Here is a 72,089-nt window from a genome sequence, read left to right as displayed (position 1 = left end):
AAATGTTTACTGTGGTTCATGAACCTTTTACAGGAATCTGGGCTGATTTACGGTCGCTTGAAAAACCAGATGAGGCTCAGATGAGACTCAGCTCTCAGCAGCTCGCTCTGACTGGCTGGGTTTTCTGGAGCTTAAAAACTTACATGTGCTATCAAGAAAGGCTTGGTACATGCATCACTCCCCCATGGAAGACACGGCAGAAAACAACATCCCTGTAGCATGTGTCCTACCCTTTCACCACACGTTGAACTGCGTGAGGTGTCAAAGTCCTGTAGCTGTGGAACAGGTGGTCCCCTTTTCAACAGCAGCTGGAGGAGATCACGTTTTTAATGATAGTCTGTAAGGGGGTTCATATGACCTCCCCCCATGCATTGATAGAATGTTTGATGGGTGTGCGTCATTGAGCCACATGGAACAGTCCTGTTCCCACTGCCACATGTACAGTGCTCAACCCCTCACTACTCCCTGCACATTCTTCCAGCTTTCAAATGAACTTTTTGTGCATACCAATCCATGCTTGGATAGCCAGGGACATACCGTATTTTTTGCTCTATAAGACTCACTTTTTCCCTCCTAAAAAGTAAGGGGAAATGTGTGTGCGTCTTATGGAGCCAATGCAGGCTGCGCAGCTATCCCAGAAGCCAGAACAGCAAGAGGAATTGCTGCTTTCGCTGCGCAGCGATCCCTCTTGCTGTTCTGGCTTCTGAGATTCAGAATATTTTTTTTCTTGTTTTCCTCCTCCAAAAACTAGGTGCATCTTGTGGTCTGGTGCGTCTTATAGAGCGAAAAATACGGTAACTAGTATGCTCTTTGGAAACAACTAGCCCAAGGATTCCAAAGATCCTCTTTATACATTTTTTCCAATGTGTTCATGTGTCGAGGGGGAGTGACCAAACGTGTGGAGAACAGACAGACGAGCCACTTTCCAGATTTATACAGATATATATGGAAAGTGGTCTGTCTGTCTGTTCTTCATATGTTTGGCTGCCTTTTATATATCATCACCAAGCACATTGCACAGCTTCCAGAGATGGAGGTGATGTTTGGAAGCCAACCACCATTCTGAATCAAAATGGTGGACTGGATGCGACTTTGACATGACTTTGCCCATCTTTTGCTATAGGTTCAGCCACCTCTCGAGATATTAACACAAACTTCAGTGCAAGGGTTGCTAAGGTGGGGGGAGCAGAAGTCATCATTATTTGGACGCTGGGCGCCATTTTGAATCAAGACGGTGGATCAAAACATGACTTTGGTTTTTGGTGTGATGGGTCCAAACTCACAAATTGCACTATCCATTTAAAAATCACAATATTTTTGGTTTCTACAAATTCCCAGGCAGCGGTGGAGCACTCCCCACTGGCATATCTATAAATCACAGGGAGCAGAAAACTCACATATCAAGGAGAAAGGTTCTAGTCCAATCCTCTCCATTCTGTGTTCATTTTCTACTTGCAGGGAGTGGTACAAGTCCATTTTACCACTTCACAACCCCCCACCCTTCTGTCCTTTAAAAGGCTATGAAGACCAAATTCATGCAAGATAAGTCTCTCTGGTGTAAGAGCCACAATAGCTAAATGGGACCTTCATGTTCAGAGGAGGCGAAGAAAAGAACAAGTTCAGGAATTGCATATCCACTTTTGCAGATAACTGTCCCGAACGTGTGACGAAATGTTTCATCAAAGCAGAAAAACTCACCCAAATGAAATGGGAAGGTTTAGCACATTAGTGATCAGTGCTAACAGAATGTAAAATGACAGGGCTAGAGTAGACCCACTGAAATTAATGAATCTAAACTAGTTATAGTCAGGCAAGACTATGAGTGAGTCTCGTCTGAGTAGGACCAGCATTGGGTAGAGCCCACAGTGCTGTTTATCTGCATGCACCCAGCTGCTGGGTCCAAGGGTCTCCCTTGCAGCAGTCATGTGCACAGGTGCAAAGAGGGCAGGAAGAAGAAGAGGAGTTTGGACTTGATATCTTGCCTTTCACTTCCCTTAAGGAGTCTCAAAGCGGCTAACAATCTCCTTTCCCTTCCTCCCCCACAACAAACACTCTGTGAGGTGAGTGAGGCTGAGAGACTTCATAGAAGTGTGACTAGCCCAAGGTCACCCAGCAGCTGCATGTGGAGGAGCGGGGAAGCGAACCCAGTTCACCAGATTACGAGTCCACCGCTCTTAACCACTACACCACACTGGCTTCCATCATGCATGGAAGCAGTGGCGTCGCAACGGGGGGCGGGGGTGGCAGTGAGCCCCGGGTGGCATGTCTGGGGTGGGGTGACAAGAAGGCACCCCACAGGGGCTCGCCTTGCGCCGGTGGTGCAAGCAGCCACCGCGCTGCTGCTGCCGCATGTGGAGGGTCCTCTGTTTGTGGCTGCAGCTGCAAGCAGAGGATCCTGGCACTGGTGGCAAACCACTATGTACAGCACATGTGCAGTGTCACACACATGCGCTGTACGTAACGACACCACACATGCGCTGTACATAGTGATTTGCCGCTGGCGCCACTCGAGTGCCAGATGGCAGTGGGATCCCTCCATCGCCACTACAGCCACATGTAGCGCATCCTCCATTCGCGGCTGCAGCAGCGAACAGAGGATCCCAGCACCGTCCGTATGGCGCTGGAGTGCTGCTGCCGGCAAACTGCTATGTACAGTGCATGTGTGGCATCGTTATGTACGGTGCATGCGTCGTACGTAGCAATGCCACACATGCACCCTATGTAGCAATGCCTCACCCTGGGTGTCACAAAGCCCTAGGCGCTCTCCCCAAATCATGCCCTCTCTTCCCAGGTTGAACCCAGCTTTTGCTTTAATGTCCTCGAACTGTGGAAATGCCTGCAGTTTGCCTGATGAAGGACAGAGATATGCGTACGTTTAGGATGCGCTAACCTTTTGGGTGGCTTGAATGCAGGCTACAGAAAAAATGGTCAGAGGCACATCTGTTGCTCACTTTTGCCACTGGCCTCACCCCCTCTGGCATTCATCCCCCAGATGGTCACTCTTGAGAGACTGTATCCCTCGGGCGCAGGGGGAGGTTCCAGGTATTTGAATCAATTTCCATGTACAAATCCCTTTCTCTGGCCCTGGGATGAGGTTGCCCATAACCACCTGTATCCCATTTAAGTGAATGACTAAACATCCCACTGATCTGGATGCACAAGCACAATCTATTTTTGTATCTGCCACAAGATTAGCTGAAGGCGATGGCAGAAAGCACAGGTCGGAGTGAGCGGATAAATTATGAACCACAGAAAAAAAGAAAAGACGGGTAAACTTTACAACAGATGTTTTGTGACCCCGTAGCAGATACATTCTTTATTTGTTCCATTGTGCCCTTGAACTGCAAAAGAAAAGGCTGATTACACAAGATGGGACTTCCTAGAGTAGATATTTCTGCTCTCTGCGTGCTTTGACTATAGGCAGCTGCGCTAATCTCCCGACTTCCTTCAGGATAAAAACTGACGCAATCTCTGATGGCGTTGTTAGCATCCATTGCCTGGATTAGGTGTCCAAATGCAAAGGCATCCACCAGTTAATGGAGAGAAGGGAGCTGAGTTAGCATTATTATTTCCCTCGGAGTTCCCTTAGGCTTCTCCCTGGAAGCTCAGTGAATTAACACATCTCCATGGGGTCTACAGATTGAGATGCAAAAAATGCTTCTAATCTAGGCAGTTTAGAACTAGTCCGGATAATTTTGGACTGTATCTCACACCATCCCTCAGCATTGGCCCAGTTGGTTGGGGCTGATATATTGTTGTTGTTTAGTCGTTTAATCGTGTCTGACTCTTCGTGACCCCATGGACCAGAGCACGCCAGGCACTCCTGTCTTCCACTGCCTCCCGCAGTTTTGTCAATCTCATGCTGGTAGCTTCGAGAACACTGTCCAACCATCTCATCCTCTGTTGTCCCCTTCTCCTTGTGCCCTCCATCTTTCCCAACATCAGGGCCTTTTCCAGGGAGTCTTCTCTTCTCATGAGGTGGCCAAAGTATTGGAGCCTCAGCTTCAGGATCTGTCCTTCCAGTGAGCACTCAGGGCTGATTTCCTTAAGAATGGATAGGTTTGATCTTCTTGCAGTCCATGGGACTCTCAAGAGTCTCCTCCACCACCATAATTCAAAAGCAGCAATTCTTCGGCGATCAGCCTTCTTTATGGTCCAGCTCTCACTTCCATACATCACTACTGGGAAAACCATAGCTTTAACTATAAGGACCTTTGTTGGCAAGGTGATGTCTCTGCTTTTTAAGATGCTGTCTAGGTTTGTCATTGCTTTTCTCCCAAGAAGCAGGCGTCTTTTAATTTCGTGACTGCTGTCACCATCCGCAGTGATCTTGTCCTCCAAAACAGCTGGAGAGCAACAGGTTGGGGGATACTGGCCAAGATGCAGAGTCCTAGTCCAATGCTCTAAATGCTACACCACAATTTTTGTGCAGACTGCGGGGATCTGAAAGTGAAATTGACAGATCTGTTGATCTCTACCTGCGGAAGACCATGTTTCCCAAGCCTGTGTGCAGCACCATTTGGACAGCAAGTGTGAGAAAAGAGGGCTGAATTTTTCTCTCTCTCTGCCCATAAATGTAATCCGATCATGCTTGTTATACAGATCACCGTGAAAAGCTTTCTTTCATTCCCAGCTAGCTTCCCTGACTTACAAGCCATAACTTATTCTTAAAGGGGTGGAGGGAGAGCAAACTGCTGGAATCTTTCACCCAGAAATGTTTAACTCGGTCATGTTTGTTATTTGGGTGAGGAAATCTAGTTTTCGCCGCTCGTTGTTTTGTTTTGTTGCTTCTTGGCTGAAGTGGGGGAAACTGGAAGTTAAAATGTATTTACTGATTACTCACTCTCAGGGGCAATCCTGTGGCAAAAGCTGCTGGGATGAGCAGTCTAGGATGAACTGGATCGCTGGCTCAGCCAGCTGATTCCCAATCCTGGCTCAGCCAAAAGATAAGGCAGTGTAACTTGCTTAGTTGGCTGAGCTGGTGCAAGTCCCTACAAAGGGGAGATTTGGGTGTGTGGCAGGTGGAACCAGAGAACCTAAACCAGATCCTCTGTCCATTCAGCTTGGTCACATGACCTGTCAGCCTGCCATAGAACAGTATTTTAAAGGTTTGTTCTCCCTCTGCTAGACATAAGTGGAGCAACAGCCCCGCTGCTGAATGATATTTGGATCTGGTGTAACTACACCTGCTTAACTTACATCAGCATGATTTAATAATAATAATAATAATAATAAATTTTATTTATATCCTGCCCTCCCCAGCCGAAGCTGGGCTCAGGGCGGCTAACAACAATAAAATAATACAACATTCTAAAATCATTAAAATTAATTCAACTCAGTTTGATGGCAGCCATTAGGCTAAGTTCTGTGAAGATTGCCAAAGGAGGGAGTCAGGCTGTGCCCTGACCAAAGGCCTGGTGGAACAGCTCTGTCTTGCAGGCCCTGCGGGAAGATGTCAAGTCCCGCAGGGCCCTAGTCTCTTGTGACAGAGCGTTCCACCAGATTGGAGCCACAGCCGAAATGCCCTGGCTCTAGTTGAGGTCAGCCTAACCTCTCTAGGGCCTGGGACCTTCAGGATATTTTTGTTTGAAGACCGTAAGTTCCTCTGTGGGACATACCAGGAGAGGCGGTCCCGTAGGTACGAGGGTCCTAGGCCGTATAGGGCTTTAAAGGTTAAAACCAGCACCTTAAACCTGATCCTGTACTCCACCGGGAGCCAGTGCAGCTGGTATAGTACCGGATGAATATGATCTCGCAGCGAAGACCCCATAAGGAGTCTCGCCGCGGCATTCTGCACCCGCTGGAGTTTCTGGGTCAGTCTCAAGGGCAGCCCCACGTAGACCGAGTTACAATAATCCAGTCTGGAGGTGACCGTCACGTGGATCACAGTGGCTAGGTCAGGGCGAGAGAGGTAAGGAGCCAACTGGGCCAGTTTCTTCTGCATATAATTGCTCCCTAATTTTGTGCAGTGCTCTAGGGTGAAAACAAGTCAACAGGAGCCAAGTTTTACGGTATTGCCTAGTGGGTAGAGCAGATGCCACTTTCAAAATTGCAAGCGCCTCTTCAAGTGGTAGAACATAACCTTCCCTCTGGTATTAGATTCTGCCCTGAACAGTGGCTAAATCAAAACACATGTTGATCAACAAGAAAGTTACCCACAATGGGCAATGGTTTTACTAGGACCACGTGCGTACATTGCATATTGTAAGTGTAAGCTTAGACCTCATCAGGGGAATTTGGGCATTAGTGACATCTAATGTCCCTGTCACATGTGATCCAGCAACCCTAAATGGGGCAACGGCAGCCAAGAACCAATAGGTGGGAATGGCAGAGCTGGATTTCACAGATTGATTTGAAGTTAACCAGCTGATTCTTTTGGCTGCAGGCTGCAAGTGTTTGTGCAAAATTGTAGCGCAAGAAATACAACTGAGTTGTGATGCTAAACAGTGTCTTCCTTCCAAGGCGAGTTTAGATTAGACACAGATGCAGCCAGGAGGAATGGGAAAGGAAACTGATCTGAGGCTAATTTTAGATCCTAGTTTTCTGAAATTTTGTCTCTGATGACCCAGTCTCTTCTCTAATGCCAACATGGGGCATTCTGCTATCTGAAGCAGGATCCAAATGGCTCCCCTCAAAGATTTATGGGAGCAGTAGTTTGTTAAGGGTGCTGAGAGTTCTTCCAAGACCCACTATTTCCCACACAGAGCTATGGTTTCAAGAGTGGTTGAACGGTCCATTCCTCTTCACAGGGCACTCTGAGAATTGTAGCTCTGTGAGGGGAAGTGGGCTTTCCTAACAAACTACATCTCCCAGAATTCTTTGGGGGAAGCCATGACTGTTTAAAGGTGTATCAAAGCATTTTAAATGCAGGGGGTGAATGTGGCCTTTGTGTGACCTGCCCTCACAATAACACCTGAAACATCGAGCTTTCCCCTGAAGCACTGGCTGCTTCCACTGTGCCCCAAATTTATTCAGTTGTTGTTGTTTTAAAAATAGGTTTCTTACCTGCGCTTTGCCATAATGTCCCAGGGTGGGTGGGTCACAACAATAAAAATATATAATTATATGACAAATGGGACTGTTGCAACCATGAAACAAGAAAAGTGTAGACGCCATGAGAAAAAGTTCCATGTATAAAAGTTCCACATATAAAGCCATCCCCAACAATGAAACAGTCCCATATGCTTAAAAAGTTTAAAATAGTTCCAACACAAATAGAGACCGTGCTAAAGATCTCCACTTTAAAGACTTGTTGGAAGACGAAGGTGTTCAATAGGTGCCACAGCAAGTAATGACTGTGATTTAATGGAACCCCTGCTTGTCTCCTGAAACAGGGACTGAAATAATTATTTCACCATTCTTTCAGTGCTCTGACTGTGACTATGACAGAACAGTTAGGGTTTTTTTAGTCGACACTGAATGATCTTGAGCATGAAAGACTCCTCTGAAATAACTCCTGTATGCTAGGAGCCAATTTACGCTGCCAAATCGGCATGCTGGGAATGTAGGCAGAGAGGACCATTGTAGAATCTGGTGCATAGCGATGATGTTGAGTAATATCTATGAGTCCAGGGCACTGAACGTTACACTGGAAAGCAGGAATTCATACACAGGAGTGGCCTCATTCTAATGTCCAATTCTGCATGGAATCAAAGGTTATCGTAGCACAGAGCTGGTAAGCAGAAATAATTAAGGGCTCCCCCAGATGACCTGTTCATTGAGCATTCGTCCTGGTTTGAACAAGGCTGTGTTGTTGTTGTTTAGTTGTTTAGTCGTGTCTGTCTCTTCGTGACCCCATGGACCAGAGCACGGCAGGCACTCCTGTCTTCCACTGCCTCCCGCAGTTTGGTCAAACTCATGCTGGTAGCTTCGAGAACACTGTCCAACCACCTCGTCCTCTGTCGTCCCCTTCTCCTTGTGCCCTCCATCTTTCCCAACATCAGGGTCTTTTCCAGGGACTCTTCTCTTCTCATGAGGTGGCCAAAGTATTAGAGCCTCAGCTTTAGGATCTGTCCTTCCAGTGAGCACTCAGGGCTGATTTCCTTAAGAATGGATCTATTTGATCTTCTTGCAGTCCATGGGACTCTCAAGAGTCTCCTCCAGCACCATAATTAAAAAGCATCAATTCTTCGGCGATAAGCCTTCTTAGGCATGGGTAAGATGTTGTTATGTTTTTATTCAGCACCTGCCATGTTTTATTAGTGGGATGGAGATACAACAATAAACACTCATCCTGACTTCAGCCTGATTTTTTTGCAGGATGGCTGTATGTTGTGGCGTTTGCCCTCCTAGGTGTGTGACATCATGCTGGGTTCATAAGGAAAGGGTTAACTAATTGTAAAATGACTAACCAATAGGAACCCAAGGGGAGGAGTTAGAGTTGTTAAGAAAACAGTCTGGAATTAGAGAATGGACAGAGAGGATAGGTCTGTGGGTTGGGCTAGTCTGATGTGGGAGAGTGAGAGAATCTGTTAAGAGGAGTCAGTCAAACAGTTGATATAATCAGTCAGAAGGTATTAAGAAGGTATAGGCCGGTAAAGAAACTAAGGTTAAGAAACTGACAAGAATATTATCTGAGAAACCATAAACTTATTAATACTTATAAAATAAACTTGTTTATTTGGTTCAATTTTAACAGCTGTCTAGACTCAGTGTGTACCGGAGAGTAATGGGTTGGTGGTAGCGGGGAAGCGAGCACAGTGGTGGCACAGGGATCAATAGACCGTTAAACGTCTGGGGACCCTGTGTGATCGCCACATATGTCTTCCCAGTAAGGATGTAAGGAAGGCATCTGTCAGGAACTGGGCAGAGGAAAAATGGTGGAAACCACCTCCCCAGCCTGACCCTCCCAAAGAAGACGAAGACAGTTTAAAATTACAACAGGGGTTTGTGGGAGGTCACAGGTCAGAGGCAGATGAGGGGGAAAGCTGGGAAATAATGGGAGAGGAGGAGACGGAATAGGAACCACCAGGGGGGCGACAGCTGATGGACACAGTGTCTTTAGAAAGCATTCCAGACCCCACCTCCCAGAACCCGGTGAGCCTTGAAAGTAGGAGAGCAAAGAGCTCCAAGACTGAGGGCACTCATCAGCACCCGTTGAGAAGGTGCTGAGGATGACGAATGAAGAAGTGGGTGGGATGGAGATTCACTCAGGACAACGCCATTATCCAAGACGCTGGGTTCCGTAGCCTCTCTCTGTAAATACTGAATAAAAAGCGGATGGTAAGAACATTCTTTGTCTTTGAATGTTCCTGGGCAACCAGCTGTGGGAGTCACTGATAGCGGCCTGACAGCATCATTTTGCTCTTACCGTTTTACTGTTTATTTTATTGACTTATTTTATTAATCTATTCTTTGTTATTAAAGAAGGCATCATTTTCTGTTCCGCCCTGGATTCATCGCATGCAGCAATGTTTCTGTTCCACTGCAGCTGAAGATGTTGGGTTGAAAAACTATGTTATTCATCTTGTCGTCCGCCATGGTGAAATTGCATAACTTAATTCCAGAAATTATGTAAACTGTGTTGTCATTATGCTGTTCCACCCCATTCATTTCAATGCAAAGGAGACACAACGCGAATGGAGGGAAATGTAATCAATTGCGTATTGTTCTCAGACTCAAAGCAAAGACAGCAGCAATTACTTATTGTATTCCCTGGATTGGTTTCCATTTTGGACATGGGACGAATAAGTGAACATCAACTATTTTGGTTCCTGTTTCGATTTTAATTAGAATTTTCTGACATCCCTAATTCCAAATGATCATTTATTCATCCTATACTTCTCAATGCATCTCCCTGTCACTTTCCTACAGTACCTGTAAAAAGTCTGATTATTGATATTTAAACGTAAGTGTCTAAACCACAGAGCCTAGGGCTTGCCGATCGGAAGGTTGGCGGTTCGAATCCCTGCGACAGGGTGAACTCCCGTTGCTCGGTCCCTGCTCCTGCCAACCTAGCAGTTTGAAAGCACGTCAAAGTGCAAGTAGATAGATAGGTACCACTCCAGCGGGAAGGTAAACGGTGTTTCTGTGCACTGCTCTGGTTTGCCAGAAGTGGCTAAGTCATGTCCCAGAAGCTGTACGCTGGCTCCCTTGGCCAATAAGAAGAAGAAGAAGAGTTTGGATTTGATATCCCGCCTTTCACTCCCCTTCAGGAGTCTCAAAGCGGCTAACATTCTCCTTTCCCTTCCTCCCCCACAACAAACACTCTGTGAGGTGAGTGGGGCTGAGAGACTTCACAGAAGTGTGACTGGCCCAAGGTCACCCAGCAGCTGCATGTGGAGGAGCGGAGACGCGAACCCGGTTCCCCAGATTACGAGACTACCGCTCTTAACCACTACACCACACTGGCTCCTCCACATGCAGCTGCTGGGTGACGAGATGAGAGTTGCAACCCCAGAGTCGTCCATGACTGGACCTAATGGTCAAGGGTCCCTTTACCTTTACCTAAGTGTCTTTGTTGTCTGCTTGAATCCCTCCCGCAAAATTGCAACAACTTGGAGGCACCCTAATCCACTGCTAAACCAGTGTTAACACCTTTAAGTCATCCCACTTTCCTTTTCTACATCCATTTTTTGAAACCTCGCTGTAAATGTCACTGCCCATCACATCAGGAACGAGGTAGAGATGAATTCATTTACATTCAAAAAGTAAACTTTCTGGGGAGGAGAAAAGATCAGTGGAAATCTGAAGTATTATCTTACAACTTTGTTTCTTCTGAGCTGAAACAGTTTGGCACAACTCCTTTCAAGGACAGCAGTCATGTCTGTGTTAAGTTACAATTCTTTATCTTTAACTTGTCCTGTCAGTTTTCTGGCAGACCACAGTAAATCTAAAACATTCGGAGCTGCACAAATTATTTTCCAGACCGTCCTGCCCCAATCCCTGACGTGACGCGAAAGCACAAATGGACCGTCTTAAGTGTCAGCTGGATCAGTTTGCTAATTACCTGTAGAATATAGGAATATAGGAAGCTGATGTCTCCTGGGTCAGACCATTGGTCCATCTTGCTCAGTATCATCTGCACTGACTGATGGCAACTCTCCAGGGCTCCTCTTCTAGCCCTACCTGGAGATGCCAGGGACTGAACCGCAGGACCTTCTGCATGCAAAGCAGATGCTCAGCCACTGAGTCACAGCCCTTTCCTTCCCCCGCTAGAAAATATACCATTAACCTGGTTCATTTCTTCTTGAGTACCTGCAGGATCAATAATCTTAATGGACACTTTAGATGGGTTGGATTTGACAAAAGAACATGGACACCATCCCACAAGTTCTCACTGTCTGCACTGACATGAAATTCTATGCCCATACAGAGGATTAAGGAGAATACAGTCCCAGGGTGAAGACTGGCACCTTTGTTCACTAGCACTGTGCTGAACCTTTGTGCGGAGGTGACAGGCCCCCCCAGCAACAATCCCAGATTTGGCTTTCAGCTCCCAGATTCTGAAGCATTATTGCCTGCCAGGGTTGTGTTTCTATCTCATAGAATCGAAGAGTTGGAAGAGACCACAAGGATCATCTAGTGCAATGCAGGAATCGAACCCACAACCTTGACATTAAGAATCTCATGCTCTACCAACTGAGCTATCTCATACCCTTCAAATAGAATAATGCCCCCTGTAAAGTAGGGTACATGCCCACCCTTCATCAGAGGGGTGGTCCATGAGCAAATAGCTTTCATAGCACGGGTGTTGCTTTTAAGCAATACCAGATCTACCACTGAATTTTATCTGGCAAATCTGAAGGGGCAGGATCCTCACAAATATAATAGGAACCCAAGATGCTGACATGGCTTTGGCCACAAACATTTCACTTTCTGCAGGAAGGAATCTTTTAAAGGGGAAGATGTCAGGATTTTTAATTCATGTAGGCAACAAATCGGGGGTTTGTTGGGTCCTGGGCAAAAATGATGAAACAAGCCTTCTTTTGAAGGCAAGGATGAGGAATCTGTAGTCCTCCATGTGTTGTTGAACGACAGCTCCTGTAATCCCACTTTGGACTATGTGGGAAGGAATTGATGAAAGTTGGAGTACAGCAACATCTGGAGAGTTACAGGTTCCCCACCCCATACTTTAAGACATGAATGGTTGCAAACCTACGAGAAATCCAGTTCTACATACACACAACTATTCTCACATAGGAACTTGGGAAGCTGCCTTATGTGAGATCATTGATCCATATAGTTTAGTACCGTCCACAGTGGCCAGTGACTCTCCAGGATTTCAAGAAGGGGACATTCCCAGCAGTGGCATAGCATGAGGGGCATGGGGCAATTTCCCTAAGTGCGAAATTAATTAGGGGTGCAAAATGTCAAAACCCAGTGCTGCCTCAATACAGCTACGCACTTCTGTTGGTGGGCTCCATTGAAAACGGCTTCTCCAAGTGAACTAGGAAGTGACCCTTCCAGACAATGGAACAACTCTTCTTTTCTTATCTCTGTGTCCTGGGTGACGCGGACACCCTAGGCAGTTGAATGTGCATACATACTCCATCCATTTCCCTCCTTCCCACCCGGTCTCTGCATGGTGCCAGACACTGGCAACCCACGCTACACCACTGATTCCCACTTCTACTTAGAGATGCTGGAGCTTGAAGCCCTCCAACATTTTGGGAGGGCAAAGCAGGGCACACACCCTGTACCACCCTGCCTGCCTGATCTCCACTCACCCTTGGCCACCTGCCTACCCAACGGGACGCTTGGCAGGTATGGAATCAGGGACCTTCTAGACGCAATGTACACTGGTACCTTGGGTTAAGAACTTAATTCGTTCTGGAGGTCCATTCTTAACCTGAAACTGTTCTTAACCTGAGGTACCACTTTAGCTAATGGGGCCTCCCGCTGCCACCACACGATTTCTGTTCTCATCCTGAAGCAAAGTTCTTAACCCGAGGTACTATTTCTGGGTTACCATAATCTGTAACATGAAGCGTCTGTAACCTGAAGCGTCTGTAACCCGAGGTACCACTGTAGATGCATTACCACTGAGCTCCAGGCCTTCCCTGATGCATGGGACTGTAGTACAGAGAACTCCAGCCATGATTGGAATTATTTTGGCCACAGGCCATCACAAATCTGATCCCATATGAGCTGGACTCCAATTCTTGTAATGTAATTCTGGTCCCAAAGATTCTTGCATCAGAGTAAGCCAGGGTGGGACCCTCATTTCTTCCCTTTTCAACGGGGCTTGCACAGAACCACTTCCTAGTGAGTGGAGCTCCTCAGCTGTTATTCTTGCCTTTGAAATTCAGCATACATGAAGGCTTTTGCTGAAGAGTTGCTTATTTTCTTCACAACTCCGGGGCTAGGCTGGATTTCCAGAGCATCGGTGATGTAATTTCTTATTGAAGGTCTGCCAAACGGTTCAAAAGTCAGCGAGCAGCAGAGAATTTGGAGCATGTGCTGGCAGCCTAAAGACTAGACACTCTTGCTTTCTGTGTTTGCTCAGCTGATAAATTCAAAGCAGATGCTCTCTGTCTGATTTGCTCTGCAGCCATCTCTCTCTCTCTAAATAAGCCCTCCCCAACCTGGTGCCCTCCAGATGTTTCAGGCCTACAAGTCCCATCATTTCCACCCAGCATGGCTGTGTGGTTGGGGCTGATGGGAATTGTAGTCTAAAAACCTACAGAGGGCACCAGGTTGTATAGCACAGGTAAGTCACAGTCGCTGCCCTGGGAGCTTTTGCATACTTCCACACAGGTTCTCTTGTTTGTCTTGACTTTGACGCTGTGGAATTTCCTCCCATCCCTGCTCTGGCACAGATCACACCATGATATGGGAGATATGAAAGCAAAAGCAAATAAGTTGAAGAGGAAAGAAAATCCCTTAGAAACAGAGGGCTAAGAAAACATAGCCAGTGATTTGCATACACTGTTTGCATAACGTGTTAGCAGTCTTAGGAAAGGGGGCATTGCTGGGCCAACCCAGACAGTTTAAAAGGAAGGCACTCTTTCTTAAGAGTGATTGTTCTCCGCAAATCAATGTAATTGTGTCTTGCAACCTGATGCTATGCCATCTTATAGGGGGTGGGAGAGAAAGTGGTGAATAGAAATCACAGGAAGTTTATAAAAAACATTGCTTTGGATACGATACGATATGATAACCTTTATTGTCATTGTCCCATACAGAACAACAAAATTGAAAAAACTACATAAAACTATCAAAACCCAACAAGCCTGATATCCCAGCCTGGTTAGCCCCCTAAAAACTCTGATACCCCATTTTTAAATACAGTGGTACCCCGCAAGACGAACGCCTCGCAAGACGGAAAACCCGCTAGACGTAAGGGTTTTCCGTTTTGGAGGCGCTTCGCAAAACGAATTTCCCTATGGGCTTGCCTCGCAAGACGACAGCCCATAGGGAAATCTCCGGGACAGCGGGGAAGCGCAGCGCATCTTCCCCACTGTCCTCGGACCTCCTCCCGCCGCGCGGCATCGGAACGAAGCTCCGATGCCGGGCGGGGGGGGAACGCCTCCTCCCGCCGCGCGGCATCGGAACGAAGCTCCGATGCCGGGCGGGGCGGGGGGAACGCCTCCTCCCGCCGCGCGGCATCGGAACGAAGCTCCGATGCCGGGCGGGGGGGAACGCCTCCTCCCCCCCCGCGCGGCATCGGAACGAAGCTCCGATGCCGGGCGGGGGGGGAACGCCTCCTCCCCCCCCCGCGCGGCATCGGAACGAAGCTCCGATGCCGGGCGGGGAGGGAAACGCCTCCTCCCCCCCCGCGCGGCATCGGAACGAAGCTCCGATGCCGGGCGGGGGGGAACGCCTCCCCCCCCCGCGCGGCATCGGAACGAAGCTCCGATGCCGGGCGGGGGGGGGGTGGAACGCCTCCTCCCACCGCGCGGCATCGGAACGAAGCTCCGATGCCGGGCGGGGGGGGAACGCCTCCTCCCGCCGCGCGGCATCGGAACGAAGCTCCGATGCCGGGCGGGGGGGGGGAACGCCTCCTCCCGCCGCGTGCCATCGGATGGCTTTCCTGAAGACTTGGGGTGGGAGGAGGGTTTTCCTTCCCACCGCCAACATTCAGAATGCTGTTCTGAATGTTGGCGGCGGGGAGGAAAAACCCTCCTCCCACGCAAGCCCCGGGAACAGAGGGAAAGCGCTGCACGCCTTCCCTCTGTTCCCGTACCTGTCCTGAAGGCTTGCGGTGCGGAGAAAAGCCCTTCTCCGCACTGCCAGCCTGGCAAGCGGTTTCCCTAGGAACGCATTAATTGATTTTCAATGCATTCCTATGGGAAACCGTGCATCGCAAGACGAAAAAACCGCAAGACGAAGAGACTTGCGGAACGAATTAATTTCGTCTTGCGAGGCACCACTGTACAGTATACTCCCATAGAGACTCCTTATACTGTGTTTAAAACCAAAATCGCATTTGGGTAGAAACTGTTTCTCAGGCAGCTAGTCCTAGTCTTTATAACCCTGTACCTTCTTCCAGAAGGCAGAAGCTGAAAGAGATAATTTCTGGGGTGCGCACTATCCTGCACTATCTCTGCAGCTTTCTTATGGCACCTGGAAGCATAGATTTGATCTAAGGCAGGAAGAGTGCACCCAATTATTCTCTCTGCAGTCTTTACAACCCTGGACAGCATTGCTTTTTCTCTGGCCGTGCAGCTCCCAAACCACACACAGAGACCATAAGTTAATACACTCTCCACAATACAATGGTAGAATGCCATCAACAGGTCCTTTGAGAGATTGTTTTTCCGGAGGATTCTCAGAAAATATAACCTCTGCTGTGCTCTCTTCATCAGGTCTTTGCTGTTTTCCTCCCAGGTTAGGTCATCTCTCAACTCCATTCCCAGAAATCGAAACACCGAGACCTGTTCCACGCACTTCCCCTCAATAATAAGTAGAAGAGGAGTTTGGATTTGATATCCCGCTTTATCGCTACCCGAAGGAGTCTCAAAGCGGCTAACATTCTCCTTTCCCTTCCTCCCCACAACAAACACTCTGTGAGGTGAGTGGGGCTGAGAGACTTCAGAGAAGTGTGACTTGCCCAAGGTCACCCAGCAACTGCATGTGGAGGAGCGGAGACGCGAACCCGGTTCCCCAGATTACGATTCTACCACTCTTGACCACTACACCACACTGGTTCTCCAGTGGCTGGTGTAGTTCTTTGCAGCCTCCTCCTTATTTTTGAGGCTGTCCCTATGCACATTTGTGTTTCAATAAAGGCCTGTCTTTTCACTGAGAGCCTGCATCCTTTTACATTTGGGTCCCAGGGAGGGATACCTCCAGTCTAGGAATCTCTTTTAAATTTCTCTAGCAGTGGCACACTTGGTAGAATAGAGCGTACCTTTCCTCCTACCCTTTGACCATTTAAAGCACCTAGAAAAGCATACCCTTCAAGTGTCCTAGTTTTCCAGGGATGGTCCCAGAAGTTTTTCAAAAGCCTGATTTGATCCTGGAATGCCCCTATTTGCCCCCCGCCAGTGCTGCCGCCACCAAGCTCAGGGAGGAAGAAGAGCCAGCACTTGTCCCGGGCAGTAGCAGCAGTGGCAGCTACGAGGAAGCATCCCATGGCCTCTTCATGGTCTCCATCTACCACACCCATGAGTTTACAATCTCTGGACCTTAGTCAAGGCCCCAGACATGGGACTTGTGGATCCAGAATTGGCCTCCACAGTCATTTACGGACTCAAAACCATGTTCATGGAAGACAATCTTACTGGCTATGAGTGATCGCCAAAGAAGAAGAAGAAAGAAGAGACATTGGACTTCAAAGAAAGAAGAAGAAGAAAATCAAAAGGATAATAAAAAGAAAGATAAAAGAAAAAGAAATATTAAAGAAAGATGCAAATGCTTTTAAATGCATTTGTTTGGAACTGTTTTTACTAATAATTTTAATATTTCCTGTAAACTGCTTAGAGGTTTTGTTACAATCCAGTGCTCTAAGCATTAAAGCGCACGCACACACACATTAAACAAAAATAAAAAGCACAAGACATGTCAATTTTCAGACTGGACCAATGGACCCCCCCCCCTTTTGAGGCATACATCCTATAGGTTTTCAATTAATATCAATTGGAATCAATGGGAACTCAATGGGACCCAGCCAGTCTTTTGCTTCATGTAACTTTTGTGTTTTCCATTCTATTGGCACGACATGCCAGTCCTCCTACCTCCCCTTGCAAAGGATCAGACCTGTCAAATTTCAGACAGAAAGAACAAAGCATCCCGACTGTACAGTGGTGCCTCGCAAGACGAAATTAATCCGTTCCGCGAGTCTCTTCGTCTTGCGGTTTTCTCGTCTTGCGAAGCACGGCTATTAGCGGCTTAGCGGCTATTAGCGGCTTAGCAGCTTAGCGGCTATTAACGGCTTAGTGGCTTAGCGGCTTTAAGAAAAAGGAAACAAACTTGCAAGAACTCGCAAGACGTTTCGTCTTGCGAAGCAAGCCCATAGGGAAATTCGTCTTGCGGAACGACTCAAAAAACGGAAAACTCTTTCGTATAGCGGTGGAGTACAGGATCAGGTTTAAGGTGCTGGTTTTAACCTTCAAAGCCCTATACGGCCTAGGACCCTCATATCTACGGGACCACCTCTCCTGGTATGCCCCACAGAGGAACTTACGGTCTTCAAATAAAAACATCTTGAAGGTCCCAGGCCACAGAGAGGTTAGGCTGGCCTCAACTAGAGCCAGGGCTTTTTCGGCTGCGGCTCCAACCTGGTGGAACGCTCTGTCACAAGAGACAAGGGCCCTGCGGGACTTGACATCTTTCCGCAGGGCCTGCAAGACAGAGCTGTTCCACCAGGCCTTTGGTTAGGGCGCAGCCTGACTCCCTCCTTTGGCAATCTTTACAATACTTTAGTTTATGGTTGCCATCAATTTTGATTTTAATTAATTCTTATGATGTTTTTATAATGTTGCACTATTTTAGTGTTGTTAGCCGCCCTGAGCCCGGCTTTGGCTGGGGAGGGCGGGATATAAATAAAATTTATTATTATTATTATTATTATTATTATTATTATTATTATTATTATTGCGAGGCATTCATCTTGCGAGGTACCACTGTAATGCTCATCTAGGTCCACAGTGAACCGGATGCATCTTTTGTCGGCAATATACAGCCTTACCTGCATCTATCAGTCATGTTGTGCACCTAGCAATGGAATGGGGTGAGAGGGTGTGATTTATACTCCAATGAAATCAGTGGCATGTCTCTCACTACTTTTAAATGTTGCTGGATTGCATTCTTTATATATATTTTTCAGTTTCATTCCGTCAATGCTGGTGAGCTATCTGTAATAATTGTCCCCTACATTCAGCACTGGAGAAAATAATCATACATCAAGCAAGCAAGTGCTTTTTTAAAAAACCAACCCTATGAGAAACAACAGATTGTAAATGTAATTAAAGCAATCAGACTAATTTATTAAAGACAAATTTTCTTCCTGAATATTTATATTGTGCTGGTAATGAGCCAAATCAAGCAACAGAATTTATTGCAAAACACAAACATCCGGCAAAAGAGGAAATACTTGTAATCTTAATTATAGACCCTGCTTTTAAAATAAGTGCTGATTCCTCTTTTAAGCCATGGCAATTTGCACAGAAAAGGTCTCCCTCGAGAGGTGTGTGTGTGTTTCTTTTGTTTCTAACAAGTGACAGACCTTTCAAATAAATCCTAAGGATGGTGGAGACATTTGATCCAGTCCACATTCAAAGGCAAACGCACACAACAATACACAGTCTGAAACACAGCCCTTCTTCGACATTTGCACTTCTCTGAATTTTGCAATGCAGTTCCCTCAGCCATGTCAAGTGCACAAAAATACATATTCTGAAGTGTTCACATTAATGTACAGTGGTACCTCAGGTTACATACACTTCAGGTTACAGACTCCGCTATCCCAAAAATAGTACCTTAGGTTAAGAACTTTGCTTCAGCATGAGAACAGAAATCGCACAGCGGTGGCACAGTGGCAGCAGGAGGCCCCATTAGCTAAAGTGGTACCTCAGGTTAAGAACAGTTTCAGGTTAAGAACAGACCTCCAGAACGAATTAAGTTCTTAACCTGAGGTACCTCTGTACATATGCATTCGTGGAGAAGACATCCAGAAACATTTCAATGTTAAGGAAAACTACTTTGTCCAAATATGCATATTACTATGGCATTCATCAGGAGTAATCCACAGTGGGGGGGAAATGCTGATGAATTTTCATGAGGACTTTTCCCCCCGTTAAAAAATATTTCAAACTGTTGTGGAAATGTGGAGAAATGAACTTAAGGCTGGAAAAAATTAGAAATAGGAGCAGAAATTGATAGATACTTGATAGACAGATTGGAAAAATGAGAAATAGAGAGGAACTGAAATTGATAGATATTACAACTAGAATCTGAATGTCCAAAGAACTTTACGTGTGTTCTTTGAAGGCCTTACAGAAGGCCTGCAAGGCAGATTCTTGTTGTCATTTCTAAGGGAATTATTATTACTATTCTTGTCTGCAAGCCGCCTTGGGGTATAAATGAACTTATCTTTACTGCCACAGAGAATGCCTGCCTTCTGTTGCCCCCCAAAAAGCCTAAAAGGGTGATTGGATTGCCTAGAGGGCCCCCTCTACATATTTCAACACCCAAGATGTTCTGTGGGGTCTTTCAGACATTTGCGGCCTAAGTCATTTAGGATTTGAATTGGTGCCAGAAATGAGCTGGCAACAAGTGCGCCTGTTTTAAAATAAGTTTTATAGGTGCTCTAAATGGAAACCAAGCCAGTAATCTGACGGCTGCATCTTGGACCAGTCAAAGTTTCCAAGGCATCCTTAAGAGGCAGCCCCAAGTGAAGCACATAGCAGCAATCCCTTCTGGAAGCTCCAAAAGCATGGAGTACAGTAGCCAAGTTTTCTTGCAATAGGGCTGATGTAGGCAACATGTGAGGGACGCGGGTGGCGCTGTGGGTTAAACCACAGAGCCTAGGACTTGCCGATCAGAAGGTTGGCAGTTCAAATCCCCGCAACGGGGTGAGCTCCCGTTGCTCGGTCCCTGCTCCTGCCAACCTAGCAGTTTGAAAGCACGTCAAAGTGCAAGTAGATAAATAGGTACCGCTCCAGCGGGAAGGTAAACGGCGTTTCCGTGCGCTGCTCTGGTTTGCCAGAAGCGGCTTAGTCATGCTGGCCACACGACCCGGAAGCTGTACGCCGGCTCCCTCAGCCAGTAAAGCGAGATGAGCGCAGCAACCCCAGATTCGATCACGACTAGACCTAATGGTCAGGGGCCCCTTTACCTTTAGACAACATGTATCTGGTATTTGTGGCATGCATTTAACCACTGAATACTATTTTTAAAAAATTTTACCAATCGAATAATCTTACCCTATGAATAGAGCAGAGTTTCTGCCTTTCAGCCGAATGCCCGTTTACTGCGGCCATATTGAAACTCTTAACCAAAATGACCCAGGCTGTATGTCAAAATGGAGTATGGAGTTTATTCTCTATGTCAAATATATGCTCTTTCCGTACCGGGGCTACCGGGTGACTGTAATTATATTTGCATTATCTGTGAATAATCTGTTCTATTATTAATAGGTTTTTGATGGATGAGGCCCCACAAGCTTCCTCCATTGGGAAACATTTCCTTGACCTTCCTGTCCGCATGCATATGGATTCGATGACATATTGACTGTCAAAAGATGAGTTACTCCCAGTCTTCCTATTTCCTCTCGCTCTCTCTCTTTGGCTCAGGGCTTGCAAATATTCAGAAGTTAATTCCTCTTGCTCCTGCTTCTCAGGTCTGCACATACTGTCTTCTGGCACTCTTGACGTCACAAGGCCTAAAAACCTTGATTTTGCAAATTTATGTGATTTGCCGCTGTAAGGTGCTGTGATGGCAACTACAGTCATACCTCATGCTATGTACACTTCATGTTACATTCTTTCAGGTTACGTCCCGCGGCGACCCGGAAGTACCGGAAAGGATTCATAGCAGTCAACTTTTCCCTTTTCTTGCAAGGAATCCTATTCAGAATAAGGGAATTTCCCTTTAAAAAAGGAAAACGTTGAGAGCTATGAAAGGGTTACTTCCGGGTCTCGTCACTCGCGCATGCGCAGACGCACAAAATGATGTCACGTGCATGTGCAGAAGCGGTGAATCACAACCCGTGTGTGTGCAGACGCGCCGCTGCGGGTTGTGTTCTTTTCATGTTGTGAGCGGGCCTCCAGAATGGATCCCATTCACAACCAGAGGTACCACTGTAGCTTAGATTGTGTTAAGAGAAGATCAGGCATATTCAAGGGAAAGGCTGTAGTGGTTTGTGGTGTGGGGTGGAGCTTCTAAGCTAACTTCCTGGCAGGTGGGGTGCTGTTGCTTACTGGGAGGGAAAAGAGAGGAAATAGGTAGTGTGGTGGGGAGTTAACACACTGAATTCGCTCCAGCGGTGTGTTTGCCCTAAATCAACCTCCCTACCTCTACCTCTTCCAGTAAGCAACAACAATACGATACGATATCTTTATTGTCATTGTCCCATACAGAACCATGAAATCGAAAAATCTACATAAGACATTCAAAAACCCCTAAAAACTCTGAAGCCTCATTTTAAAATACAATATACTATAGAGACTCCTTATTAGAGACTCTGCTTTTAAAACCAGAATTGCATTTGGGTAGAAACTGTATCTCAGGCGGCTAGTCCTGGTCTTACATATATATGCTTTATTATGAGAAAATTATATATAGATAAAATCCAAAGATAAAATCCAGTTAGAAAACCAAGGGGTCTATGAAATACCCTGCAAAGTCTGCCCAGCCACGTACATTGGACAAACAAACAGACGAATAAATGCACGTATCGCAGAACACAAGAATGCCGTCAAAAAAGAAGAAAAAACTTCCTCTCTTTACCAACACATGAAAGAAACAGGACACGAAATTAATTTTGCAGATTCCAAATTGCTCTTTAACATGGAACATCACCACAAGAGAATAATCATGGAAGCCATCGAGATAGAGAAACACCCTCACAACATGAACAAGCGTGACGACACGTCCCGCCTGCCAGACATCTGGAAATTAGCCCTCCCCACAAAAACCGACACCAGAACCAGAGGCACACAGAACGCCATCTCCAATCAACCACACCAGACCCAAACCCAGACCCTCTCCACAGATAAATTACAGACACCATCCAGTAGCCAAACCATAGTGGCACCTCCGGATGCTGCACCCCCCTGCAATCCCTACACAGATCTGGCTGGCACAAGGCACAAAACCACAGCCCGCCCCTATACACGAAGCCAAGCCAGAGCACAACTATTTGCAGTACAGCCATCTTCTCAGAAAAACTCTTCACAAGCTCAAGAGGTCAAGACACGAAAGCTTTAGCAACTAATCCACACCTAATGACCCTCCTAAGTGGTACTCAGAATATCACTCAAGAAATCACTCAAGATATCCCTCAAGTAATTAATGAACAAAAGAAGAAAAGGCACACTAACCTGGGAACTTCCTCTCTACCCAGAACGTTGGAGGCTATACACCACACCCCCCCAACAGTATTTATAGGAACTCAAACACTGAGATCCTGCTCTGTTCCAGTAACAAGAAGCCGAAAGCACCAGCCTGAAGATGACGAGTGAGACCTCGTCGAAACGTCGCCTAGACACCCCAACTCTTACACGGGAAGACACCCGAAGACACCAAAACCTGCATTCCTATACCCGTGAAAATCTACGAAAGCATATATATATATATATATATATATATATATATATATATATATGCTTTGATGTGAGATAAATCAAGGAAGTTGTGGACATGGTGCTTCATAATTATTTTAACCCAGGATTTTAGCAGGTAGGAAATATTGAAAGTACATCTTTTGGTTAAGATTTTAGTTAGTAGCATAATTGTGAAATGGCTCTTAAGGGACTGTGGTTTTGTTGTTTATTCCGTTATGATAAGCAGCCTTATTCATTTTGTGATCTAATTATGTATGCTATTATGATGACGATATTAATAAATAAATAAAATCAGGCCTTAAAAAAACAACCCCTTTTTGTATGGGGTTCCAAATCAATGAATAGAATAAAGGTTTGGTGTAGATTTGTTTTCCTTCCATGTCATGGCAACATGCATTTCAAGCACTGCTGCAATACTCTTAAATTTTGCCGTAATGGAGTGGTAAACGCTGCTGTCAAACTTCATGAATATTCACTTGAGAATAATTCAAGTGCATCCCAAGGCACTGGGAGTCAATTGAAAATACATATTTACAGATGTCCCTTTGGATGAGGGCTTGGAACAATATTTCAGCCTCCAAGTGGCTCAACATGACATGCAAATAATTGTCTGAGATTGCCTCTTGCACCAAAGGGTTAGTTATTGATCCTGCAGCTTGCCTGTCACTGCCAGTTAAGTATTCAAGGAAGCTGTCGCAATAGATTTCTTGGAAGGCTGGGGGCAGAGAGGGGCATTAACCCACTCTGAGACTATTGGAATTAAACTGCTAAACTGGGGAGAGGGTTGCAAGCAAAATATATTTTAGTTTTATTTTTGGAGAAAATGACTTAAAGATAATGAGATCTTCTTTAACGAGATGTGTATGAATGAATGCATTCCACCAATACAGATGTTCCCTTGATTAATGAACCAATAACTCATTGTCTCCCATAGACATTGGATTATTGTTCCTGCCATAGCTGTCAACGTTTCCCTTTTTTAAAGGGAAATTCCCTTATTCCGAATAGGATTCCTCGCAAGAAAAGGGAAAAGTTGACAGCTATGTTCCTGTCAGTGTGGGCTGGGAATTGGATTTTGAAAGTGGCAACAGCAGCTTTCTGGACAGCCAAGATGCTTGCCTTGTCACCTGTGAAGCGTATTGGACCTCAGCCATTGAGTCAGGTTGGTAAAAGAAACAGATTATTAGGCAGGGTTTTCTACAGATCCCTGGCAGGGTTCTTAACAAAGACCTGCAGTAGAGTTTCTCCTAGTTCACAGGGAAAGAGGCAGAGGACATCTGCAGTCGGGGATGTCCTTAAGGGGGCAGTCAACTGTTAGTTCTCACTGCCTTAATACAACACACAACCAGGAGAAAGGTAAAGGTAAAGGGACCCCTGACCATTAGGTCCAGTCATGACCGACTCTGGGGTTCCAGCGCTCATTTCGCTTTATTGGCCGGATGAGCCAGCATACAGCTTCCGGGTCATGTGGCCAGCATGACTAAGCCACTTCTGGCGAACCAGAGCAGTGCACGGAAACGCCGTTTACCTTCCTGCCGGAGTGGTACCTATTTATCTACTTGCACTTTGACATGCTTTCGAACTGCTAGGTTGGCAGGAGCAGGGACCGAGCAACGGGAGCTCACCCCGTCGCGGGGATTCGAACCGCCGACCTTCCGATCAGCAAGTCCTAGGCTCTGTGGTTTAACCCACAGCGCCACCCGTGTCCAGGAGTATCCTGTTATATTTTCCTTTTGGTGTATGAGGTGCCACACCTGTTGTTCCTTTAGTATGGCCATCCAAATGGCTTTAGGGACCTGAGATGGCATCAAAAGTCATAGCATGGCAACTTCACAACCAGCCACTTGAAGAGAAGAGTGACAGAGGCAGAGAGGAAAGAGGCCAGAAGGTGAGAAAGAGGCAAATCATGATATCGGACTTCCGGTTTAGCGCCACCGGCAATGGCGGATTTCCTCTGATCTGGAGGAATCCGCTCCGTGAAAATCAGCATCTGGACCGCCACGGCGAGGCGGAGACCCATCAAAAACCACAGGTGGGAGAAGCCTGTGGACCTGGGATTCAGCTGGCACCTTTTGCGCCTCCCCTACTCACGGGGAAACCCGGCTACGGGGATCCGGAGCGACGTGGGGTGAGTGGCGTGGTGCTTCGAATCAATTGCTCTTTTCACAGAGTGAAGCCGCATTGCTGTTGTCGGAGAGCACTGACTTTTTTCCTGTGGACAATTGGACTCTAAACAAGTACCCGTGAGTAGAACGTAAAATTGGATTATTAAACTTCGTAATTTGGCACCGGAGCGGGAAGGTCTAAACAGGAAGTCCGCCTTCCGCTCTTGTAAATAGCTTGAAGCAAAGACATTGCAAGCTAAAGTCTGGAAAGTTATCTGTAAAGGACTAAATTTCCATCGGTTAAAACTACAAAACCCCCCTTGGAAGCAGGAGAAGAGGGGGGAAATCTTAAATTGTTCAAGCCTGCAGGAGAGGGAGTAAAGAAAGATAAATTTCTATCGTCTTGAACCTGGGAACGGGCTGTCAAAGATAGACGTTTTGGGAAAGTTCATTGACTGTGAATAATAACGTATGTTGACAGATAGTCAAATAAGAGAAACTTATTGACTCCAATGTTTCCTTTTGCACTAAAAAGGAACAAAGATTTGAAAAACGAAAGCAATTTTGTTGGTGGATCTGCTTGTAAAAGGATGGATACAAATAGAAATTGTTTCCTCTAGAGGGAGCTTTTGAACTGTTGTTGGAGTGGACCTGGGGAACTCTACAGCTGTAGAGATTAAGGATCGTGAGAAACAGACATTGACCTTGGACAAGAATGTTGACACAGGAAGCCTTAGTGTCTGCTTTGTGCAGGACAAGTGCTTTGTTGGAGCAGCTTCATGCGAAGATGGATTTGCTGACTACTGCAATTGCTAATTTCGGTCAAACAGTGAACACTGATATAGAACCTGCTCAAGAACTGACCCAGGAATCTGCCCTGACAGGGCAAGCTGCGGAGAAGACAAAGGAGGAGGTTGTTGTTGAACCTCAAGTAATACAAGTTGAGAGAGATGTGGCCTTGCAGGAACATAAGCAGTCGTTTCTGATGACTGAATCTGGAGTGAGTCAGACTTGGAGAGACGGAGTCCTGTCGGGACTGGAGATGGCAAGTTGGTCATATCCTCCTATGCAGGGATGTCCTGACTTTTGGGATTTGGTTTTGGGCCAGGAGGAGATTGGAGTGGTCGAGGCCCTCAACTTTGGAGGGACATTGAAGTATGCTTTGGAATATTTTTTGGATTTTAGTGCTAACCATGGAGAACGGGCTGACCGGTCGAGAAGGGATAAAGACATTCTTAGGTTGTTCCCCCGAGATCTACTCCTCAGAGACAAAGGAAGGAAATTAAGTACAAGACCAGCAGAAGACAAAGTAAAGTGCAGGTACAATTATGAAGAAGATCTGCAGAAGGGACATGGAAAAGAGTTAAGAGCCTCGGGCATAAGATCACCAGGTTGATGGACTAGATGGAACAGACAGAAAGGACTGACAGAACCCGAGACCAGGAAGAAGAGACGGTGGATGAAGATTGGCAGAAAGTTTAAAAATACATTTAGAGAAATATTGCAAAATTAATGACTGTTAGGGAAATCTTGGAATGAAACTATTAGGCTTTAGTAGAAATGCTATAAGGAGTTATGTATAAATAAGTTTTTAAGTTCTAAGGTTTTTTAATGGTAAGATAAGGCTAAAATAAATTAGGACAACTAAAGGACAAAATACAGTGAAAGATGGAAAGGATTTGCTGAGATAATTAATAATTAGAATACAAAAAAGGGAGGTGTGAGGAGGTCGATGAAACAAGTTAATGAAGATAAGGATATGGGAACATTGGATTTGTTTTTAAATTTATTCTTTTGTTCTTGTTTTTGATTTTAGTGTATTGTATGTTTTGTACTTTTTATTCTCTTTTTACTGATTTGTATTGTTTAATCTCTTTTTTCTTGCTTTTCTTTTTCATTTTTTTAATGTAACTTTAAATTCCCAATAAATATCATTTAAAAAAAGAAAGAAAGAGGCAAATCGCTCCAGTCCAAGCCATGTCCAAGATAATGGATTAGAATCCCCTTTGATTCTTACATCTCACCAGGGTTCCTGATCATGACCAGAGATGTCCCACTACAGAAATCCCACGACTTGCCTGGAACGCACTGGTTGGATCCCCAGACTGAAGTTGCTTGGCAGTAGAGATGTATTTCCTTTCTGACCTTCGTTCGTCACAATCAGGCTATCGATGGCTACTTCACAGTTGGAGGCAACAATGCTTCTGAATACAGTCATACCTCGGGTTACAGACGCTTCAGGTTGTGCTTTTTCGGGTTACGGACTGCCGAAACCCGGAAGTACCGGAACGGGTTACTTCCGGGGTTTGGCGGTCACGCATGCACAGAAGCGCTAAATCGCACTTTGCACATGCGCTGAAGTGCCGAATCGCAACCCACGCATGCGCAGACATGCAGGTTGCAGGCTCTGCGGCTTGCGAAAGTGCATCCCGCATGGATCATGTTTGCAACCCAAGCATCCACTGTACTGGTGGCTGGAAACTATGGGAGGGGAGAGGGCTCTTGTGGTTGAATCCTGCTGGACTAGATGGGTCATTGGCCTGATCCAGTAGGCTCTTCTAACATACTTAAAACTTTGTTTCCGTGTTGCTGAAGCCAGTAGGGTAAAAGCCACGTATTAAATTGCAAAATATGAACTCCTTTGTCCTCGCCACTGGCACCTCACCCTTCATTACAAAATGTACCATAAAGAGATATATAATCTGGTAATATGCCAGCAATTTCCTGGAAAATATCTGCATTGGAAAGCAATTCACATCTTCCTCTGCTAAATTCATGCAAATTTCTTAAAAATGCAAGACATGTTACAACAGATATCTTTCCTCAGGCTGGATTTGTACCCATCATCTCTCTTGTCTTCTCCTTTGTGCGGGGGAAAACAATTGTGTTTATCTAATTCCTTTTACATAAATGCACATTTTTATTTGGAGAAGGAGGAACCTCTATCTGAAAGGGTGGATTATCACTGAGCTTGCAAAGATTGTGCCTCCTCCCCAAAACACAGGGTTGCTATTAAATTGAGAGCTATTACTTTGGAAGCTGCCTTACAGCAAGAGAGGTCAGATCAGACTTGCAGTGATAGATCATAGTTTCCAGCAAGAGTCTTCCCTGACCCCACCACTAACTGGGAATGCTGAGGATTGAACCTGCAACCTTTCACATACAAAGCAAGTCTTCTACCGCTGAGTTTAAAACAGCAGTATATTTTACAGCAGTGGTGGGGAATTTCAGACCCAGTTGCCAAATGTGGCCCTCCAAGCTTCTCCATCTTTTCCATCCAACCCAGGACTCGAACCCACAACCCTAAGATTCAGAGTCTCGTGCTCTACCAACTGAGCAGTAAAGCAATAGACTTGATGCTCGAAAAGATTTGTTTTCCCTTTGTGTGGTGGGCAATCTTGATTTCCTCCCCTTCTCATTCACAGAATACTTTCTATGAAAACCAATTCACAGAATACTTCAGCAACATGGGAGCTGCGGCTGAACAGCTGTTCGCAGAGAGGTTACAGGCTATAAATTTAATTGCAAGCTCCTTGAGGCAAGCTTTTCACCCACGCAAAAATATCTGCTTCTCTTGCATTGCAATGGGCTGCCGATATTGACAGTTCTGTACGCGATACAGCGATCCTACTAATATTTTCCTAACCCATAACCCTGGTGTACTGTTTGCCGTGAGGAACCGAGTTGCAGCCGCTGTCCTTTGTATTCAAAAAGGCATTGTTTCTGCCCCCACCCTTCAGGCATTCATTTTAAAGATGTTATATCTGTTTCTTTATAGAACAAGGACAAAGCTCTGTAAGGACATTTTAAAGATTGGGAGCCAAAGACTGCTGCTTAATTCCTTTCGTTCTCAGGGATATGAGCTTTGATATACCAGGCTTCTGATACATAAACTTGCATTTTTTAAAATGTCAAAAGATAAAAATGCTTCAATCTGAAGCAGCAGGTGTGATGCAAGGCTGAAAACACAAGCCTTGAGGAATGCAAGGAGGTTTCTGGCTTGCACCTTGACCTCCTGTTGGCTATTTTTACAAATGTTAAATACAAGTGTCTGCAGAGAAGGTGCAGCTGAATGGATAAAATGCATTGTCTTAGAACAGGGGTAGGCAACCTAAGGCCCAGGAGCCGGATGTGGCCCAATTGTCTTCTAAATCCAGCCCACGGATGGTCCGGGAATCAGCATGTTTTTACATGAGTAGAATGTGTGCTTTTATTTACAATGCATCTCTGGGTTATTTGTGGGGCATAGGAATTCGTTCATCCCCCCCCCCCCCAAAAAAATATAGTCTGGCCCACCACATGGTCTGAGGGATGGTGGACAGGCCCATGGCTGAAAAAGGTTGCTGACCCCTATCTTAGAATCATAGAACCATAGAACTGTAGGGTTGGAAGGGACCCCAGAGGCCATCTAGTCCAACCCCAGCAATGCAGGAATCTCAGATAAAGCATTCATGACAGATGGCCATCCAACGTCTGCTTAACAACCTCCAAGGAAGGCAAGCCCACAACATCCCAAGAGAGACCGTTCCACTGCCAAACAGTTCTTACTGTCAAAAAGTTCTTCCCGATGTTTAGTTGGAATCTCCTTTCTTGTTTCTTGAAGCCATTGGTTTGTGTCCTACACTCCAGAGCAGGAGAAAACAAACTCGTTCCCTCTTCCATGTGACAGCCCTTCAAATATTTGAAGATGGCTGACATATCTCCCCTCAGTCTCCTCTGTTCTGGCTAAACATACCCAGCTCCTTCAACTGTTCCTCATAAGGCTTGGTTTCCAGACCTTTGACTTTAATCCAGGGATTGGAAGGGTCTCAGCATACAGCTTACTCCCCGCAAAAAAAACCTCATAACAATAATGTTCCCTAAATTTGTCAACTTAGGTGATTTTTTCTAAGCAATGGACCTCAATTCATCTCAGTTCCAAAAATCCCACCTATGAGAAATGAATGGGAGAAACAAAAGGGCTTTCAGTTGTGTATGTACTAAGCTTGGATCCTAGAACAATAGGCAAGTAGGATCCTAGAATGAAACTAGTGATTGGCGTGCAAGAAAAAAACCAATCAGGCTCCAGGAAGAAATTAATCAGCCTATTAGGCTGGTAGGATCCTAGAATGCAACAACTGATTAGCCTTCAGGAAAAGACCAATCAGGCTCCAGGAGGGAAGCAGAATCAGCCAATCAGACAGGACTCATTGTGTAAATATTGTATATAAAAGCCTGAGGTTTGGGGGGCAATTCAATCACTGTTTTACAAGCTGCAATAAAGAGCATGAAATCACTTCAGGACTCTGAGTATATTTCAAATTGTTTCTCTCTTCTCTATATTGTCATTCATTTCTCATAGAAACAAATTAGAAAGAGATGGGGGTGTACTTGTTCCATTTTTTTTGCTCATTTTGCAAATGAACGCAGATCTCTACCTGCAATCTAGTTTAATGAGCTTACATGATAGGACTCTGTGAACTTGAGTTTTTGAGCTTTTTCTGGTAGGAGGAGGAGGAATGAAAATCACCGCCCACTGCCAAGTAGTACAAAGTGTCTGAGCTTGTGGGGCCTAGGGAGGAACCTCACCTCTTGCTATTTTCATGATCAAATACAGAGCAATTCTTTCTGGCTGAGGGAGTTCAGGCATTCAATTTGAAACACCAGGAGTGGTGTTCAAAGGCTCTCCACAGGCCACACCCTCTTTCCTCAGGCCACACCCCTCAGCAGTCCTGCTCCACACCTTTGAACTCTGATAAGGTTTTGTGCTTGCCTGGATAAGGACAGAAAGTAGATACAGTGGTGCCCCGCAAGACGAATGCCTCGCAAGACAGAAAACTCGCTAGAGGAAAGAGTTTTCCGTTTTGGAGGTGCTTCGCAAAACGAATTTCCTATGGGCTTGCTTCGCAAGACGACAATGTCTTGCAAGTTCCTGCTGGTTTTTTTTTTCCTCTCCCCCTTTTTCTAAACCGCTAAGCCGCTTATCAGCTGATCCGATCAGCAGATAAGCCGCTAAAAGCCGCTAAAAGCCGCTAATAGCGCTAATAGCGCTAATCCGGTAATCCGTCAATGGGCTTGCTTCGCAAGACGAAAAAACCGCTAGACGAAGAGAATCACAGAACGGATTCTTTTCGTCTTGCAAGGCACCACTGTACAGTGGAGAGCCAGTGTGGTGTAGTGGTTAAGAGCAGGAGATTCATAATCTGGTGAACCGGATTCACTTCCCCGCTCCTCCACATGCAGCTGCTGGGTGACCTTGGGCTAGTCACACTTCTCTGAAGTTTCTCATCCCCATTCACCTCACAGAGTGTTTGTTGTGGGGGAGGAAGGGAAAAGAGAATGTTAGCCACTTTGAGACTCCTTAGGGTAGTGATAAAGTGGGATATCATATCCAAACTCTTCTAGAAACCAGCCTACTGTACAAAAATAACACTTTCCCCAGCAGTGTAGCAGGGGTTGCCAGTGCCCGGGGCCTCATGGAGGGGTGGTGCAGATGGAAGCAGATGGAGCGTGCATGTTCATTCAACTTCCTAATGGTGTCCGTGTCACCCAGGAGATTGCAGCCACGGACACAACAAAAGAAGAGTCATTCTGTTGTCTGGAGAGGTCACTTCCTGGTTCACATTTTCAACGGAGCCCAGCGACGGAAGCACACAGCTGTGCACACAGCGCCGGATATTGAAATTTGCACTCCTAACAATTTTGCGCCCTGGACAATCGCCCCATGCTATGCCACTGCTCCTCGCACTTGCCTTTGGGTTCACCCACAACTGGCCTGTGGCCCCCATAAGGTTGTGCAGAAGCAAACGTGGCCCTCGGTTTGAAAAAGATTCCCCACGCCACGTCTGCATCCTCCATTCTTGACTCGGGTACACTTGTCCAACCCTGCTCGGATTGGCTCTACCACGTGATTCTGCTGGACATTGGAACTCAGCTCTGTATAAGAACAACTAAATACCGCATTGCCCATGGAGTTAAAAATCTAGTTTGACATTGGCAGCAAAAGATCTCTTCCGTGCGATCCTTTGTTTTGTCTTCTACTTCTGCAGTCTTCTACCAATTATCTCCTGCTTATGTTCTGAATCAAAAGGCTTCTGGGCCACGACAATATACTGTAATTAAATGCTTGCTGGTCAAGTTTACTTTCCGCCGAGTCATCTAAATCTGCTTTCGAAGGTGCTCACATATTATGGTAATCATATGCTAATTTTATACCGTATTCCTCTGAGAGCAGACCAGATGTCTACGACTCGTTAAACATGTCTTGATACTGTCTCTCCCCCCCCACCCCCACCCCGCCGCCCTTTGTTCTCATAATAAAGTTAACAGTATCTATGGTCAAATACTCTGCGGTTCAATTACTCATTTTTAAGAGAGGACAAAATGCATAGATTAATCAAAGACTTTGCAAGATGTTATCTCCTCCTGTTATGTTAATGCATCTTGTTATACTGTATTATGTATGTTGTGTTAACGATAAATTATCGCATGTTATGCTACTTTATAGTTTGTTTATATAGCGCTTTTTGGCCCGGAGACCTAAAATATAATACAGCAGTATAGTAGATAGCTCAGTTGGTAGAGCATGAGACTCTTAATCTCTGGGTCGTGGGTTCAAGGCTCACGCTGGGCAAAATATTCCTGCATTGCAGGCGGTTGGAATAGATGACCCTCGTGGTCATTTTCAACTCAGTCTTAATCAAATTTATTGTATATAGCCAAAGACCTTTACAATCGACCACAGAGAATAAAAGGAAACTTTCCTCTAAACTCATACAATGTAACCTGTAGCAGTTTGCAACATAAAAGAGATTTACAACATTAAAATTTAAGATTTCTACACAGGTAGAAATTTGGTATTGGGGTGGCCTTGGAAGAAAGGGAGGAGGTGGCATCACTTAGATGTTCTGGGAGGCTGTTTCGTGTATTTGAGGCAGAGAAGGGAAGAGCGGGAGACCTCCAGATGTATGACAGCGGTGAAGAAGGAGACAGGCAGGGTGGTATTGGGATAGACCAGTGGAGGGATGCAAGTATAAGGCTACAGTGGAGGGATGCTGAAGAACAGGCCTGAGTGTTCTGTGACCAAACAAATACAGTCTGATGGACATCTATGGCAGCCATGATATAACTCTGTCTTTGACTCTTGGTTGGCATTGAAAATAGCAGGGCAGAGTCGTGTGCTCTCAAGCAACTTGCAAGTTACATTACATGACCAATGGTTTGCATTTGGCTTGGTGACTCCCAAATTGTGCAGGTCTCTTCTACAGCTTCTGGCTGGAGATGTTTCTGGGCTTTTTAGTATTAAAAGGGGTGAGTCAGGTGGTTGTGGGGACACAACAGAAGTCTATACAACCATGCATGGTGTGGGGAAAAGCGGATTAGGAGAAGCCTCACTCCCTTCTCTCCTACTATTAGAACTCAGAGCCCATCCAATGAAGTTGAGTGTTGGAAGACTCAAGAGAGACACAACGAAGTACTTCACACAGCACATAGTTAAACTTTGGAACTTGATCCCACAAGAAGGTGAGAGCCACCTATTTGAATGGATTTAAAAGGGGATTAAAGAAATTCATTGAGGTTAAGGCTATCAGTGGCCACTAGTCTCGGTAGCTATTCTGTGATTCAAGGACCCACCACCCGCTTCAGGATAAGAAAGACACATGGACACGGTATATTAGGTTAATGGGCTAAAAAAAGGCCACAACTTTATTGATTACAGCACGTGAGAGGTATTGGCTTACGCATTGGATAAAACAACAGAGCATGACTCCACCACCGCAGGGAGGGGTGAGTCTAACAAGGGTTAACCACCAGTGGGAGGAGCCTGTACATGCAAATACAACTGAAAGCTCCCCCTGATGTCACCGGGGGTCGTGCCATGGCCCTAGCCACCAGCAAGGGCATCGGACAGGATCCATGACCGCCTGATTCCTTTACTGGAATACCCATAAAGTGGAGGGGTAGGCAATGGCCACACCCTGCCCTCCAACACACAACCATATTCCAATGCCCAACCGCCAATACCCAAAAGTTGTGACGATTTGCTACGAGGTAGGCGGAAAACCAAGTGGCTGGTGCCAATTTGCCGGTTGGATAAAAATTCCTACCAGGCCCCTTGGCCAACCAAGGCGACCAACCACAGGTCCATAGCAATGTCAAGAACCAAGCAATGAACTTAGGGAGGGTGGGTGGGTGATCTGACGAAAACCAGCAGCGGAATGGTTGGGAAACGCTGCTGCGGCCGCGTCTAAGTGGCTGAACCCCGCCCCCAAGCCTCCAGCCGATTGGCTGGCCACCTGGGGGTGTGGCGCGGCAGCCTGCCAACGCAGGAAACGGCTCCTGCTCTCAACTCATCCCCTCCTTGAGGAGGAGAGGCTTTCTCCCTCCACTGTCAAATGCTTTTGTTTTTTTGTTTTTTTTTAAATATGATATTTATTGAAAATTTTTGAAATTACAAAGAAAAAACAAAGCAGAAAAAGAAAATAGAAAAAACAAAGAAAAAAGAAACCACCTCAAACAATACAAAATCAAAAAACAAAATACACCGCAAACAAACAAAAATACATCCCTCATTCTCAAATCTTCAACTCTCATTACCTTCTTTCTTTGACCTCCTCCTCCTCCTCCCTTTTTTTTGTATCCTGATTAATAATTATGCAGCAAATCCTTTCCATATTTCATAGTATTATGTCATTACGTTACCTTAATCTATTTTCATCTTATCTTATAGAGAACCTTAAAAACTTAAAACTTAAATCTTATTTTTACCGACTTCTCACAACAATAATATTCTTACCTAATTCTTTAAACTTTTTTACTAGAGCCAAATAATTTCGTTCCAACATTTTTCTAACATTCATCAATTTTATAAAACAATCCTGATAGTAAAAAAAGAAATAAAAACAATCCAATCTTCATCCAGCGTCCCTTCCTCCTGGTCCTGGGTTTTGTCAGTCCTTTTTATCCCATCGATCTAGCGCATTAACTTGGCAACCTTATATCCGAGGCCCTTAAATCTCTTCCATGTCCCTTCCACAGCTCTTCTTCATATTCTCCTTTCACTCGTGGGAACTCCAGCTTGGTGATGTTTTTGACCCTTTTCAACAGATCAGCCCCTTTTCCATAGTCCAGACTCAACTCCATGTGGTATTTAAAAACATGTTTCAGAATCCCTCCGAAATTGAGAGCCCCCACAGCTCCAAACATCTCACGGCCCATTGCCAGACTCGGAAAGTCCAAACATCCTTGCATAGGGGGGTCTATCCAACCCCCCATTTCCAGACCAGTCCAAACTTTATCTTTCCAAATCTGGCTTTTTCCAAGTTCATTTGTCAAATCCAAAAGCTCTTGTTCCTGCAAGACCGCAGCTCCCTCCATCTCTGGCGCCCAAGATTCAGCAACATCCTCTTCTCTCATCTGCTCTGTCAGGACACACTCCTGATCTAATTCCTGGGTGGGCTCCACATAGTTTCCCACTGCCTGTTCAAAAATTCTGGCCGCATTAGTCATCAAATCCATCTTCTCACTTAACTGTTCCAGTAGGGCACTTGTTTTACAGAGAGCACACAACACAGCCTCTGAATACATTGTCCTACAAGGTCACAAGTCCATTCCCACGATTGTAATCTGAGACAGCTGCAAGCTCCCTGGAATTAATTACAGCTTCACAGTCTCCCTCTAGGGGGGGACTTCTATTTGTTCTTGCAACAAAGTATCCTTTTTGAGATATTTTGTCAATATTTGTTCCTTTAAAGTGCGAAAGGAAACAATGGAATCACTATGTTTCTCTTCCTTTAACTATCTGCCAAAAGCGTTTGTCTCTGGTCAATGAGCTTCAAAACGTCAGTCCTGACACCCCGCTCCAGGATCAGGATGGTGGAAAGTTACTTTAATTTAAACTCACTTCTGCAGGTTTAAACAGTCCAAAAAAGATCCCCCTTCTTCTCCTGCTGCCGAAGGGGGGTTCAACAATTTTAAATGATGAAAGCCAATCCTTTAAAAGCGATTTTCTGAGCTCTAGTTTATGTTGTCTTTGCTTTACTCTGTCTACAAAGAAATGGAGGCTGACTTCCTGTTTAGACCTTCCCGTTTCAGTACCAAATTAAAATAAATTTTTAAGTCCAATTCCTTTCTTCTCGCAAGTCCTTGTTTAAAGTCCAATTGTTCAAAGTTTAAGTACTCACGGGTGCTTATTTTAGAAGCCAAATTGTCCCAGGAAAAAGGCAGCGCTCTCCGGCAACGGCTTCGCTCCACGGAAATAGCAGTTGACTCACAGCACCACGCCACTTCCCCCTCTTCACTTCGGAGCCCGTTAGTGGGTTCCTTTGCGGGTTGGAGGGGGATGCTAAGGGTGCCCGCCGAGTCCCATGGTCACAGGCTTCATCCGCCTGTGATTTTTAGCTGGGTCCCCGCTTCGCCGTAGCGGAAAAGACCTGTTTCACGCAGAGCTAGTCCCTCCAGTTCAGAGGGAGTCTGCCATTGCCGATGGCGCCACCCCGGAAGTCCACTGTCAAATGCTTTTGAATACCATTGCAAAACATGTCAGGAGGGAAGAGTGCTGTAGCTCTCAGATCCTGCTGGTGAGCATTCTATAGGCATCTGTGAAGAGAACATATTGGACTAGATGGGCCTTGTCAGGGAACTGCCATCGGCTCAGGGGCGAGAGGGGAAAAGCCGGATGGATTACAGAGAGCCCCCAAAGATCGTGGGAAGCAGCACCTCCTCAGCGGAGGAGAGTAGCCACGCCTCCAGTGGAGAGGAGCTTCAGGGCTCGGAGAAGGTGAGGCGGTGCCAGGACACCTTGCCTGGGCAAAGCGGGGAGGAGAGAGGTCCCCCGTTACCCACGCCCTCCCTGCGCAGCAGGCTTTCACGCCGAGAGGGGAGGCACAGACTGGGCGTCAAGAAACTACTCTGCTGGGGAAAGTTTAAGGACCGCCCACTCTCAGATTCTGCCAGTGAATGAGCAAGACACGGGAGAGTGGCGCTCTGCACAGAGAAAGTTTATTTTGGCATCAAAAGCAAGGCTTCACAGCCGAGCAGGGAGGCATTTGCCTACTTGCTCTCAAGCAACCCCTTGGAACCTTAACAGGCCTTTTCTTATGTTCTGATGATGAAAAGCCAAGCAATTCTGCATTGCGAGGCTTCCATTAACAAAGTGACCATAATTGTGCCAATTGGCCTGTCAAGTCAATAACTTTTAAAATCATTGACGGTTCAAAAGATTTCACCAGCCTCGGTTTACGTATGTGCCAATTTATTAAAAGGGTATATTGGCCTTGTCCTGCCTAGTCTTTTATTAAAGTAAAATTAAATAATTTTCGAAGTCAATTATTAATATCCCCCATCTATAAACCATGTCTCCATCTAGAAACCGTATTGACACGAAGTCTAGACATTTCAAGAGGGGATTCGCAGCATGAATATCAATAAAGAGGTTATACCGAAGACCGGGGTTGGGGGATGAAGAAATGATATTAATTTAAGAAAAAGCATTTGATGGTCGACAATGATAATGCAATAATTAAAAGTTCACATTTTCTCCATTTTCTTCCCCTGCAGGTCAGCATTTTTACAAAGCAATTGCCAGACCTTCAACCAAATTTCCAGAGTTCTTTGGAGTTGTATCATTTTATACCAGATAGGAATCAAACACACACACACACACACACACACACACACACACACACACGACACACATTAACATAATAAAGCACAACAAATCTCTTTGTCCTGTGTCTATATCATCCAGGAATTGGTTTAACCTTCCCTTGAGCTCAGTTTGGCACGAGCGCTTCAACAAAGGATGCCTGCCAATGGAAATAAAAGAGATGCCTTCTAAAATGTTAATCCTCTTTTACACTGATGGTCCCCATTTGAAAAGGGAAATGTTGGTTATTTAATCAGAGGGCATATGCAAAAAAAAATTGTAGCATCTCATCACGCACCCCTTGTCGGATGCACTATGCTTCATTTATGTGAAGTTGTCATATACATTTTTCAACCAAGCTAAGGATGAAAGACAAGAGGTTCTTCTTGGAGAATTTACTCAACGGGACGTGCACATCCTATGGCTGGGAATCTGGGCATCCCCGATCCATAGCTGTCAACTTACAGATTTGAAAATAAGGGACCAGCAGCCAAAATAAGGGACCTGTAGCCTCACCTGTTCTAGGCACTCCAGTCTTCCTGTCCTCCTGCAGTCTGGTCAAACTCATGCTGGTAGCTTCGAGAACACTGTCCAACCAACTTTGTAACCAGAGCTTCAACTGACTAGAATCTGAATCAAATGCTCCACAAGGCCTATGCAGCCTCAACTTAAGATGGCTCCCTGGCCTGGCTTTGCACTGCAAAGTTTGCAGCAGCACGTGTAACAAAATGGCGTGCAGCATTCAAAAAACCCCTCAGCTTGCATTAACTAGCCACACACACACAGCCTCCCGATCTCCTTTCCTTTTCCCCCACCATGTGCCCCTGCTCCAGACAGACCTTTTCGCCGGCAAGGGTGAGTGGGCCGTTGATGACATATCCATCCGATTCCAATTCGAGCACTCAGCACAGGTATGTTCAACTTCTGAACCCCTCTGAGCCAAAGGCAGAAAGCCCAGCCAGCAGCCTAACGAAGCCTCAAGGAAAACCACCGTCACCTCTCCGCTAGGAAGCGCTGAGCAAAGCCGAGTCCCCAGGGAACGCAGCTGATTTGATCAGCACAAGGCATGCAAGCTGCACCCCCCAGTCATTCTTAGACTTCTTATTGGGTGAGCAACACAGCCAAGCAACACAGTTGGAGCCTCCCTCCTCCCTGGCCGGCAGGGAGGGAGGGAGAAGAGCTGCTTCCTTTGAAATTTAAGGGACATCTTTTAAGGGACATTTAAAGGACATCCAACAATAAGGGACAGCAGCGGGAAATGGCACTGGAATAAGGGACTGTCCCTTCAAATAAGGGACACTTGACAGCTATGCACCAATCTGCCAGTGGTAGTTCTGCCCAAACCATCACCTTTTGGATATCTTTTAGCTGTCCTGGCCCTTCCAACCTTCAGCTTCATCGAATGTCCACTTGAGGAGACCCTGATCGTCAGCCTAAAATGACTGCTCTGTGTCACTTCAGTGTAAGGCTGACCCTGTTCTCAAACTCGCTTTGACTCCTCAGTTATTGACGCTGGCAAAGGGTGTCACTTCTGTAATGGATAATGAAGGAGCGAGGAGGGGAGGGGTGTCAGATAAGATGATGAACACAACTGAAGGTAGTTTACATTAAGATGCTGCATTATTTATCAGCCAGTATTAGCCACTGGCATTTTAGACTACACGAAGAATTCATTACTGTCAATTGTCTTATTTGGTGATTCCCATTGGCAGGCATCAAAACCGCTGCTAATTTGACTAGAAGATATTTAAAAACATGGAAATTCATGATTTGAAGAGGCTGGAATTGATAGGAACAGTGCTTTCAAAACCTGTACACAACGTGTGAGTAACTCTTATCTTTGCCAAGCTCAGGTTTGAAATAAAATTCATGCAAAAATCCAGTGCTATTTTTTTCTAGGAAAAGAAGTGCTGGAACTCATCGTGAAAACCCTCATTCCCTCAGAATGGCAATGGCTCCCACCTGAGAGGTGCTGGAACTGAGTTCCTGTGAGTTCCCCTTGGGGAAAAAAGCCCTGCAGAAAACAAGTCTGTAGTTAAGTGGTGGTGGGTATTATGGGATATCCGCAGCTTCTCTTTAAATTCCTTGCCCCACATCTAGCAAACTAACATGTATCACATCAATTTTAACCTGAATACAGTGGTACCTTGGGTTAAGAACTTAATTTTTTCTGGAGGTCTGTTCTTAACCTGAAACTGTTCTTAACCACTTTAGCTAATGGGGCCTCCCACTGCTGCCACGCCGCCACCACGCGATTTCTGTTCTCATCCTGAAGCAAAGTTCTTAACCCAAGGTACTATTTCTGGGTTAGCGGAGTCTGTAACCTGAAGCATCTGTAGCCTGAAGCATCTGTAACCAATGTACCACTGTATAGGTTACATACTCTCCAACTTTTTTACCTTAGAATTTGGGACACGCCCCTGCTCCCATGCAAATCATGCGACCCATGCAAGATCACAGAGCCCAAAACATGTGTTTTGGGGCTCCGTGATGTTGTGCGAGCTCACAATACTCTATCAGAGGGACTATGGCTATTTCAGTTCTGAAACCCAGGTCTAATCCCAGATTGAAGTGGATCTAGATAATTATGGTCATCCAGGGATAATTGCCGCTGCTCTACCACCCTCTAGCTGCCACCACCTTCCCCACAAAAGGGATACTGGTGAGAGACTGGTAGTTATCACAAACCATTCACATGGTTGTGAAACCGAGTAAAGTTCTGGATCTGTTCTCAAGTCTCCTGTTGCAGCACATTTAATTATCTTCGGAATGAGACAGTAATTGCCTCCTTTGCTCATGTTTCCAATGTATGTTTCACGGCATTGAGTCATGGCCAAAATACCTTCTTCCCAGGGAGTTAACCTACTTCAAAGGGAAGCAATAAGTTTAACTTATGGGCTATTTTTCTTTTTTTAAGTATTCATACACATATGTTTCAACAAAAGCAACAGCGGCACTGGTTGAAAGTTATCCTGAGGACCGGCCAGCCGAGATACAGCTGGACCTCAGCGAAATGCACACTGTTTTGGTATTTTTACACTGTCCTAACCCTATGCAAGTAAATGCGTTGATGCAGGTAAGCATCTTGGCTTCGGCCCAACGTCAATTGGCAACATTAACATTACAGGAAATGCTTTCTTTGAAAGAGGGAAGGTGGAGGGGGCGGGGAGGGAGAAAACTTAACTTCTCTGTTGCCGCAAGCAGGCTCTGTTAGTGGTCCTGTTCCAAGGGTGTGGCAAATTCATTAATCTGAAGCACATATGGCTTCTGTGGGAACAAAGCCAGGAGGAACAGATGAGCTACCCGGATTGTGCTGAGGAAGAGAACAGAACCCCAGTGTTACCGGAGCTGTAACTTTCAACTCGGGGCAGGGAAGGTTTTCCAGCCCTCCTCAAGGCCCCAATGCCAATTTAGGAAGCCAGTGGCAGAGTGGTCTTCTTCAGTCTAGGGGCCGTATTCCATTTTGGGAAACCGACCAGGGGCCTGGAGGAAAAAAATAAGTGGGGCAACGAATGGCGAACACTAGATCTGTACAGCAGGTTAGTTTTTACACACACTATAAAGCTGAAAATATAATGTGTTAAGTGCATTTTAGGTGCATTTACACTAGAAGGCGATGTGAACTTATGGCAAATTCAATATATTTTAAAAACATTTTTATAAAAAAGCATTTTCACAGTGTTTTCTATATGTGTCTAGATTCCACCCCTCTCACATAACCTTCAACATTTCTCTGATGAAAATACGGACATCCTATTCAACAACAACAACAACAACAACAATTTTATTTATATCCCACCCATCTGACTGGGTTGCCCCAGCCACTCTGGGTGGCTTCCAGCATATATTAAAACATAACGAAACATTAAACATTCAAAAACTTCAGATGCCTTCTAAAGGTTGCATAGTTACTCATCTCCTTGGCTCAGGAAAAGTGGGACATTCTGGGATCAAATTAGAAACCGAGAGTCAGTGTGGTGTAGTAGTTAAGAGCAGTAGACTCGTAATCTGGTGAACTGGGTTTGATTCCCTGCTCCTCCACATGCAGCTGCTGGGTGACCTTGGGATAGTCACACTTCTTTGAAGTCTCTCAGCCCACTCACCTCACAGAGTGTTTGTTGTGGGGGAGGAAGGGAAAGGAGAATGTTAGCCGCTTTGAGACTCCTTAGGGTAGTGATAAAGCGGGATATCAAATCCAAACTCTTCTTCTTCTTCTGTAAATCTGGGACTGTCCCTGGAAAATAGGGGCACTTGGAGAGTCTGTTCTCTCTCTATCCTCCATCTACTGTAGGCAAACAAGATGGATTATCAGAGTTCAAGGGAGCATTCCAGCCAGAGCAAAACATTCAAGGAGCAAGAGCTGATGGAAGCTGATGGAGGTTTGGCTGGGGAGAGTTACAAGGGCCAAACAGAGAGGGCCATATCTGGACCTCTGGCCTAAAGTTCCCCACTTGTGGCCTAAATGACTTAGAAACCAGTTTTCTCCATAAATCTCCTTATCTGGGTATGACAGTCTGCTGGAATGCCCTAAGAAGCAGCTATTAAGATGGTACAGTCCTGCAATGGTAGCTTCCCAGCAGGTGGGTCACTGTTGCTCACTGGGATGGAGAGAGGGAGGTCAAGTGACGAGGGAATGTCAACAAAGAGCAGCAGAACTCTCAAGGGTTGGGGTGTGGGCTTCAGGAGGTAGCCAAAGATGCCGTCTAATGTCGCGTGTTGGCTATTACTTCTAGTTGCACCCTGTAGGTTACAACCAAGAGCTCAGAAGTGTCCTAGGAAGAACAAGTCCTTTTCATCCTTGGGACACCACCATGAGTATGTTCTGTATTGGTTTTACTGTGTTCTGTTAGCTGTAGAAGCCGGTGGCTCAACATAAACCGAGGTATCTCGCGAATGGGGCCTGCAGGCATGGATATCTTGAATTCTCCAAATAAATGCCTCAACTACACCTGTAAAAAGTCAGGAGAGAACTTGAACTCTTCTCCACTCTCCAAAAAAAGCATTATGAGAATCAGATGACTTTTAAAATAGAAAGTGTGATATCTGCATTCATTTAGCACAGAAGGTAGATTTCCATTACAACTAATTGTGGGAACATCCGAATCTTTGCTCTCTCTCTCCATTTTCCAATTTACATTTTGTTCCCATAAGTCCACATTATGTAACGACTAGAAGCTGTGCAGACTTGAAATCACTACCCAAAAGAACACTGTTTCCCAGGCTTTGGTAGCTGGAAGGCTCAGAGCATTCAGACGCCCACAGAAGTTTTAATCTTTTAACACCTGGTTTGACGTCGGAGAGGCTGGCTTTGCTGCTGTAAGCTTTTGAAAAAAAGGTGTTGCCATGTACCATGGAGGGCATAACAGAAGGTTTGAGGGCAAGAGTATTGCTACAGCATGCTTTGTGCTGACTCACAAGATTTGGCAGCGGAGGGGAAAGTGAATCACCTGGGGTTGACATATGCAAAAAAAACTTCTGATAGCTGCTATGCAACATTTGCTCAGGGATTTAATCCCTTTAAGAAAAGGACTCCTCCCAATATCCAATACAAAGAACACAAAAGCCCAAAAGAATCTAAATATTATTATCATTTATTTTTTATTTTTTTAAAAAAAGGAAGGATGGAGGAACTGAAGAGTCTTGATTTCTGCGTAGGAAAGGTCTGTTCAGAATACCTGTGTCTTTTCAGTGCTAAGCCAGAATTATCTGCCTACTGGGGAAGGATTTGATGCTGTGGCATCAGAAACATCCCCCAAGGGGACATGTCAAAAACAGGCCCTGGGCTTAGAGCCAAGGTAGTGTTTGCCAATGCCAGTTCCCTTTTGGAAGAAGAAGAAAAAGTTGCCCCAAGGAAGAAATACATTGTCATCTTGATTGTTGACTTGTAGGGTACAGGATCTGCTGGAGATGACACAACTGTGTGAGATAAACATTGGTACCAAGCCTATGCTCTCTTTATCTCTCTGTAGATAGATCGATAGGCATGATAGTTAGAAGAAGAAGAAGAAGAGTTTGGATTTGATATCCCGCTTTATCACTACCTGAAGGAGTCTCAAAGCGGCTAACATTCTCCTTTCCCTTCCTCCCCCACAACAAATACTCTGTGAGGTGAGTGGGGCTGAGCGACTTCAAAGAAGTGTGACCATCCCAAGGTCACCCAGCAGCTGCATGTGGAGGAGCGGGGAAGCGAACCCAGTTCACCAGGTTACGAGTCTACTGTTCTTAACCACTACACCACACTGGCTCTCAGATAGATAGATAGATAGATAGATAGATAGATAGATAGATAATAGATTGATCGATCAATAGATGTAGTTGAGGAAATATTATGGCCATCTTCAAATATCTCAAAGGCTGTGACATAGAAGATGGAACAAGCTTGTTTTTTCCTGCTGTGGAAGGCAGGACTTGAACCAATGGCTTCAAGTTACAAGAAAGGAGATTCCGACTCAACATCAGGGAGAACTTTCTGGTGGTAAGAGCTGTTTGACAGTGGAATGGTCTCCCTCAGGAGATGGTCGACTCTCCTTCATTGGAGGTTTCAAAGCAGAGGTTGGATGGCCATGGATGCTTTGGTTGAGATTTCTGCATTGCGGGGGGTTGGACTAGATGACCCTCGGGGTCCCTTCCAACTCTACAATTCAATGATTCTATGAGATAGACAGGCAGGAAGATGGATTAGGGTGGTGAAAGAGGGCAGGGCTCCTTTAATAGTGGTGTAGGAGGGGGCATTTCAGCAGGTGGAACTTGTAAACCTGCTGAAATGCCCTTTTCTGCATAATTGTAGCTAGTCAGGTGAGTGAGCTACAATGGATTGCCCTAGCCACTGAGCAGCTTCCAGCATATATAAAAACATAATAAAACATTAAACATTTGAAAAAAAAAACCCTGCCCTTTACTGGGCTCCATTCAGGTGTCTTCTAAAGGTGGCATAGTTACTTTTCTCCTTGGCTCGGGGGTCTCAGAACTCCATACCTTCCGATGAAAATAGGGACGTCCTACTGCAGGGGTCAGCAAATTTTTTTAGACGGGGGCTGGTCCATTGTCCCTCAGACCTTGTGGAGGGCCAGACTAGATTTTGGGGAAAAAAATATTGAACGAATTGCTACGCCCCACAAATAACCGAGAGATGCATTTTAAATAAAAGGACACATTCTACTCATGTAAAAACAGACTGATTCCCGGACCGCCCGTGGGCCAGATTTAGAAGGCGATTGGGCCAGCTCCGGATCCCCGGCCTTAGTTTGCTTACCCATGTCCTACCACACCATCCAAAATTTCTCAGATGGAAATAGGGACATCCTAAGGGAAAGTGGGACATTCTGGGATCAAATTAGAAACCAGGATGGCTTCTGTAAATCCGGGACTGTCCCTGGAAAATAGGCACACTTGGAGGGTGTGGATGCTTTAGCTGAGACTCTTGCATTGGAGCGGGTTGGACTAGATGACCATTGGGTCCTTCTTCCCGCTCTACAATTCCATGATTCTATGACCCCACCCACCCACTAGCGTGCGGCCCAGAAGAGAATGTGGCCCTTAGGCCCAAGCAGTTCTCCTGTCCCTGCTAAATAGCAAGGATAATATCATTGCCACATAGTTCTTTTTCTGTCTCCTTTGCAGTATGGATGTAAACAGAGAGCTCCTTCCTTTCCATTGGAGAATATGATTCATCGGAGAGGGGCAATTAGCTAGAGGGTGCTTTGCTGTGCTTTGGAATCAAATAACCTAGATGCGTGTTGCACGTAGCGAGGGAAGCGACTGGAGTGGCGTGCTTCATTTGTCATGTGTTTTCTTTGCTTGCCCAGAATATTATGTGGCTTCGCGGTGGCTTCCCAGCTATTGCAGTGCCATTAAGCCACCATTAGCCAAGAGTTCAACAAGAAGGGTTGTAAAGGGCTGGATTTGCAAGGGATATAATGAGAACACAGGGCAGGAAAAACAATGAAAGCGGGGAGAAAATCAATTTTAGTATGGATTGCAAATGAGGCACTGGGTGACTCCTCCATTTGAGAAATTGTCAGATGTATGGCATGATACAAATCATGTACTCTTGGGGCTAAATCCGACTGCAATCAATGTGACAATTCCAAGTAAACATGGGCAGCTTTGCAGGCACAAAATAAGAAAAGGATAACAGTGATGCTATGGTCCATTCACAGAGATGGGCTGGAGTTCTATCTCAGTGAGAACCTAGGCTGTAGGCAGTGTTTCTGATAAAACTCTATGGTCATTTTTAAGAGTAACTACAGTGGTACCTTGGGTTAATAACTTAATTAATTCTGGAAGTCCGTTCTTAACCTGAAACTGTTCTTAACCTGAGGTACCACTTTAGCTAATGGGGTCTCCCACTGCCACTGCGCCACTGCTGCGCAATTTCTGTTCGCATCCTGAAGCACAGTTCTTAACCCAAGGTCCTACTTCTGGGTTAGCAGAGTCTGTAACCTGAAGCGCCTGTAACTTGAGGTACCACTGTAGTTAGCTCTGTCCAAAAAGGAACTGGTTCTTGTTCAAGTTTGTCCTTCTATAAAACAAGCTAGTTCAAGTTCATCTGAATGAACTCTTTAGTTCATAAGCAGTTCATCCTCAGCAAAAACGAGAAGAAAAGACAGGAATAAGAATGTCGTCACAAGTGTGAGAGGTCCGGAGGGTGGTAACATGAGAATGGCCCTTTTCTGAGGTGGTTCCCCATTTGTGGAATGTTCTCCCCAGGAAGACTCAACTGGCGCCATCATTGTATATCTTTAGGTGCCAGGCAAAAAAGTTATCTTTTTTCCAGGTCTTTGGTAAATTAAACAGACTATGGCCTCTTAAACTGGGAGGTGTTACTGTTTTCGTTTGTTACTACGGTGTGTATTTTCATGTTTTTATATTGTAAACCACCCTGTGATCCTCTGATGAAGGGCAGTGTAGAAATTTAATAAATAATAATAATAATCTACCAAATAACATAGATTTTCTGATAAGAAATGGGTGACTGGCTTGATGTTTCCTTAGCTCATTCATGGAACAATAAAGCTGTGATGTCTGGTCATCTTTCTGTGGTGGACACACATAGAGTCTAGTTCTAAGCAGATGGATCAGGAAAGTTCTGCCATAATTTTTTAATTTTTTATTATTAGTTAATTAAAAAACGAGTAATAGGGGGAAAGATGTTGTTTGCCCATTTGACATAAACTTTTAAACAAACTTCAGCTGTATTTGGGTTGTGATCCTAATCTTGGATTTTATCTTTTGGTGTGTGTGTGCGTGCTCACTTAGATTTCCTTATCTTTTGTTTATTTTTGGAACTGTTTTTTTGTGTTTTGGTTTTAAACATGTCACAATGTGCACTCTGTCTGCAGGATAAGCCACCAATAATTAATTAATTTTAAAAAGAGAAGCTGTCTCACAAACAACTGCTTGAAGGCCCTCACAATAGTTAATTTAAGGAAGTTCTCTAAATGAAAGTTTGCCATTTCCTCTTCCCCTTTGGTCACCTACAATCCCTGGGTCGGGGGGGGGGGGAGATATCTGGAAGGTCAGGGCCCTCTCTCAAGTAAGGTGCACTGCATCTGAGAAGGTTGGGAGGTGGAGAAGAAAGAAATGCATTGGCAACTTTTCTCCTGTGAATATCCATAAGTTAACTTGTCTTAGAGTTCAAGCTCAATTGGGGGTGATTTACCATCTCGCGTTGCGCAAGAGGGTCCCCTCACTTATTTAAATAAGGCTGCACCCACACAGTTTATCCTGCTCCACAGATGTCCCCCTAATTGTTAATTTTCACATTATGTCTGAACATTTGCACAATGTAAAAGCCACTCCCAAAAACATAGCGGAATAAAGTGCAAGTCTTGCACTTGTTCCCATAGCAAGTCTCTTTTTTTTTTTTTTGGAAACAAACGACACAAGCTTTAAATTTCTGACCTTCCAAGTGTCCCTATTTTCCAGGGACAGCCCTGGATTTACGGAAGCCCTCCCGGTTTTTCATTTGATCCTGGAATGTCCTACTTTTCCTTAGGATGTCCCTATTTGCACCAGAGAAATGTTGGAGGATATATGTTGCGCTGCCCACAAATGCCCGGGCTCCCTCTGCACTCACCCAGCCCCTCTGCTGATGGGCGGGTGCTCACATGCTGGGCGAGGGCAGAGGGGCCGCAGAAGATGCTTTTCATCCCCTGTGCCCTGCTCCCATGCAGTGTGAAATATACTCGGAGTCGAGAGTGGATTTCATGCTCCTTATTCAGCTCATATTGGTGGGGAGGAATGGAGGTTCCCCCAGAATGTCTGCCTTATATACATTATTTACACAGTGGTCACCAGGTGATTGGCTAATTCCGGGGTTCTCCTGCAGGCCAATCAGGTTGCGGATTCACTTCCACCTGGAGCTGGATTGGGTGGCTCCTGTGGACCAATCAGACGGCTGCATTCTGGATTCTATTGTTCTAGGACCAATCAGACTGCTGCATTATGAATCCTATTGTTCTAGGACCAACCAGACTGCTGCATTTTGGATCCTATTCAACTCAGTACATAACACAGTGCGTGAGCGCCCACTCGTCAGCTGGCGGGTCCTTGTGCGGGGCCTCTGTGCTCTGTCCCTGCCAGGCACTTGAACGCCCGCCTGCCAGTTGTGCTCTTTGCCCTCTACGCCCTGCCCCTACCCAGCATCTGCTAGCTGGCAGGAGTGGAACAGGGCACAGAGGGTGAAGAACAGCCTCTGCACTCACCCAGCGCCCATCAGCTGATGGGGGACTCACACGCTGGGTGCATGCATGGGGCACTTGGTTCGTGCCCCCCATGTTTCTGCACCCAGGCCCATAGCCCCACGCCCGCCTGCCCCCCACTCAAGCCCCTGGAGGGTATGGAGTTATGCAGTCCATTTCAGGATCAAATCAGAAACCAGGACAGCTTTTTGTAAATCTGGAACTGTCCCTGGAATAAAGGGACATTTGGAGGCTCTGCTAACTTACATCCTTGCACAAAGGTTTGCTGCAATTTTAAACTGGGAAGCAGGTACATAATGCCAATGGATTTATTTACCCCCCCCCCTTTTTCAGGAGCCACAATGGCTATTCATGCTCAGAAGGGTATTGCAGAGTTCCTGAAAGTCTGGATATTTTACTTCTTTCGTCTCTTTGCTTCTGTCACTCAACCCATAAAAACTCGATTGACTCTTGTTTCAAAACCTTGTTTACTCTCTCCCACCCCCTCTTCTCTTTCTCTGAATCAAGCAAAGCTGGGAACCCTTTTCTTTTCGGTGCTTGAGAGATATCCCAATCAATATTTGGCTTTTATACAGTCGTTAACATTCTGTGTTTGTTGTTCCCAGACCTGCCAACTGTTTACACGCCAAACAGATCATGTTTTGCTTGTCAGGTTTCTAAGCAAGGTTTTAAATGTTTCATTTCCCTGACTGGTTCAGAGGACTTTCAGCCTGCACTCTACAACACATGAAGTCCGAGACAATGTTGTGAAATGCTGTCTTACCCTAGACTTTGTTTTGAGGACTGGAGATGAAATATATATTAAGGTGCACGGCAAATATATTTTGTCAATAAACAGAAGTGCATACTTTGGTTGCACGTATCGGGGAGGAAAGCTTACCTAAGTGCTACCAGCCTTATGCAAATCCACACTTCTAGGAGAAAAAGCAAAACAAGGATTGCCTCCTTGGAGTCTCACTTTGGCACTAATTTGCCCTCCCTTTGTCTGAAACGGTGGACAGAAGAATGATAACAATGCACATTTTTGACATCTAGGAATGGTGGTGCTTAATTTTTACACCCATTTGATGCACATTCTTAATAACCCAGTGATGTATAACATTTCACCAGTCTTCTCAATCAATGTGACAGCTGCAGTATGAGGGATGCTGGCTACACCATGTCAGCTGTCTGAAGCATATATTAAAAACCAACCTTTGTACTGAAAGAATGGTTGACATCTTATCTACGGTAGTGTTAAATCATCCCGTTTCCCGTGTTGCCTTGAATACATCTACATAACAATTCAGAAGAGAAGGGACAGACCATTTGAGAAAAATAAAGGCCAAGGACCAATCTACCCATTTCCCCCTATGCTCTGCTTGGTGGTCATAGAATCATAGAATTGCAGAGTTGGATCACCTAGTCTAACCCACCTAGTCTAGGGTCACCTAGTCTAACCCACTCAATGCAGGAATCTCAACTACAGCATCCTGAATAGATGGCCACCCAACCTCTGCTCAAAAACCTCCAAGGAAGGAGAGTCCACCACCTTCCAAGGGAGACCATTTCACTGTCAAACAACTCTTACTGTCAGAAAGTTCTTGCTGATGTTGAGTCGGCATCTCCTTTCTTGTATCTTGAAGCCATTGGTTCAAGTCAAAGAACTCTACTTGCGAGGTTCTGATTTTGACCACTGATGGGGAGCCACTGGCTTTAATGGCTCTGAATTTTTTGAGGAAGGACTGTAGTGGCTGTGCATTCCGTTGGTCCCAAGTTTAATTTCCACCATCTCATAGAAGAGCTGGTGAAGGTCCCTGCCAGTAACGCTGGAGAGCCCTTGTCCATGTGAGAGGGATATCTTCTTCTTACTGTGCAGCACAGAAGCCAAGTGATCTGCCCATGGAGAAAGAGATTGCTCTTTATCCAATGACTTAGACAAATTCTTGGCTAGAATGATGCATGCTTCTGAATTCCAGCTGCTAGGGTGCACAAGCTGTCCAACTCAGATCATTGCTCCAGGCTTCTCATGGACATCTCTTTGACCACTGAACTAGATGGGTCTTTGTTCTGCTCCAACAGGGATCTTCCCATGTAAGTTCACATAGCACAGAGATGGAGAGTCTAAAGACCTCCAGATGTTGGACCCCAATTCCTATAATCCAAGATTATTGGTCACATACTTGCTGAGGCTGACGGTCATCTACATCTGGAGGCCCACTTGAATGGAAACCATGACACTCTAATGTTCTTTTAAACAAAGCAAAACAAGCTAGGATTCCTAAGTAAGCTTTGTACGTAAACATGATCTTTCAAGTTTTATCAATCCACTCCTGTTTATAAAATTGTTTGGGAGACTTCCAGTTACATACTGTATACATGACTTCATTGTTGTAGGCAATTTCTTGAGAAGCTCTTTATCAGGAATCTAGGGTTGTTGAGTCCAAGACCATAAAGAAGCATAGCTTTAGGTGTTATGTGCTATGTAATGCCAGTGGCGTAGCGTGGGGGGTGCAGGGGGGGCGGCCGCACCGGGCGCAACATCTGGGGGCACGCGCTTGCACTCACAGCTTTCTGCCCCTACCTGGCTCACTCACTCTCTCTCACTGCAGTGCTGGCTGTGCGAATCCGATCCGAGCCGCTGGGTCGCCGCCCACTGTGGAGGGGGTGGGTGCCAGGCGTGCGGTGCAGAGAGAGAGCGAGGGACTATCTGGGGGAGGGACAGTGCAGCGGCTGCCCAGCGCAGCGCTGAGCACGGGAGAGAACCACACCAGACCAGACCAGGCAGCAGCAAGAAGAAGCTGGCAGCGGCGGCAGGTTAGGGGTTAGGGGGCGCAAATTACTTGCCTTGCCCCGGGTTAGGGGGCGCAAATTACTTGCCTTGCCCCGGGTGCTGACAACCCACGCTACGCCGCTGTGTAATGCAAAGAAAATCCTGGGGGCCATCAGCAACTGTGTTCCAGAACTCCATGATAATAATCCACACTATAATCTGTGCAATTTCTTTCCCCTTTTAATCTCATTGCATTGTTTTTCTTCCTTTTGGTAGCTTGCATTTTAAACTTTGTTTCTAAATAAAGCTGTGTGCTTAAGAGAAGCATGTGACTCCCCTGTGAATGGCAGACTCCATGAAAGATTGCATTGAATAAATGTTAGCAAGAGGTGCTACACACTTGTAAAAAGCATGCACTGAAATTAGTCCCGTGAGGCTGCAAACCTCTGATATTGGTCTGGTAAATCTAGTTCAGTATTGTCTATACAGACTAACAGCAGCCCTCTACAGTTTCAGACAGCAGATATTTCCCATCTCTACTTGAAGATGTCAGGGATTTAACCTGTATGCAAAGCAGAGACTTTGCTGATGATCTATGGACTTTCCCATGTTATGGTAGAAAAGTCATAATGCAGTCCAGCTCTCCTGTTCATGCAGATACAGATCCTGATAGGAGGTATTTAATGGAAATATCCTGAATGGGTAAAAAATGCAATAATTTTTTTTAATTACTATATGTGATTAAAAAGCCATAGCAGAGGACAGAGTGAAACAATGTTGTGATAATTCTACCATGTGCAGTTGTTTCTCTGTGTTCCACTTTGACATTCCAAACACAACCATTATAAGTTACTGGTGTTTTTTTTCAACTGGACCCCATTTCCTGCTCTTGGTGTGGTCTGTGTCTTGACTTCAGCCAAAACAGGTGAAAGCAGAGCTGCTGTTCAGAAAGCGGAGCCTAGTCGCTTTGCATTTTTAGGTGTGTTTTGATATTATCAGTAAGCACTTAGTCCTTCGTTCACCTGTTCCTAATTCCTCTGGGTCAATGGAGCAAGAGAAGGTATTTGGCTTGGTCAGGAGATAACCTTTGGATAAGAACCTCCTGCTCCACTCTTGTGTTGGGACTGCATTTACTTGTATAGTTGCTAATAGCCAGGCAGGCAGGTTATCGTTCCCGTAAAAAAACTGTTTCTCAAAAGAAGTGGAATGCAAACATGAGCATAAGTTACAATTTAACCTTTTCAGAAATAAATTAGGCACCATCATTTGGAATGTTGACCTTAGGTTGTGTGTGTTGTGTGTAAGTACCAGGGCTGAGACGAAAACAACTGAAATTAGATTTATGGCCATTTTTGAGGGTGTACATAATATAAGAACATATAACGAGCCTCCTGGATCAGGCCAATGAGCTATCTCATCCAGCATCCTGTTGTCACAGCGGCCAACCACATGACCATAGGAACCCTACAAGCAGAATATGAAAACAACAGTGCTGGGATTCCCAGTAACTGATATTCAGAGGTATAATGGTGTCTGACAGGGACAGGGGAGCCGATTTGTGCCCCAGGTTATGGGTTCCCAGTGTGCGTGACATCATGACATCATGTCATGATGTCACATCATGACATCACATGTGCCTCCCCACCCCAGCCTCAGAACCTGATTTCTGATCCCACCAGAAGTCAGGTTCCAAGGTCTTGCATGGTCTTGTGAGACCTTGGAAGTTGCACAAAAATTTTGTGGATGCTCAGGCACCCAGAGCCCCCTATAGATGGTACCCCTGGACAGGGAGAAGAACTTCAGGAGTCATTCGTCAGCAGCAGAAATATCAATGGCGGGTGGCTCACCATCTCTGTTGCCTGGTGCAGGGGGGTCCAGGGCCTGTGGATGTGTGGGGTGATGGGACCCCAACAACTGCCTGAAGATTCTGGGCACCAACATAAACACCAAGTGTACCTAATATCACCTGACAGAGGGTCAATTGCCACTGCCAAAGGGGCAGGAAAACAGGTTTGTACTCACACACAGTTATGCCTCCATTTCAAACCAACTGCTCTCTTGTTTTCGTGTCCTGGGTGACTTAGATGACAACTTGGGCTAGTCCTGTCTTGCTTCATTGTTTAGGAGAACTACTGACAAGTTGACACTTTTTCTAAACTCTTATTTTTTTGTTTGTTCCTCATGATTCACATCCATATTTTTTTTTTACTGCTGTGCATTTGTGTGTGTGGTCCACATTAAATATGAGAAGCCAGAGTTAGTCACCCTTTCTTTTGTGTGTGAGTTAAGTTAAAAAAAAAATGAGAGAGGGAGCTCATTCACATTTGCTGAACGATATGCTCCAGCTGGTTTCAACTTCTTTCATCATATTTACCTCGGGCCTCTTATGTCAAGAGAGCAAATTAATGCACATCGCTTTGGGATGCTGATGTCATTGGTGACTAAGGGCCACCTGTTCTTCCCGAGGCTGGTGGCTGAGTCATAATGACACAGCACTTTCTTCCCTAGACCTATAATTCACTCAGAACAGCTGTTCTGGCTTCTAATAAACCAGTACAACTCTCTTTCTCACTCACCTTGTTTTAAACACAGCATTGTAAGCATGTATAACTCCCAATGTACACAGTAGGACTTCTTTCAATGTAAACATGCTTTGGATCAGGCTGCATCAAATTCTGCTTCAAGACAGAACTTCAACTTTGGGATGCACTGATTAGGAACTGGTGGGCCCATTATGATCCAGTTCTATATGGGGTGGGGTGGGACTAAGTTCATCCTGCCTCACTTCTGTGTGGATTTTAAGGGGAAATCCTTTAAAATCTGCATGGAAACGCAAACGTAAAAATATAAGAAGACAGAAATTGCCCAACATGGTTGCGAACTGCCCTGAGAGGTTGTGAAGTGCCCTGACAGTGGTGAATAGCCCTGAGATCATGTATGATTATACAGCTGGAAGGGACCCTAAGGATCATGTAGTCCAGCCCCCTGCAGTGCAGATTTTTTTTTTAAAAAAAGCATCCAAGACAGATGGCCATCCTACGAATCCACAGATGAAGGGCAGTACTTTTTTATTTTTTTATTTTTTAAAAAATGATATTTATTAAGGTTTCAAAGAAAAGAATTACATGAATTAAAAAAAAGAAGAAAAAGAAAGACAAAAGTAAAAATAAAAGAAAAAATAGAAAATAGAAAAAAGATAAAAAACACTTAAAAAAACACATCAGTCTTTCCATACTTTACATTCATTTCCTTGTTTCGCTGACCTCCTCACACCTCCCTTTTTTGTATTCCAATTCAGTTAGTTAATCCAGCAATTTCTTTCCCTCTTTTTTTTTATCTTAGTCCTTTAACATAATATATTATGAAGGGCAGTACTGTGGTACCTCAGGTTACAGACGCTTCAGGTTACAGATGTTTCAGGTTACAGACTCCGCTAAGCCAGAAATAGTACCTTGGGTTAAGAACTTTGCTTTAGGATGAGAACAGAAATTGCGCCGCAGCGGCAGCGGGAGGCCCCATTAGCTAAAGTGGTGCTTTAGGTTAAGAACAGTTTCAGGTTAAGAACGGACCTCCAGAATGAATTAAGTTCTTAACCCAAGGTACCACTGTATACAAATTTAATAAATAATAATAAAACAAATGAAAGCACTTACAGGAGGTAGTCCGAGGGTTGTAAACAGCCTTGGCCCAGTATACCTGAAGGAGCGTCTCCACCCCCATTGTTCTGCCCGGACACTGAGGTCCAGCTCCGAGGGCCTTCTGGCGGTTCCCTCACTGCGAGAAGTGAGGTTACAGGGAACCAGGCAGAGGGCCTTCTCGGTGGTGGCACCCGCCCTGTGGAACGCCCCCCCCCAGCAGATGTCAAGGCAATAAACAACTATTTTACTTTTAAAAGACAACTGAAGGCAGCCCTGTTGAGGGAAGTTTTTAATGTGTGACATTTTTTTTTTTATATAATAATTTTTATTACGTTTTTTTCCAGATTACAGATAGAAAAGAAAGAACATAGACAGTAGAAAGAAAGAAAAAACAGAAAATCTCGACCATTTCAACAACTTATTTCAAATTTCTATCGGGCTTCCCCACATCTCCCACATAGTGCATTCTTGACAATAAAATTATCAGCAAATTATAACCTTGTTTCATGTGTTTCTTTTAACTTACAATTGCAGTTTAAGTTTAAATCTCTTGTTTTCCATTTACTTTTAAAATATAACATATTGTCATTTTTACCCATTTAAACCTTGATTCTTTCATAAAAATTATCCAATTTCTTATATAAACCATTTTTGTTGCTGGGGCTGATATTCCAAATCATACGGCGTCTTAAGATTCATATAACTTACAATACTTTTGCAAATAGTCCTTAAATTTACACCAATCCTCCTCCATTGCTTCTTCTCCCAAATCTCGGATCCTTGCAGTCATCTCGGCTAGTTCCATGTAGTTCATCAGTTGCGTCTGCCAATCCTCCAGTGTGGGCAAATCTTGAGTCTTCCAATGCTTAGCGATAAGAATCCTTGCTGCAGTAGTAGCATACATAAAAAGAGTTCTATCCTTCTTTAACACCTTCTGGCCGACAATGCCCAAGAGGAATGCCTCTGGTTTCTTAGGGAAAGTGTACTTAAACACCTTTTTTAACTCGTTGTATATCATTTCCCAAAAGGCCTTCACTCTTGGACAGGTCCACCAGAGGTGAAAGAATGTCCCTTCAGCCTCCTTACATTTCCAGCATTTATTATCGGACAAATGGTAGATCTTAGCAAGCTTGACTGGGGTCATGTACCACCTGTATACCATTTTCATAATGTTTTCTTTCAAGGCATTACATGCCGTAAACTTCATACCGGTGGTCCATAACCTTTCCCAGTCCTCAGACATGATGTTATAACCAATGTCCTGAGCCCATTTTATCATGGCTGATTTAGCTATCTCGTCCTGGGTGTTCCATTTCAGCAGCAAGTTATACATTCTCGATAGTAGCTTGGTCTTTGGTTCTAACAATTCTGTCTCAAGTTTCGATTTTTCCACCTGGAATCCTGTTTTTTTATCTAGCTTAAAAACCTCATTAATTTGGGCATAGTGAAACCAATCTTGCACTTTACCCTTTAACCTTTCAAAGCTCTGCAACCTCCAGTTATCTCCAATGTTTTCTATTATTTCCCAATATTTCGGCCAACCGGCCTCCATATTGGGTTTTTTCCGTGCCTTGGCCTCTATTGGTGATACCCACCTCGGAGTTTTGCTTTCTAGTAAGTCTTTGTATTTTTTCCAGACCATAAATATTGCTTTCCTGACAATATGGTTTTTAAACATTCCATATGTTTTTGCCTTGTCATACCACAAATACGCGTGCCAACCTAACGAGTTATTAAAGCCTTCCAGATCTAGGACATCAGTGTTTTCCAACAAAATCCAATCTTTCATCCAGCAGAAGGCTGCAGCTTCGTAATATATCCTTAAGTCCGGCAGGGCAAATCCCCCTCTCTCCTTTGCATCAGTTAGTATTTTAAACTTTATTCGGGGCTTTTTGCCCTGCCAGACAAATTTAGAGATATCCTTCTGCCACTTTCCAAAACATTCCACTCTGTCCACAATCTGCAAGGCCTGAAACAAAAACAACATCTTTGGCAAAACGTTCATTTTTATAGCTGCAATTCGGCCTAACAAGGATAACTTCAGTCTTGACCAAATTTCTAGATCATTTTTAACTTCTGACCAGCATTTCTCATAATTATCTTTAAATAAATTCAGGTTCTTGGAAGAGAGATTGACCCCCAGGTATTTCACTTTTTTAACAATATTTAGTTCTGTTCCCTTCTGAAACTCTTCTGTTTCAGTAACTGTCAAATTTTTCCCTAACACCTTTGTTTTTTGTTTGTTCAACTTAAAACCCGCCACCCGACCAAATTTCTGTATCAGTTCCAGAACTCTTTTTGTACTAGATTCTGGCTCCTGTAATGTTAAAACCAAGTCATCTGCAAATGCTTTCAATTTATATTGTTTCACTCCGACCCGTATTCCTTGTACCTGCCGATCCTTCCTTATCATGTTCAGCAAAACCTCCAGGACTGAAATAAACAATAAAGGGGACAGGGGGGCACCCCTGACGTGTTCCTTTTTCAATCTGAAGTTCTTCTGTCACCACATTGTTCACTATCAACTTAGCTTTTTGTTCGGAATAGATTGCTTCTATTCCGTTCTCAAACTCCCTTCCCACTCCCATCCCTTCCAAGTTTCTCTTCATAAATTTCCAAGAGATATTGTCAAAGGCTTTCTCCGCATCAATAAAAATTAACACTGCTTTAGTGTTGATATTTGTTTGTAAAAGTTCCAGAATATCAATAATGTTCCTGGTGTTATCAAACAAATGTCTACCAGGGAGGAAGCCTGCTTGGTCCTTATGAATTACTTCATTTAAAACCTTTTTAAATCTATTTGCCAAAATGTCTGCAAATATTTTGTAATCCACGTTTAGGAGTGAGATGGGACGGTAATTCTTGAGTTGAGTCTTTTCAGTTTCCACTTTAGGTATCAGAGTGATGAATGCTTCTTTTCACGTATCTGGTGCCCTCCCTCCCCCCATAATCTGGTTGCAAACCTCCACTAATGGTTGTGTCAAGTAGTCCTTTAACATCCTGTAGTACTTGGAGGTAAGTCCATCAGGGCCTGGGGATTTGCCTAGCTGCATGTTCTGTATGGCAACCTCAATTTCCTGTTGTGTTATTTTACAATTCAAGATTGATCTCTTCTCTTGAGATAATTCTGGTAGGCCATTATCTTTCAGAAATTGTTCTATCTCAGTCACTTCCTCAGGCCCTTGGGTATACAGTTTTTTGAAATATTTCTGGAAACACTTTCTAATTTCTCCTGGTTTCTGAATATTTTTTCCTTCAACTTCTAGATTGGTAACATAGTTTAATTTTTGTCTCTTTTTCAACTGCCAAGCTAGCAGCTTCCCACATTTATTCGCAGATTCAAAAGATCTTTGGTTCATTTGTTTAATTTTCCATTCCACTTCTTGGTTGATCAATTTCATATATTGTGACTGGTGAAATTTAATTTCTCTTAAAGTCTCTTTTGATTTTGGATTCAGTCTTAATTTTTTCTCTCCGACTCTTATCTTCTCTAATATCTTATCCTTTTTCCCATTCCAAAGTTTTTTCTTGATCGTATTTTGTTGTATCAGAAACCCTCTCATAACAGCTTTACTTGCGTCCCAGATTATTCTTTTTTCCACCGAGGTGTTGAGGTTAATTTCAAAGTAGTCCTTTAAAGTTTTTTGGGCCTTCTTTACAATCTCTTGATCTCTTAGCAGGTTGTCATTCATTTTCCATCTGAAGGAGTCGGCAGTAGTAAATCTCATTTCCATTTTCATAGCGTTGTGGTCGGAGCATGTCTTTGGGCAGATTTCTACTCTTGTGGTCTTAGGTGCCAGACCTCTAGTTGTCCAAATTTGGTCGATTCTTGTCCATGACAGATGGGCCTCAGAAAAGAAAGTTCCTTCTTTACCTAGGGGGTTTCTCGTCCTCCATAGATCAATCAAATCCATATTGTCAGTTAGTTCGAAAAAAGTCTTTGGTAGTCTTCCATCTTTGGTCAGGTTCTGGTTCTGTGACTTATCCATATAGGTAGAGACCACCCCATTCATGTCTCCCATCATGATGATGTTAGAATAGTCCAGATAGTCCAGTAATGTCTCATGAAGCTTCTTGTAGAATTCTGATTTCCCCTCATTTGGTGCGTAAATTCCTAATATCAAGACTTTTTCTCCTTGGATTTGTATTTCAATTGCCAGGATTCTTCCTTGTTCATCTTTAAACAAAAATTTTGGTGATAAATTCTCTTTTGCATAGATCACCACTCCTCTCTTTTTGACTCTGTCTGATGAGATGAATTCTTGGCCTAGTCTTTTGTTTATTAACACTTTCCTGTGAAGCCTGGTCACGTGGGTTTCTTGCAGACAAATTATATCCAAATGTTCCTTCTTCAAAATATGAAAAATCCTTTTGCGTTTTTCCGGAGAATTTGCGCCATTAATATTCCAACTATACAGCTGTAGAGACATCCTGTATTGATCTGTTGTTGCTCTTTATGGGGTGTCTTCTTTCTTGTCTAAATCCGAGGGTGCTGGCACTTTCCCAGACTCAGGTGGAGGCCAAGGACCTGCTGTTCCCTTCTGCAGGTCTTCTCCGTGATCGTGCAGAAACTTCTGGCTATCCTCTTTCGTTTTGATTTTAATCTTCTTTCCTGTGTAGTTGAATGATAGGCCTTGTGGAAACTCCCACCTGTAGGGTATTCCGTTGCTTCTCAAAAGTCCAGCTAGGTCAGTATAGTTTGATCTGAGATCCAGTAGTTGTTTAGGGATATCCTTGTAAATTTGAGCTCTTCTGTCCTGGATCTCAAGTGCTTTATTGAAATGTAGGTCAAGTAGTTTGTCTCTTTCTTGCTTGGTCCTTAAGATGATCATAGAATCATAGAATCATAGAATCATAGAGTTGGAAGAGACCACAAGGGCCATCGAGTCCAACCCCCTGCCAAGCAGGAAACACCATCAGAGCACTCCTGACATATGGTTGTCGAGCCTCTGCTTAAAGACCTCCAAAGTAGGAGACTCCACCACACTCCTTGGCAGCAAATTCCACTGTCGAACAGCTCTTACTGTCAGGAAGTTCTTCCTAATGTTTAGGTGGAATCTTCTTTCTTCTTTCTTTCTTCTTTCTTTCGATCAAACAGTCTCTAGGCCTGTCCTTCCTGGCAACTCTTCCCAGTCTGAATGCAGTTGTTATTTTAAAATCTGAGTCTTCTTCTATACCCCAGAATTTAGAAAATTCTGCTGTCAAAAAGCCAGTCAAGTCCTCTTTCTCAATCTCTGGGATAGAGCGTAATCTCAAATTATTTTCCCTGTTTCTCAGTTCCACCATAGACAGGTAGGCCTGCTGGTCGCTGACGTGTTCGTAAAGCGGCCTTACTTCTCCTTTCAATTCATCCGCTTTCTGAATTGCTTGGCCTGCTTTTTCATTCGCAGCCTCGGCCAATTTCCGATTTTCAGATGTAGCGTCCTTTAAACTCCCAATATCTTGTGAATGCTTAGCCACCTGTTCAGAAAGTTTAGTAATTGAAGATGTAGCTAGGTCAATTTTTGCAGTTTGATCATCAACCTTTTTGTTCAAAATTGCAAATTGTTGTAGCATTTCCTCTAAAAGAGTTCCAGATCCCCCTGCTGCCATATCCTCAGTTGTTGGCTGTTCAGCTTCCTTAGATGGAGCTGTTGTTGAGGGTACAGCTCCCTGTAAAACAGCAGGGACTGAAGATCTGCGAGCCTGAGAAATCAGAGTTGTTTGTACTAATTGGCCTTTTCCTGCTTTCGACGCAGCTCTTGTTTTCGGTGGGCCACTCATTCCACACCTGCCTTTGGATTCAAGGTCAAACTGTCAAATGTTCCATGAGAAAGACAGGCCTCAAAGTAGATAACCAAGCCACAGAGAGTCAAAACAAAGTTGGTTCTCAGGAATTTGTAAATCCCAAACTCCACTAGAGGGAGTGTTGTTGCAGTTCAGGAAAGAAGGAAGAAAGTTCAGTCGCCATTAAAGTTCCTGCAGTTAAGTAAATTAACAATAGTCCTCAAAGAAAACTTTTTTCCACTGGCAAAGCCCTTTCAATATTGTCCCAATAGTTTATCTGAAGATGCAAGATACAGTTATTTAATTGTATCCACCAATGATGCCTCTATGTATCCATTTCAACTTTGTATATGTATCCGCAAAGAAGCTTTTTACCCCCTGCAAGCCCGGGACTGGGGTTTTTAAAGTTTTTAAAGTTTTAAAAGTCCAATAAAGGAGAGGATCCTCAAGTAAAATCAACACAGTAGCAGATAGAAAAATAAAAGCTTGCCTTTCCCTTCAGTTACAAACTCCACCAGACGCATGAAACTTCCCGTCTTAAAATCCCTTTCTATTGCTTCCAGCTTGTCAGTTCCTTTGCCTTTGATCTCTAAGCACTACCGGGAGACGGACTTCCTTTTTCTCGTCTCCCGCTTTCAGCCAAATTTTTACTTTGTAGTCCCAAAATTAATACTCTTCCTACTCACGAGTAGATGATTTAGAATCCAATTCTTAAGGAAGAAAGGTCGGCGCTCATCAGCAACAGCCGCGCGGCTTCACTCCCGCAGAAAGAGCGATGAATCCACAGCACCGCTTCCCCTCCGCGCTTCCGGACCCCCTTACGGGGACCCTTCTTCGTTTTGGGGGTCGCTCTAGGTGCCCGCCGGATCCCACGGCCACGAACTCACTCTGTTCGTGGTTTATCTTAATGGGTCGTCGCTTTGCCACAGCGAACGTCCCTTTCCTGCGGAGCCCCTCTTCGCAGCGCAAAGAGGACCGCCATTACTTATTTCGCGCCGCCTCCGGAAGTCCCCTAATGTGTGACATTTTAATGCATTTTTAATCTTTGTAGGAAGCCGCCCAGAGTGGCCGGGGAAACCCAGCCAGATGGGCGGGGTACAAATAATCAATTACTATTACTATTACTATTACTATTACTATTACTATTATTACTATTACTATTACTATTGTAGTGCTGCCCGGCTCCCTCTTTTTAAAACTTCTCCCCATTTTAAAATGCTCCCAGAAGAAGTCTTCCAGCAGCTGAGAGTCTCAGGAGGCTTCCACAGTGGAACATCTTTCCACCATGCACTTTCAACAGAATAGAGCAATTTCCTCTGGGAACGATGGGACTTGAAACCCTGGAGAGCTAACGTAGACCATGGATGAGCCCTCCAGATGTTTTCCACAAATTTATAATAACCCACTTTGGCTCAGTTGGTAAAGCCTGAGACTTAATTTCAGGACTGTGGGTTTGAGTCCCACGCTGGGCAAAAGATTCCTGTGTTGCAGGGGGTGAGACTAGATGACCCTTGTGGTCCCTTCCAACTCTGTAAGTCTATGATTCTAATCCACACTTTCAGAAAAGTATAGCGGGTAGAGTACAACATAAAGTGGAACCTCTGGTTGCGAACAGGATCCGTTCCGGAGCCCCGTTTGCAACATGAGCAGAACGTGACCCGTATCTGTGTGGGTTGTTCTTCGCCACTTCTGCGCATGCGCGTGACATCATTTTACGCATCTGCACATGCGCGAGCGGCGAAACCCGGTACTTCCAGTACTTCCAGGTCGCCAAGGGACGCAACTTGAAAACGCTCAACCTGAAGCAAACGTAACAAGAGGTATGACTGTAAAAGGATAAACACAACAAAATATCATTTAAAGCATTAATAAATACTGATTGGTTAAAAGGAAAATGATCCATGTTGTAAAGACCTGTCCAGGCAAATCAGTTTTCACAAGACAACTGAAGCAGGTGGGGAAGTGTTTCTCCTGGCAAACCTCTACTGGGCTGCAACTTCCATTGTCCCTGATCACTCATTTGTTGTTGTTTAGTCGTGTCCGACTCTTCGTGACCCCATGGACCAGAGCACGCCAGGCACTCCTGTCTTCCACTGCCTCCCGCAGTTTAGTCAAACTCATGCTGGTAGCTTCGAGAACACTATCCAACCATCTCGTCCTCTGTCATCCCCTTCTCCTTCTGCCCTCCATCTTTCCCAACATCAGGGTCTTTTCTAGGGAGTCTTCTCTTCTCATGAGGTGGCCAAAGTATTGGAGCCTCAGCTTCAGGATCTGTCCTTCCAGTGAGCATTCAGGGCTGATTTCCTTAAGAATGGATAGGTTTGATCTCCTTGCAGTCCACGGGACTCTCCAGAGTCTCCTCCAGCACCATAATTCAAAAGCATCAATTCTTTGGCGATCAGCCTTCTTAATGGTCCAGCTTTCACTTCCATACATCACTACTGGGAAAACCATAGCTTTTACTATATGGACCTTTGTTGGCAAAGTGATGTCTCTACTTTTTAAGATGCTGTCTAGGTTTGCCATCGCCTTCCTCCCAAGGAGCAGGCGTCTTTTAATTTTGTGGCTGCTGTCACCATCTGCAGTGATATATAGAGCCCAAGAAAGTAAAATCTCTCACTGCCTCCATTTCTTCCCCTTCTATTTGCCAGGAGGCAGGGACGCGGACTTATAAAAAATATTGGGGGGGCCCGGGAAAGCTCATGAATAATAAATAAGCTCATGAATATGCAAATAAAGTGGCTCCGGCCCTAAATAGGACAAGCCATGCCCCCCCAGCCAGCCGATTGGCTGGCTGGGAGGTGTGGCCAGTCGGGATTCCCCTGTTCTCGCGGGATTTCCGGCAGTGCCTTGGCAGTGGCGGTGGTGCTGCGAAGCAGCGAGGCAGGAGCCCCCGCCCCCGGGGATTCCCTAATCTCGCGGGTGGACGGCCGGGGCTCTCCGATTAGGGCGCGCGGCTGGCTGGCTGGCTGGCTGGCGAAGGAGCAGGTGGGGAGGAGGCGGGGGACGGCGGCGGTGCTCTGCTGGAAGGGCGCCCGAGATTATTGGGGGGGCTGAGCCCCCCCAAAATTTTTTTTGAGGGGCCTCGAGCCCCCTCAGGCCCCATGGAGTCGGCGCCTATGCCAGGAGGTGATGGGACCAGTGGCCATGATCTTCGTTTTTTTGATGTTGAGCTTCAGACCACATTTTGCGCTCTCCTCTTTCACCCTCAATAAAAGGTTCTTTAATTCCTCCTCACTTTCTGCTATCAAGGTTGTGTCATCTGCATATCTGAGGTTGTTGATATTTCTTCCGGCAATCTTAATTCCAGCTAGGGATTCATCCAGCCCAGCCTTTCGCATGATGAATTCTGCATATAAGTTAAATAAGCAGGGAGACAATATACAGCCTTGTCATACTCCTTTCCCAATTTTGAATCACTCCTTTCCCAATTTGATCACTCATAGGATTAGCTTAATCATGAAGTTCATTTTTGTGTCTATGCTATTCTAAACAGCTCATGTGGCAATATGATATGGTCCAGTTTTTAAAGGCAGAAATGCAATTGAGTCAATATCATAGCTCTAAAGTCTCATTGTAGCTTGAATGAGACAATAGTAACCCAAGTTAAAGAAGGTACATTTCTTGTCTCCCTCCAAATTCGCTGCCTTCTTCCATTGGAAAATAGGTGAATTTTAAGGTGCTCCCAGACTGTCATTATTTTACAAGGAGGGATTCAAGCGCATGCTGATAATTTAGGTTTGGCCAATTAAGGTGTGTTAAGGCGCTCTGTTGCCCTATTGCAGTGAATCCACTTTTGAAATAAACAGCAGACTTTTTGCTGTAGGGAAAATGTATTAAAAAGCATGGGATGAATGAATGATTAAGGGGGGAATGTTTAAATACCCCACAAGCAAATCAGAATGAATGCTCAATAAAAGCCAGACTTTCCTTAAGCTTTGTGGGAGCAGATCAGGCGGAATCCTCAATATAACAAAGGTCATCTGCTAAAAGTAAATTTTGAAATACCCCACTTCTTTGATAATCTGCTAGCAGAGACAAAATTTTTCTACTGGGTCTAGTAAAATCTAAAAGTAAATGAATTCAACTAAATTAAATTTTTTTTGGGGGGGGGGTTAAGAAAACAGAAGATTTCAACTGAGAGGTGTTAGCTAACGTCCTACAGGACTGATGGGCAAACCAACTTCTGCAATTTATTTTGCCGACAACTTGGACGTTTTCAAGGAACCCACCAGTCCCTGATCTCAATGACCCCTAAAAAGTGCCCTTTCCATGAGAAAACAGTCAAATACGGCTGCCTGCTATGAACTGTTAAGAGGAAACAGTCACGGCTAGCTGCCGACTGACTGGAGATTCATAAAATCACAATCCATTAAAAAAAATGCACATCCAGTATGATCCTCCAGAGCTCCGTTTAAGATTTCAAAGCAGCAGCTTTTATTCTGATTCCGCTGGCCTCATTGAGAAGGAATGGGCAGCTGCTGAGTTCCATCACGGTCACTGAATCCTTGCAATTCATTCATACTCATGTCAGAGGCCCCACTGCACACACAATGGCATTCCTGGCAATGTGCTAGGCACCAACACACACACACAAAATCTGTGTGTCAGCACTGAGCTAGTGGCAGCCCAGCTGAAGGAGGAGAGAGAAATCAGTTTTCACATACCCTCCAATATTTCTCCGATGAAAATAGGATGTCCTATTGCATAATAATAATAATAATAATAATAATAATAATAATAATAATGTTATTATTTATACCCCAAACATCTTACTGGGCTGCCCCAGCCACACTGGGCAGCTTCCAACATATATAAAAATATAATAAAGCATTAAACATTAAAAATCTTCACTATACTGGGATGCCTTCAGATATCTCCGATAAGTTGTATACTTACTTGTCTCCTTGGTTTGGGGGTTGCAAAAAGGCCGTGAATGATTCAAAGCCTAATGAAAAAGAAATGTTTTCACCTTGTGCCTAAATAAATACAATGAAGGCACCAGATGAGCCTTTCTGGGGAGAGCATTCTACAAGCAGAGAGCCACTGCAGAAAAGGCCCTGTTCTTGCGTTGCCACCCTCTGGACTTCCTATGGAGGGGGCACATGAAGAAGGGTCTCAGATGACCTTGGCCCCTAGGAGTTGCCTCCTATGAGGCTCAGAAAGAGGAATAACTGGGCACAACCCCGCTGTCACCCCATCTCATCCCACTGCCCTCTTTATCCAATGAATATTATGTGCAGGATTCAAATCATAAGATGCAGTAGGTGTATCAGAAGATACAGCAATGCTTCCTGACTCTGTGAGTCAAAAATTGAGACGATTGTCTCTTTCCAGCCTCATAAACATTTTGGGTAGACTGTCTTCATGAATATTATGCTGGAGACCATCTCAGCCAGACTGGCACTGCAATTTCTGGAAAGAGCTGTTAGCTAAACTGGCAGCTCTCTTTCTTTGCAGACTTTAAGGTTATTTCATTGCCCTGCTGTCTGGAAGAATACAAGCTCTGTGTCTGTGACTGAGCTCAGATTCACTTGTTTATTGGAGGGAAAGCTCTCAGCCTCCAAAAGAATTTTATGAGATTGGACTGGAAGTTAGCCTTATCAGAGTGAGCAAGACTGAATGCAAATGTAATCTAGCATTCTATAGCTTGAACGTATTAGATAGTTGTTCCTGTAAGAATCTGGTTAGTCACTGTGTGAACAGGTTTCTGGCCTCGGTGGGGCATTGGTCTGATCCTGCGGGCTCTTATTGCATCTTCTTATCAACTGAAACTTATTTGCTAGAGAACTCAGACTGACGAGAAATAAATAATTCTTCGCACAAAGTGTATTTAATTTATGGAATTTGCTGCCACTAGATATGGAAATGACCCTGAGTTTAGTTGGATTAAAAATCGGATTAAATTCATGGAAGATAGGTTCTATCGATAGCTACAGTTAGGGTGGTTATATGCAACCTCAAAATTGAAACATAGCATTTCATTGGACTACCAGTTGCTGTGCTAGGAATTTACAGAAAGCCATTCACTGGGAAGCACAAGAAACTAAGTACAGTGGTACCTCGAGTTACAAACGCCTCAGGTTACAAACGCTTCAGGTTACAAACTCCGCTAACCTGGAAGAATTACCTCGAGTTGAGAACTTTGCCCCAGGATGAGAACGGAAATCGTGTGCCGGCGGCACCATGGCAGCAAAAGGCCCCATTAGCAAAAGCATGCCTCTAGTTAATAATGGTTTAAGGTCCGCGAGGGACGCGGGTGGCGCTGTGGGTTAAACCACAGAGCCTAGGGCTTGCTGACGGGGTGAGCTCCCGTTGCTCAGTCCCTGCTCCTGCCAACCTAGCAGTTCAAAAACACGTCAAAGTACAAGTACCTTCAGGAAGGCAAACGGCGTTTCCGTGCGCTGTTCTGGTTCACCAGAAGCGGCTTACTCATGCTGGCCACATGACCCAGAAGCTGTATGCTGGCTCCCTCGGCCAATAAAGTGAGATGAGCGCTGCAACCCCAGAGTCGGCCATGACTGAACCTAAAGTCAGAGGTCCCTTTACCTTTAAGGTTAAAAACAGACCTCCAGAATGAATTAAGTTCGTAACTAGAGGTACCACTGTACTTGTATTGTTATTCACATGTAGCATGAGCATGAATAGATGTCATAACTGTCAACAGCCCTAGATATCCCATTTTTTCCAGTGAGAGTATGGTTGCCATTTTGGGCACCTTGCTCTCTCTCGATTTTGGGCTGAGGTCTCACCCCTCAAAAAGTGCCTTTTTGGGTCTGCTATCTTGTACAGCGCCTCGATATCAACATTTTTTGGTGATGTGCCTCCAAAAAGCACTTTTGGGGGGTCTGCAATTTTGCACAGTGCCCCCAAACGTGTTTTTTTGGGCACCTTGTCCAAAAATGCTTTTTCCGGATCTGCAATATCTTGCATCTGGGATTTTGGACCCAGAGGATGGTGTCCCAGATTTGGGTCACGTTGTGTTGAAGGGTATGAAATCTCAAATATTAATATTGTTTGTGCGTGTGTGTGCGCACACACACTCAATTCTTCATATTACAAATTTACCACGAACCTTGGCAAACAGAATGCTGTTCCAGAGCACACTTGATCTTAGCTGACAGGCCAACAATAGTATAAAATGGCAGAAACAGAACAGTAAGGTTTTTATAGGGGGAGTCTTAAGGTGTGATGACCACCTGTCCAGGTTCTTTTTTTCCTCTTCCTGGGTTGCCAATGAAAGCATCAAGCCTTGGAAACCAGGAGGAAAGGTTGAAGGAGCTGGGTATGGTTAGCCTGGAAAAGAGGAGATTGAGAGGAGATATGATAGCCATCTTCAAATAGCTCAAGGGCTATCACACGGAAGAAGGAACAAGCTTGTTTCCTCCTGCTCTGGAGGGTAAGAATCGAACCAATGGCTTCAAGTTACAAGAAGGGAGATTCTGACTAAACACCAGGAAGAACTTTCTGACAGTAAGTGCTGTTTGACAGTAGAATTGTCTCCCTTGGGAGGTTGTAGACTTCATTGGAGGTTTTTAAGCAGAGGTTGGATGGCCATCTGGCATGGATAGTTGAGATTCCTGCATTTCAGGGGGTTGGACTAGATGACCCTCGGGTCCCTTCCAACTCTACAATTCCATGAATCTATGATTCTATAAGCTGCTACATTGAAGGAACTCCAAGTAAAGGTCTCTTCAACATTAAGGCTGCAGTCTTTTACTCACTTAACTGGAATTCAAGGATGGATAAATCTGTCACTTTTTGCTCTCTTGGTTTCTTTCTTCCTTTATTTTTTTTCAATCTTCAGCTCAGTTCTCCAGATTTCAGCAACAATTTGTGAATTATCATTATTTCAATCATCATCGTTCTTATTACCCACCCTTCACCGTAAGGTCTCAGGGCGGGTTCCAACAATTAAAGCACAACATTAAGGTTAAACACAATGTTGCACAATATGAAAAACAGTTTAAAATGACTTAAAATTGCAGAAATAAGGTGGGTCCTATAAACGTACATCTCAAGTGTCAAAAGAGGCACATCTTCAGCTTTTGCCCAAAGCTGTATAATTAACGTTCCAGATGCATCTCTGTGGGAAGGAATTCCACAACTCAGAGGCCGCCATGGAGAATTCCCTCTCCTGGGCTGCCACCGGCTGAGGGCAGTGGAACAACCAAGAGCACACCTGGCCCACCCATGAGGCAAGGTGAGGTGACTGCCTTCTGAGGTCTACTAAAGGTCTACATCAGGATCAGCTTTCTCTGTGGGTCCTGTTGCAGACAGAGGAAGCTGAACCAGATGTAGACCTTTAGTAGACCTCATGTTCCTGATGCAAATCTCCACTTGCTCCTTCTTCCGGGGGGGGGGGGCATTTTGTGGTTCACCTAGGTGCCAAAATGTCTTGGGCCAGTCCTGACCAAGAGGGCACCTTCCACTGCACCCAAGAGGCTCTGTAGAGAATGAGGTAGTCTTTCAAGTATTTGGGGCCTGAGTCGGTTAGGGCTTCAAACACTAATGGGGGCACCTTAAATTGGACCCAGAAACGGGTTGTATGAGTTCTGAAGGGACCACCTCTCCCCAGACTATGATCAGGCTGCTGCATTTTGGACCAATTGCAGGTTCTGAAACATCTTCTAGGGCGGCCCCACATAGAGTACAATACGTAAAAGGTAAGGTAAAGGACCCCTGGACCATTAAGTACAGTCAAATGTGACTATAAGGTGCAGTGCTCATCTCGCTTTTCAGGCTGAGGGAGCCAGCGCTTGTCCACAGACAGCTTTCCGGGTCATGTGACCAGCATAACTAAACCGCTTCTGGCACAATGGAACATTGTGATGAGTATCAGAGCGTATGAAAATGCAGTTTACCTTCCTGCCACAGAGGTACCTATTTATCTACTCACGCTGGTATGCTTAAAAATGTAAAGGTACTCCTGACTGTCAGGTCCAGTCGCGGACGAATCTGGGGTTGCGGCGCTCATCTCGCTCTATAGGCCGAGGGAGCCGGCATTTGACCGCAGACAGCTTCCGGGTCACGTGGCCAGCATCACTAAGCCCCTTCTGGTGAAGCAGAGCAGCGCACGGCTACACTGTTTACCTTCCCACTGGAGCGGTACCTATTTATCTACTTGCACTTTGACGTGCTTTGGAACTGCTAAATTAGCAGAAGCTGGGACAGAGCAACGAGAGCTCACCCCATCATGCGAATTTGAACCACCAACCTTCCAATCAACAAGCCCAAGAGGCTCAGGGGTTTAGACTACAGCACCACCCGCGTCCCTTGTACATTACAATAATCCAGTCTGGAAGTTACCAAAGCATGGAGTACAGTGGCCAGGTCATCTCTGTCCAACACGTAGGTGGCAAACTAGTCATGTTGTTGTTTAGTCGTTTAGTCATGTCCGACTCTTTGTGACCCCATGGACCAGAGCACTCCAGGCACTCCTGTCTTCCACTGCCTCCCGCAGTTTGGTCAATCTCATGCTGGTAGCTTCGAGAACACTGTCCAACCATCTCGTCCTCTGTCGTCCCCTTCTCCTTGTGCCCTCAATCTTTCCCAACACCAGGGTCTTTTCCAGGGAGTCTTCTCTTCTCATGAGGTAGCCAAAGTATTGGAGCCTCAGCTTCAGGATCTGTCCTTCCAGTGAGCACTCAGGGCTGATTTCCTTCAGAATGGAGAGGTTTGATCTTCTTGCAGTCCATGGGACTCTCAAGAGTCTTCTCCAGCACCATAATTCAAAAGCATCCATTCTTTGGTGATCAGCCTTCTTTACGGTCCAGCTCTCAGTTCCATACATCACTACTGGGAAAACCATAGCTTGAACTATACGGACCTTTGTTGGCAGGGTGATGTCTCTAAACTAGTCATAGAATTATAAAATTGTAGACTTGGAAGGGACCTTGAGGGTCATCTAGTCCAACCCCCTGCAATGCAGGAATCTCCGCTAAAGCATCCATGACAGATGGCCATCCAACCTCTGTTTGAAAACCTCCAAGGAAGCAGAATCCACAGCCTCCTGAGGGAGACCATTCATAGCTGAAAGGTCTCCTAGCCACTGAGGTCACCTGAGCTCCTAGTGAAAATTCGTCATCATTCTAGTTTGAATTTGAATAAGAACATTATTGTTAAATTTCTATACCACCCTTCATCTGAGGATTGCAGGGCAGTTTACAATATAAAAACCTTTCGTGAACTTTCATGCACAATTCCACCTAAAACATGCAGGTATTGTACACGCTGCTTGGTTCGAGAACTGCATTGCGTAATTCAGAGTTGTATGCATTTCGAATGATTGCTGTGTTTCAGTTTGCGTATTGGTTTGTGAAGTGCAGGTTAGGTTATTTCTCACTGAAATGTGTGAACAAAATTTGATTGCTCCCCCAGCCTCACCTGGAAGTAAGTCCCAGTGAGCATAATAGGACTGGGACTTCAAAGGACTGCCTTTGAAGAGGCAGATATTGGATTAAGGTAAAGATAAAGGAACCCCTTTAGGTCCAGTCGCGGACGACTCTGGGGTTGAGGTGCTCATCTCGCTTTATTGGCCGAGGGAGCTGGCATACAGCTTCCGGGTCATGTGGCCAGAGCAGCGCACAGAAACACCGTTTACCTTCCTGTCAGAGCGGTACCTATTTATCTACTTGCACTTTGATGTGCTTTTGAACTGCTAGGTTGGCACGAGCAGGGACTGAACAATGGGAGCAGGGATTCAAACTGCTGACCTTCTGATCAGCAAGCCCTAGGCTCTGTGGTTTAGACCACAGCACCACCTGCGTCCCAGATATTGGATTACAATGAAACATATTACAAGGTTCATCCTCTGGAAACATGACCCAAGTTTTCTAGAGTCAAAACATCCTGCGTAAGCCTGGCATGATATTCACCCACCATAGGATGATCTGGGTAGTGCTTTCTTGACCAAAGCTGTCCCCTAAATCTCTATGCTAAAAATAGGCAAAGGTTTCATTGTTTAAGGAGAAAAAACTCGGTGCGGAGGGGAAGTGACAGTAGTACATAAATGCCATGAATCTAAAGGAAACAATCACCAGCCACCCCCACCCCTCCTGAGGAATAAATAAGAGACAATGAAATCCATGACTTGGACAGAAGCGAAAGACAAAGTTGTGAGCCATAAATCCACCCCCTTTTATCGTGTTATAAATCCTGCCACCGTCCAAACAACACATGCATATCTGCATTTTGTCGCCTATCAGGAAAGGGGAAGGAGGGCCAGGTGACAGGATGCTAGGAAGTTAGAAAATAGCTTTTTCGTTAATGGGAAAAGGGAACCATTAATAAAAAGAACGGATTTCAGAAAGGAAACAGACTCTCACCTTCCTTCTGCAAAGCCTCTTATCCTCTGCCCCACGGACTGTTTACCTCTTTCCGAAAACCCTGAACAAAAAATTGAGGTTCAGAATTTATGGGATTTATGCTCAGAGTAGAACCACTGGAATTAATGAACATGATTAACCACCCACTAGGCTTACATCCAAATATACTTGCATTGCATTGCATTACTCGAAAAATCTGTGTTAGATTTTGCTAGACCGGATCACTTCCTTTCACCCATAGATGAATCTTCCAATCTGATGTTACACTGTATTTCCCCTTCTTTTAAATCAAGAGTACAGTGGTACCTCCAGCCCTAGCAGGAGATGTCAGGGATTGAATCTGGGACTACGTGCTGCTCAGCTACAGTGCTACCTCAGGTTCCATACGTTTCAGATTACAGACTCCGCTAACCCAATAATAGTGCTTCAGATTAAGAACTTTGCTTCAGGATGAGAACAGAAATCGTGCTCTGGTGGTGCGGCAGCAGCAGGAGGCCCCATCA

Source organism: Podarcis bocagei (assembly GCF_964188305.1).
Source record: "Podarcis bocagei genome assembly, chromosome: 8".
In the NCBI taxonomy this organism is placed as follows: domain Eukaryota; kingdom Metazoa; phylum Chordata; class Lepidosauria; order Squamata; family Lacertidae; genus Podarcis; species Podarcis bocagei.
The sequence above is the reverse complement of the archived record's forward strand: the minus strand, read 5'-3'. Positions refer to the sequence as shown.